The 69970-nt window shown below is 51.8% G+C and overlaps 4 protein-coding genes across 5 annotated transcripts in view; 1 reads left to right on the top strand and 3 right to left on the bottom strand.

Annotated features, from left to right (window-relative positions):
• The window catches only part of mcamb (melanoma cell adhesion molecule b), a 27411-nt gene extending 12596 nt beyond the window's left edge, over positions 1-14815 (bottom strand). The window contains exon 1 of the mRNA XM_062473433.1: positions 14538-14815. Within this exon, the coding sequence (XP_062329417.1) occupies positions 14538-14601 (64 nt within the window). The 5' untranslated portion in view covers positions 14602-14815. The remainder of the gene's footprint in view (positions 1-14537) is intronic.
• Positions 14816-23077: 8262 nt separating this feature from the next.
• Positions 23078-26862, top strand: rnf26 (ring finger protein 26). The gene has a single exon (XM_062473322.1). It carries the CDS (start codon positions 23513-23515, stop codon positions 24866-24868), a length of 1356 nt encoding a protein of 451 aa, XP_062329306.1. The 5' UTR covers positions 23078-23512; the 3' UTR covers positions 24869-26862.
• Positions 26863-29910: 3048 nt separating this feature from the next.
• On the bottom strand, positions 29911-32836 carry c1qtnf5 (C1q and TNF related 5). 2 transcript variants are annotated; one of them, XM_062473726.1, is made up of 3 exons: positions 32574-32836; positions 31061-31302; positions 29911-30920 (listed from the first exon to the last, which is right to left on the bottom strand). In XM_062473726.1, the coding sequence occupies exons 2-3, from the start codon at positions 31290-31292 to the stop codon at positions 30397-30399; spliced, it is 756 nt and encodes a 251-aa protein (XP_062329710.1). In that variant the 5' UTR covers positions 31293-31302; positions 32574-32836; the 3' UTR covers positions 29911-30396. The 2 variants fall into 2 exon arrangements, with proteins under 2 accessions (XP_062329710.1, XP_062329709.1); XM_062473725.1 differs by having other exon boundaries at positions 32602-32835.
• Positions 32837-33956: 1120 nt separating this feature from the next.
• Positions 33957-69091, bottom strand: kmt2a (lysine (K)-specific methyltransferase 2A). Its single transcript, XM_062473160.1, has 35 exons — positions 68624-69091; positions 60865-60937; positions 57490-60719; positions 56456-56633; positions 55960-56185; positions 55743-55807; positions 54933-55490; positions 54319-54662; positions 53978-54124; positions 53388-53486; positions 53118-53238; positions 52819-52932; positions 51911-52095; positions 51540-51713; positions 50839-50949; positions 50617-50690; positions 49642-49853; positions 49449-49549; positions 49159-49296; positions 48791-48949; positions 48467-48584; positions 48283-48361; positions 48006-48157; positions 47731-47892; positions 44603-47597; positions 41918-44425; positions 41742-41810; positions 41185-41261; positions 40790-40969; positions 40549-40623; positions 40253-40427; positions 39790-39897; positions 38723-38806; positions 38427-38556; positions 33957-38216 (listed from the first exon to the last, which is right to left on the bottom strand). The coding sequence occupies exons 1-35, from the start codon at positions 68867-68869 to the stop codon at positions 37941-37943; spliced, it is 13743 nt and encodes a 4580-aa protein (XP_062329144.1). The 5' UTR covers positions 68870-69091; the 3' UTR covers positions 33957-37940.
• Positions 69092-69970: the final 879 nt, after the last annotated feature.

Raw genomic sequence — 69970 nt, 5'->3', positions numbered from 1 at the left:
AGGTAAAGAAAGTGTATGAGAAGGATAAAGAGGGGGGATAGAGCGAGAGACCAGTGAGACACCAGAGAGAGACCCAATAGGAAGAGTTATCGAAAGACATATTAGGCCTAAAGGAAAGCTGGAAGCAAGAGTTTATGATCCAGAGAGCCATCTTTAAAAAATGCTGTTGTAGCGTCTGACATTTGAAGAGATTCATCTTTCACCAGGACAGGGAGCTGGCTGCCAGCCTGCCTGGCTGGCTGGCTGACTAGCTGATTGTTTGGCTTGCTGGTTGACTGGCTGACTGGCTGGCTGGTTGGCTAGATGGATGGATGGCAGGAGGAGACAAACCCAACACTCCAGATCAAAGGTCGACACTCTCCAGGGTCTGAGGTGAGATAGATCATCCATCTCTCCGTGTCTCTCTCAGCATCTCTTTCATGCCCTACTGAAGACACAAACACTAATGTGAACATCTAGCTGTCAGACTGTCATTCATCACATCAGCTCTGCCAACACACACCAAACAGACTGAGATCTCCTTTAATCAGGGCCATCAAAGGCCACACACACACACACACTCTCTCACACACACACACACACACACATGCACACACGCACGCAGAACCTCCTTCACTCTCACATCTACTCTAATCCATGTCTACAAACAGGAGAGACCTTCATCGAGCATGCTGGGACGACAGCCTCAAAGACAGCTGGGTAGTTTGATCACCAGCGCTTGAAAGATAACGAGCAGCAGGCCCCTTGAGACACGGATCCTACGCTTACGAACATCTTATGAAGCCTTACAAGGGTTCATTAGGACAGACGCATATGTAATGAGCACCACAACGAATACATCATTCGTGCTTAACGAGTGTCTAGCTATCTGGCTACTAGCCGGCCTCGCTCCATGATTCTATTTGATGGTTGAGTTTTACTGGTCACCATGTCTGGTCGCTGTGACTGGTCGAGCTTGTTAAGCTGAGAGGGAGGGGATCCCTGTAAGGGACTGAGGAGGGTTGCTGGGTGGGATAGGATAGGATTGGGCGATGCTGTCTGGTTGTGGAGGCTACTTGGTTGATCCAGGAGAGATGGAGGTACAGTAACCCTAACACTGGAGCTGTGACATATGTGTGTGTATGGCTTCCATGTTTTTCTCTGGACTGACTGACTGACGGATAGCAGCTGCACTAGGTGCAAGAGGCCCACACATTCCCACCATGCCCCAGGCTCCGGAGAGAGGAAAGGTCGTCTGCTCACCGTGACCCAGCTCCTTCACCCCTCCCCTGGGGCAACTCCTGCAGAGCTCCCCTGGGCTCCAGCCTCACATGCCAGTGATTCATCATGGCTGGCGGGGGGTGCGGGTGGGAGGTGGAGGGAGGGAGGGAGGAAGGGATGGAGGAGAGAGGGAGGACAGGGAAGGGTGTGAAGAAGTTACAGTAGAGGAGAATAGGAGACCCCACACCCCAGAAGACACCCATGTCCTCCTCCTTACTGAGGCTAGCGCCTTCATCCCTCCATCCATCATGTGATCCCACCTGATCACATTTGTACCAGTTTGGATTCTAGTAGAATCGTTTGGAATCATATTTTCTGGTGTTTGGATCTTGGAAGTGTATGGATTTGGGAGCATTTAGAAGAGTTCAAATGCACCTGGAAGAGTTCAGATGTGTGTGGAAGGGTTTGAATGAATTTGGACATGAGCAGAGCTGTCTTCAGAAGACACTCAGTTCTCTCTCTCTCTCTCTCTCTCTCTCTCCAGTACCCCCCCCCCCCCTCCTCATCCCAACAGAAGATACTTGGTTCCCCATGAGTACTGACTCTCTGTGAGCTGCGGCGAGATTCCCATGTCCAGCTCTTTGACTCATAACATCCCCCACAAATGGAAATAAAAACAAAATGTCTGACCTGCCAGAGCAGAGGCAGTGTGACTTAAGAAAGAGTCACCCGGCTTCCTATCCCAACCCCCCTAAAACTCCCGGCCCCAACTCTCCTGCCCTCCACCCCTGCACCCCTTCCTCAGCCTGCTCCCAGGACACAACCATCCCCCTCCCCCTCCATCCTCTTTCCCACGTTCCTCGCTAGGTCTTGGGCCTGGCCTTAAGAAGGGCCCCTCTGTGAACGCAGGAAAAGAAGAAAAACAACATCAACAGCAGCAGCAGCAGAACTGAACTATGGGAAAAGTAACGTCGGGGACAATATTTTCGTGCTGAGGTGATGACGGAGGGGGAGGGTCATGTGACGTGCCGCCAGGCCTCGGTGGCGAGGGAGGATGGTGCTCTACTGCCAGCGCTAAAGATAGACTCCCTTCCGGCCGCCCTGCCAGGCCGACCAGACAGGAGGAGGTATGAGAGAGAGGCTCCGTCCTTGTTTGGTTCAGCTGCACCCCCCCCCCCCACCCCAGCCCTACACACGCACTCAGGCCCGAGCGGAGGAGGAAACGAGGCCTGCCACGAAGAGTGGTACCGGGTTCAAGACCAGACACACTGCTGTATATACACACACACACACTCCAGGCACACACACAGGCGTACACACACCTTAGGTAGTGCAGAATGTGCTTCTGGTTGGAAGACTCAAAACTGAAAGGAAACAGAATCACATTTGTGTACCCTTCATCATGACCTGCGGACGAGACTACGCTGCCAATCACACGGGTGTGTGAGAGACAAGACGAGACCGGGCAGATACAAAGGTGTCTGCCACTCTGCCACTCTGCCAGCGCTCAAAATAGCCTCAGCAGGAATGTAGCTCAGTAACAAAGGGGGTGGAACTGTTATTAAGATCTGGATGATGAACTACTGAGTTAGACTGACATATGACTGAATAGAATATACTGTACACTTATAGTATATATATATATATATATATATATATATATATATATATATATATATATATATATATAGAGAGGGAGAGAGAGCGAGCAAGATGGAAGGATAGAGAAAGATTATATACGAATTTAAGATTCATATACATTTAGTGTTTTGCACCTCCCTGCCACAGTAAATTCCGTGTTTGTATAACATACTACATGGCGAATAAACCGAATTCTGATTCTGAAAGATAGAATGAAAGGAAAAAACTCAGGATAAAATGGACGAGGTCTTAGACAGCATTAGCTTAAAAGGCCGCTAATGTTTTAAGCACCCTGGATCAGCAAAGACTACTTCCGCGAGCTGCATCCATTATTAAACAGCAGAAAAAAGTGGGGATGAAAGCAATTTGGGACTGATAGGCATTCTCTATGGAGCCTGTGTAAACATGGGTGTGTGAGGCCTGCCTTAGTAGTTTGAATGCAAGCACACAAGCCAGGTGTTAGTGTCTTCCAGCCAGGGGAGAGGTGGAGAGGACAGCTGTGGGGATGGCTGTTTGATAAACAAGTTCTTGGTGGGATATTCGCAAGTATCCAACAATGTGTGTGTGTGTGTGTGTGTGTGTGTGTATGTGTGTGTGTCTGTCTTAAGGGGTAAGTGGGGTGAGATCTCCAAGGAATGTTTGGCATCTCAGACTAACGTGGCTGTCTGGATAAGGTGGTTCTTATGGAGCACCATAAACACCTCGACTACAGCCCTGCATGTGTGTGTGTGTGTGTGCCTGCGTATAGAGGGATAGCTAGTGAGTTTACTGTCTATAGCCCCATATTTCACTTTAGGACAGGGGTCAGTGCTCCACAGTGATTGGCTACTGAGTCTGTTACGACAAGATGATGAGCAGTTCCACATTCCACCCCTGCTGACATTCTACCGCTTCCGACGAGCGCATACAATGAACAGACAGAATGAATAGAACTTGTAGAATGTGTGAGTGGAATGTCCAGGAGGAGGTCTGGTTGGACAGGGTGGATGAGCCCTGTGGCAGAGGGGTCTCCTCTCCAAGCCCTGCGGACAGAGACGAGCGCCTTTCTCACGTCGTTAATCGTGTCCGAGGAAGAGAGAGGGCTGTGTGTGCGTTTGACTCCCAGAGCACAGGTCAAGAGGCTGAGGTCCACACCAATCCCCCCAGATACGGACAGGAGCTGCAGGGTCCTCAACACGTACCATGAAGGCATCTGTCCAGCCTGGACTCTGGACTCCGTCTGTCTTTCCCTCGACATCGTTCTCTCTCTCTCTCCGTCTTTTCCTCTCTCTCCGTCTCTCTCTTTCCCTCTCCATGTCTCTCTTGCTTTCCTTCTTCCTCTCTCTTTTCCTCTCTCTCTGTCTCGCCTTCCCTACCCGTTTCTCTCTCTTTCCCTCTCCCGCTCTTCCTGTCTCTTGCTCTTTCTCTCTAGCGGTCTTCAGTTGTGACATTCAGTTTAACCTCCGAAAATCAGAAGCACATGCATCATCTTCTCTACCCTCCAGCTGGATTCCACAGACACACTGTACAGTACAAAACTGGATGTATGTGTGTACATGTGTTGTATGTGTATGTGTGCATACAGTATGTGTGTGTCTGTGTACAGAACATCAGTCTCACAAGGAGATCTTCCCTTGCTTGTTTACTCAGCATTCCACCTTGGCAGCAAGTTTCTATACACATTTCCATGTTCACTATATACACTACAGTCCCTTTCGAATGGGTTTGCCCTACTGGACATGACAGGCCTCAAGAATCTCTCCCTGAAGGCCCGACTCCACACCATATCTTCCTGTGGTTGCTTCCGATACATCTGTAGCTACTTCCTGGCTCTGAGCCCATTGGTGAAAACAAGGCCCCCATCCTGTGAGTGTTTATGCTACTGTACGATTGTCCAGCAAACTGCCAGCCTGCGTTTCCTACTCCAACGTTTTTAAGAGATAAAAGGCTGATAATGGATCAAAGCAGCTGCCCCTCCCTCCTTTATCTACCCTGTGGGAGATCGTTCTTTCGCTGTTGGGAAGGCGGTGTGCATACAACATGAGGAGGGTCAGAGTGGCTCACAGACAAACAGGAGAGTTCACGAACAGAGCAGGAGAACTTGGGTGATAACACAGAGAGAACGGTGACATTACAGTCCTGTAGAACGGTGGTCTTCAACCCTGGTCCTCAGGGCCCACTGTCCTGTATGTTCTAGATGTTTCCCTACTCCCCTAAGCAAGTCGTTGTCAAGCTTCTGCTTGATACCGTTCCATGGAATCAGGTGTGTTGGGGCAGGGAAACATCTAGAACAGGACAGTGAGCTTGAGAACTTGAAGACCACTGCTGTAGCACACAGAGACAATGACTACAAGAGCTTATAGGCTACATGTAGAAAAAAGGCCATTACAGTACTGCAGGACACAGAGAGAGAGAGAGGCCTACATTACAGTACTGCAGGACACACACAGAGAGAGAGGCCTACATTACAGTACTGCAGGACACAGAGAGAGAGAGAGGCCTACATTACAGTACTGCAGGACACAGAGAGAGAGTGAGGCCTACATTACAGTACTGCAGGACACAGAGAGAGAGTGAGGCCTACATTACAGTACTGCAGGACACACACAGAGAGAGAGGCCTACATTACAGTACTGCAGGACACAGAGAGAGAGAGAGGCCTACATTACAGTACTGCAGGACACAGAGAGAGAGTGAGGCCTACATTACAGTACTGCAGGACACAGAGAGAGAGGCCTACATTACAGTACTGCAGGACACAGAGAGAGAGTGAGGCCTACATTACAGTACTGCAGGACACACACATACAGAGAGAGGCTACATAGCTAATGCTCAGACAGGTTGAGCAGGAGCTACTGAGGTGACATGGGGCCAAGATCTGTTCAGGAGTCATGAGCCAAGATGAGGTTTCTACACAAGGCTCTTCATGTGATCACTAACACCAATGGGCACAATATTTTGATGATGTCATTCAAATCAGCACAGAACAAAAACATGTTTGTGTTTATGGAGTTTGTGTCTGCGAATACAAGCGGACGAAATGAGTTTTCTCCGCAGGGTGTCCGGGCTCTCCCTTAGAGATAGGGTGAGAAGCTCGGTCATCTGGGAGGGGCTCAGAGTAGAACCGCTGCTCCTCCGCGTCGAGAGGAGCCAGTTGAGGTGGCTCGGGCATCTGATCAGGATGCCTCCTGGACGCCTCCCCGGTGAGGTGTTCTGGGCACGTCCCACTGGGAAGAGGCCCCGGGGAAGACCCAGGACACGCTGGAGGGACTATGTCTCTCGGCTGGCCTGGGAACGCCTCAGGGTCCCCCAGGAAGAGCTGGTGGAAGTGGCCGGGGAGAGGGAAGTCTGGGCCTCCCTGCTTAGGTTGCTGCCCCCCGCGACCCGACCCCCGGATAAGCGGCAGATGACGACGACGAGTTTGTGTGAGGGTGGACGGGGGTGGTGTGTGTTGGGGGTGGGGGGGGGGGGGGGGGGAGTGTGTATGTGTGTTTAACTCCAATCTCTCATTGTACTTGTGGTGTGTGTGTGTGTGTGTATAGTCACATTATCAGATGACCGCAGTATTTATATGAGAGGCTCTGAGCCAGATACTTTACAGCATCGACAGCCACAGAGACACAGGAATCTGTGAGTGTGTGTCTGTGTTTGAGTGTGAGCATGTGTGCGTGTGTGTGTCCCACAGCTCTAAGAGCCCCAGCATCACCTCAACAGCTCTGGGAGGTCAGACTGGAAATACAATATTTAATTAGGCTCACTGCGGAAGACCACATATTTATCCCTGAAACAGAGCAATCGCAGCTCTTAGTGTCTCTGCCATCTGTGTGTAGACAGTGGGAATAGTCCATTAACAGACCCTCTGTTTCCAAGCAGCGATCAGCACGCGGGCAGGGCTTTGTTCCAGCACGTTTGTTTGGTTACAGTATTTAGCAGCATGCAAACACAGAACAATGTCCTTCTATGGTCTCACGTCTCCTTTTCAGCAGAGCGATATTGTCTATGATAAACAAACCAATGTTAATCTAATAACAAATGCTCGAAACAGACGCAGGGGAGACCACACGCATGAAGCAAGACTGCAGAAGTACTCCGGGGGCGCTAGCGAGCATGAACGGATTTCTTCCAACGACAACATTTGACGACAAAGACACAGGGTACTCCTGTTCTGAGCAGACAACGTATTCAGTTTAAATGTAAGATCTCAGATGTCCCAAACAGGTTGAAATGTTAACCTTACGGACTGTGAAGCACAAGATTATTCCGTTAATGTGTTGGCAATGGGCATATCGCTGTCTGGTTGATAGATGTCCCTCACACACACACACACGCCATAGATCATGGACCTATCATATACTGTATATGACACACACACACATCCATGAGGTCTGTCAGTGGTGTCTGTTTCAAGCCATTACCAGAGAGCCCCTGGTCTGGAATGGTGAAAATGTTTCCTAAGCCATGCACGCCAGGCAGGACACCCTCTGTGAACCAATCAAGATGAGCTTCCTGTCAAAGAGAGTGACATGATTGGACAACTGTCTGGCCCATGGCCAATGAAGAACATCCTATGGTTGACAAGCAGGAACTCACAGCGGCTGTGTGGGGAAGAGAAGGAGGTCTTTGTCTGGGGCAAAATCCTTTGTTTTCCTAAACTCTGCATGGCCCTCTACCCAAAGCAGTACAGTGGAGAACCTGTGTGCTCTGACGATATGGCTCATGACAACATGGCAAAACAAATACAACAAACACACCATTTGCTGGAGTGAACTCCACCTCACGGACTGCGTGGAAATGTGCATTTACACTGCATGGTATTACGTTAGCAGAGTTGTTTGAGACAACATTAAAGGCAGAAGGCAAAGTTGATTTAATTTCATGAAATAAAGCCCTATTACCCATGATGTCTGCTTCGTTTTTTTCCATGCAGTAATGTAACTCTGCTCTTCTAAGTCCTAGCTATTAGTGCTGCTTTCTCACACCAGACAAGTGCATTCTGGGGGGAAATGCTGAGGGTGACCAATCACAAGCCATGTAATCGATTTCCCCCCGTCTCCGAAGGGGACAGACGATCCGTTTGTTTTATAACACAGTTCAAAGGAGAACAACAGCAGGGGAGGAGATCCAGGAGATCTACAACAACCCCACGCTGAGTTCACTAACTCTCCTCACAGCGAGCGGTTCCCGGATCTGATTGGCTGATGGATGACATTGTTTCAGAGAAGAGGCAGAGAGCATGCAGAGCAGTGGGTGAAGCATCCGACCTGCTTGACAGCAGCAGAACATAGCTGGATGTCCCACGTCTCACCCCGTCACCAGCCTGGCACGGCAGAAGGCTGGAGGTGCGTGTGTGGGGTACTGACACTAGCTACCAGCTATTCCACAGGGCGGTTGAATTCCAAGTGACGCAGTCGCCATTTACGCCTTCCAACATCATGGGGATTTTTGTAGAGAATTCAAACATGCGTGCCCGTTCAATTTGATTTCATGAACTTCACAATTGTTTACGGTTCGGCTACGGTTTCCTAAGTGATACCCATGTATTCCATGGCTAGTATTCTGGCCCTCACACTGTTTGTTAGATATCAGTAGAAGAACCCATGCAAGGAGGGTCGGCTAAGTGAATAACCCTGACACACTAACTGGTTTAACTGCTCGGTCTCCAGACAGGCAGTACTGTACCAGCAGAGAGAAGAAGAGGTCAAGAGACAACCCAGCTGGGGGGGTGAGAAGGGGGAGGTGCAGTGAGCAGGGTGAGGGGTGAGGACAGTGAGGAGGGTGAGAAGGATGAGAAGGAGCACAATGGGGTCAGGGGGCAAACGGGAGCAGCTACATGATAAAGACTTCAGTAACACAAGCTTCCCCTGGCTGGCCTTTGTGTGCGAGTGTGTCTGTGTACACGTGTGTGCGTGTGCATGTGTCTGTGCAGCTGTCCGCCAAGCTAACTTCAAAGGGATTCAGAAGAGCGATGTTGACAGCCAAGGTAGTCGGTCAGTCAACATCCACACTCTCAAACCTCTGCCCTACCTGCTCCTGTGTTCCACACGTGTCCAGCAGATGGAAGCATCCATCTGAAGACTATACAGCACCCATACTGCAACTTCCACATGTTCCTCATCATACAACATCAAGTAGGTCTGCCATGGACTCAATGTTGCAAAGAACACTGAGAACGTCCACGGTGAAACCATCTGAAATCGCAAAGTAGAGCATGTCTTACTGTTCAGCTTCATCTCTCAGTGAAGTTCAGCAGCAAACATGTTGCATTGTTGGTTGGTTGTCAGCCATCAGTAGGTATTTGGGCTGCAGAACAATCAAGCTGTTGTTTCCCATGGGCCGAGCCTTCTGGCACAACAATGGCATTTTGACAGAGGAAAGGGGCATATAATGAGAAGCTATCTACTTCCTTGATCATACAATAAACATTTATATTGTCGCTGGAGTGGCTCCCAGCACAATTTGGGACGTTTTGCTCATATAACTTTATCAGCTGATAATGTGATTGGTTCGAGCGGGGTTGAAAACATCCAGGGAGAGATAAGGAGTCGTAGCTGTGACAACATGGATGCTGACGTCAATGGTGGAGGTTTCCGGAGTGTCACGCCTTCTTCCTCCACCTAGTGTGGCCTCCTCCCTCTTAACTCTCCCGCTCACTCCTCTCTTTTCTTCCTCTCCCTTTCTCAGTCCCTCTCTTTCTTCCTCTGTCCCCCCCCACTTTCTCTTCTTCTCTCCCTGTTCCACTTGCTCTCACACTGTATTCCTCTCTCCTCTCCTGCTCTCCCTAACTCTCCCTCACTCTCTCCACTCTCATTCAAACCTCGGAGGAGCTTCTCCTGAATCCCCACCAGGTAGCCAGTAAAAGCCCCAGTAAAGGTTAACGGCGTGGAAGACACACAGTCCTCAGGACTCCAGTCATGGACAGAAAACAAACCTCAGAGATCACCACAGACCCTCACACATCACTACAGATCCTCACATCTCTCCAAAGATCGCCACACAGCTCCACATATCACCACAGATCTCCACACGTCCACAGATCTCCCACATCCCTCACTGATCCACAGAGACACATGTTGTTCTGGCCTAATCGAATCAGAGCAATCATAGACCCTGACTGTGGAGGGGCCTGTCAGGGCAGCTGTATGACATGTCTGGATAGAAGTAGAAGAAACACAGAGAGAGATAGGAAGGGAGAGAGAGAGAGAGAGAGAGAGAGAGAGAGAGAGAGAGAGAGAGAGAGAGAGAGAGAGAGAGAGAGAGAGAGAGAGAGAGAGAGAGAGAGAGAGAGAGAGAGAGAGAGAGAGAGAGAGAAAAGTGAAAGAAGAGGATAGAGAGATGGATGGAAATGAGTAGGAGGACATAAGAGAAGGAAGGGAGTAGAATGGAGAGAGGGAGAAGACTAGGGAGAAGGAAAAAGAGAGGGAGGGAGAGAGTGAGAAGAGAAAAGACGAGAGTGAGGAAGAATAACAGAGATAGGTTTCGGGAAGAGCCGTGTCAATGACAGAGATTCTGTGGAGTTTGTCCATGTCCTGTCCATGTTTCAGAGGATCTGGATACAGGAAGACTAGTTTCAACAACCATGAATTTACCCCCAACAGGAATCTAGCACACCTCTCAGTGATGCAGCACAGGAACGGAGTGCTTCCCGAGTGTATCTTGTCCGAGAGTGCGTGTGTCTTTGTATGTGTGTGTCTGTGTGTGTGTGTGTGTACTGGAGTGGGTGGAGCATTGAACACGTAAACACACGCCACAGAGAGTCTGCTTAGACAAATGGGTTTTATTACTGGAGCCTGGAGATAGGGGGCCATGTGGCTCTCTGAGTGCCTGTGTGTATAGTGTGAGTGTGTATTTGTTTTCTTTGTGTAGGTACAGTATATGTTGTTTGTGTGTCCATTTGTCTCTAGAACTGATCATATCTGATGTCACTGCATCCATTTTATGATCACCATCACAATAATCCAGGAGATATCACACAGTGACAAGAAGGACAATCTCTGCAGAGAGGGAGCCAACAGATTCCAGGTATTCAGAAGATCATCCCTTTGAGTCCTGCTCTAAAAAAATTAAAGCTTCTGTGGCAGTATTCCACCTACACACCTAATGGTCATGTAAACATGAAGACAGCAGCACACCAGGAGAAAAATGAAACCTCACTGGATGACTGGAGGTTACTATTGGTCCTCATGTGGCAGATAAGACCCACTGTCCCTCCAGCCAGGGTGGTAGAGGCTGGGCTGTGAGGTTGTGGGGGTTTAGAGGCTTGGCTTTGAGGCGCTCTAGTGGTTAAAGGTTTAGGGTCTTTCACCCAGAGCACCTCATTATCTGTCAGAACTGTGAGGATGGGTACAAGGAGGGTTTTGTACATGCCAACAACTCCTCACTGGAACAGTGGTCTGGAAGACCAACCCCCCCCACCCCCTCTCCTCCGCCACCCCCTGCAGCCCCCCGCCCCCCTGCTTCCTTCCCTCCCTCCCGCTGCCTCTCCTTCCCTAGACTCTAAATGAGAATGCCTTCAACTGCGAGACCTCTTTGTGATGCCTTCGCCCTTTGACCCTAGATTGGCTGATGTCACAGAAGTGAATTCTGTCTTATCAGAGGTCATGGTGGGTCTAGAGCCCTTTCCTCCAGAAGCTCTGCTTTGATCCTCCTGGGAGAGGAGGAGGAAGGGGGATTTCTCACAGAGAGAGAGAGAGGGGAGAGAGAGAGACAGAGAGACACAGAGCAACACAGAGAGACACACAGAAACATACAGATAAATAGAAAGAGCAAGCGGAGAAAGAGAGAGAAAGAGAACAAGTACGATCTAGAGAGAGAGAAAAAGAGAGCCAGAACAAAAACGAGAGAGAGAAGAGAGAGAGAGAGAGAGAGAGAGAGAGAGAGAGAGAGAGAGAGAGAGAGACAGAGAGAGACAGGGAAGAAAGAAAGAAAGATAGAAAAAAAGATAGAAAGATAGAAAAAGTGATCCTTGGGACACTGTCCAGACCACAGCAGCGCTCCCTGGGTTCTGATGACCAGCGACATTCAAATATTTAGATAAGAGTAGTTAAAGCTCTGTCCCCAGAGAGACCGAGGGTAACACTGGATCTGCCGTCCGGCCAGGAACAAACTGGTGTCCTGGCAACAAGGCAGCTCTGGAAGCTGTTCCCCTGGCTGCTGGGCTGGGTAGGAGCCAAGCTGTCTTCTGACCAGAGCCCCAGACCGTGATGTGGGGAGCATGAAGAGAGCAGCTGTTGTACCTTGACTCCCTCTCTGAGGTGGGCTCTGATGTGAAGGAGAGGACCGGGGGGTCATTGGGGGTGTACATGGGGAGATGTGTGTGTATGTGTCAGAGGGGACTTTGGTATGGTGTCTTAGTGGAGGAGAGTGATTTAAGCAAGCTCAGACCTGATCCAACCCAACAGAGGAGAGAGTATGAGGTGTAGCAGGCAGACATACCAGGAGCAGGGAGAGAGAGACAGAGAGAGAGAGAGAGAGAGAGAGAGAGAGAGAGAGAGAGAGAGAGAGAGAGAGAGAGAGAGAGAGAGAGAGAGAGAGAGAGAGAGAGAGAGAGAGAGAGAGAGAGAGAGAGAGAGAGAGAGAGAGAGAGAGAGAGAGAGGGGGGGGGTGAGATAGGGGAAGGGATCAGAAACAAAAGCAGGAGATCAGAACAAAGGAAGAATTAGCAAGGTTGAAGGGGGAGAGACAAACGAGGGAGGGGTGAGAGAGGAGGAAAGTCAAGAATAGAGAGAGGAAGGATTGGGGGGAAGAGTGGGTCGTCAACCTGTGTGTTTAAACAAACAAAAATAGAAAAACAGGAAAAAATATGCTTTAACACTTGTGTTATCTTCGGGTCATTCTGACCCATCAGTCATTGTGACCCACCGTCGTGTTGCGACAACTTTACCGCATACAAAAACAAAGTGAAGCATTTTCTTTTAACCGTTGGGCTGTCTCAGACCCCCCACATTGCAAAGGTTAAAATAAAATTATTTTTATTTGTTTTTGTATTGGGTAAAATTGGGTAAACACAACGATGGTTCGTTATGAACCTTTGGGTCATGTGACCCGAAGGCAGCACAAGGGTTAAAATGTCAAAGGCCCCTTATGGGGATACCATTAACACCGCCACACCCTTTAAACCCTTTAAAGTATTCCTGCCCCTGGCCACAAACACACACGCATACACAGAGAAACACACACAAAAACAGTCGACACACACACACATAGAAAGACACACGCACGCTGATACCCTAGTCTGCTTTCATGACATTCCATAAAGTAACACTGGAGCTCTTTGTAAATAAGTGAATTAGAGAAGTTCATTACTGAAATGCTTGTGATTACTGTGCATCTGTTATGAGAGTCTATCATCTCTCCACAGTAAAACATAATGCGCTCACGCTTTCTGACCCTTGCCCTCACCCTCTGCACCACTGGCCATGGTAGTGATCCCGGTACTGCTGTAACACGTATTATCCTACAGACACCCAGTTAGGTGCATAGTAAAATGTACAGGATTTACTTAGCACACACTTATAATAACCCAAGTTCATTACAAGGGGTGGATTTGAACCTGGTACCTCTTGGTATAGGTAGTGGTTGGCCTAGAATAACTGGGGATTTCCAAATGTGACATGATGCCAGGGGTATGTGGTCTGTGTTCCAGCTGTAGGTCTCTCTCCTCTCTGCTGCTGCCAGGCAGGAGAGACTGACAGACCTGCTCTCTTATCATCCAGGCCTGCGTGTCTCTCTCTCTAAGCTGACAGTCTCTACTCTTTCACCCACTTACACAGACACACACTCCCAGATACAGGTTATTTTAAACCTGACCCTCTCTAAATGTTAAGGTGCCTCCGGAGCAGTTATAAAGATCATTACCTCAAGGTTATTTATTTGGTAACTACAACAGAGTCTTTTCAAAACCAGGCCACAGTGATATTATGTCCTCTCATCTAGCATGTGTCTAACGAGGTCATTGTAAAAAACTCGGGTTGGAAGTGGTTTTCAATTTTGCATCATACCCTTCAACTTCTCAGATCACATTCTACTACTTTTATACATCACACACGGCATACCTCCAATTAACATGGTTACAGTGACTTACTGATAGTCAGTGAGACCGGAGCACTCATAGATAACCCGACACAACAGTAGGTCACAATCTGTCAAAATATATTACGCATTCATTCTGTAGTGTTCAGATTATCATCACATGCATTGTTTAGTTAGAGGGTTTCAATATCTCTGTCCAAGTCAAATGTCAAATGTTTGAGGAGAGCAACAATGATTCCTTTGTACAAATTACAGAGTTCTATTCACACGTCGGTACAGTTGCTTGTTTATCACAATTTCAAAAGCAAGGCCTTTTCTTCCAGCACTGTTCCTACAGTGACTAATTGAAACAACTCGTAATACCACTGTACAGTTGAACGCTCCATCCCACCTAGATTGAACAGTGAACCGTTCTATAAAAAAAATCAACAGTAATTCAGAAGACAAACTAGTCTTCCCAACGAGAATGTGCTACGTATCATTTACATTTAGTCATTTCACATGTCGTAGCCTATCACATGTTTGCAGTTTGCTCTGAATCTGCGCCGCAGCACTCAATCAAGTACAGCAGCGAAGGACAGCGAAAAGAAGCCCTGCAAAGTTTTACCTTAACATCCGACACGCGGCCACACACAAACCCACATACACACCTTAAAACACATCACGGATCGGATATAGGTGCCACATACCTCTCCAGCTTAGAGCGAGGATGAAAAGTCCGGTAAACAGAGAGGTATTCTTCCGTAAAGCCATGTCGCTCCTAGCCGGTGTCCTCTGGGACCGAGCGTGCGAGTTTGTATGAAAGAGTAGGAGAGTTTGTGAGAGAGAGATTGAAATGGTGAATCTGTCTAACTACAAGTCCAAGATAAAAAAGCAGCACAAGGGAGGCAAGACAATGATGTGAAGCTGGCAGAGAGGATCGGCTTGTAGGAGGACTTCGCGACGCACCGGACCGACCGGGAGGGAGGGGTGTGTGCATGTGTGTGTCGGGGGGGCATAGTGTATTAGGCATATAGCGTTGGAGTAGCAACTTAAGTGACAGAATGCAGGAGGCAGCGTCCGTGTAGCTACTTGTCATACAGCCATATGTTGTCAACTGTTCATATTATAAGGTAAACCTTACCACATATGGTTGAACTATTAAACATGCCAGACTCTTCTTAGGTTGGAATTGCAAACAACGCATCTAAAGACGGACACGTGCGTGAAACAGAGTGATAGGATAGGCTGCAGAACATGTGTTTTCTCAACGTTTCTGTCATGCAACACTATGGAAATGTTAGAAGACACTCCGGACATCAAACAGCCATCTCTTTATTTGTTCACGTGACAGACTTTCCCCTAAACAAATGTAAAGAATCAGTGTTCACAATGCACACAGCAACCATTGGAACTGTCTTATCATAGAATAAGTCAAATCAGTTATGGTGAAATGTAATCTGTCACAGACATGTTTTGAGTATGTTTTGTACCCAATTTTCAGAGTATATAGTAGCGGTAGGCGTTTTCATACAATATCTGACTTGATTTGTTGTTTGCAATAGTCTCTGAACACTGACACATTGCCTGGACATGATCCTCCTGTGGGAGAGCATGAGAACCGTGAGAGTGAGGCTGATACAGTGGGAGGTGATGGGGGCTGGGGTTGGTGTGGGTGGGTGGGTGGATGGGTGGGGGTATCATCTGAAGGACCAGGGCTGGGTGGTGGTGGAGCAAGGGGCCCTTAAAGCCATTAGCCCATAGTGGTATTGCTGGCATGGGGTTAGGTTTCACTCCCCATCATGCTGTTACCTTGACCAGCCACAGCTGTTGTGCATACGAAGCTGGACGTGCGTGCTGTGGTTCAGGGTTCCTCTCTCTCCCCTGCCAGCTTAACTAACCTGTTCAATTCCAATGGACAGTATACTCCAAAACAGGAGCAGTTTGTCACCATAGGCATGTTAGCATGCAACCTTAATCGACTTATATTAACACCATTTTGAGTCTATGACCTCCATGAAATGTAATATTTAGTGTGAAGCTTACTGTTACAAGGCCTGGTCTAGGCAGACAAGGTCTGGTGAGGTCGTGTAAACGGTGCAGGTTCATGTATCAGGGCTTTGTGAGTCTGCTCTTAACTCTCCATGCAAGGCTACCAGGGAGCCAGGTAGATACAAGATACCATCCACAGCATGAGGGAGGCTCCTGGTCTTCACAGACAAAGCAGGCTATAGAGGAGACTGGCTGGAAGGGAGGCAGGTTAGGCGTGTGTGTGTGTGTGTGTAATACCATAAAGCCAGGTCTGCTGGCTGTTTGCTCACCTGCAGCTGTCAAAGACATCACAGCATGGTAGAGCTCACACACACACACGATAACATAGGAGATCACACACACACACATGTCAACACAGGACATTACATACTGCCAGTTTAGATTATACAAATACTCCATCTAGGCATCATAGGAAAATTACCTACAGTTTTGGCTGAAGATATGCAAAGGATGATATTGGTATCAACACATAGGTTTTAACGCAGTCTATAATGACAAATACAACCGTCTCACAGGACTGACACTCGTGCACATGTTTATCTGGTCAATGTACATTATTCATGTGGTTTTATTGGAAAAGTATGGTTATTGTTCTTCCAAGTTGTTTACAAAGTGTTTCAGTGAGGACACATCTAAGCCACCCTCAACCCCACCACCCTCATCCCCACCACCCTCAACCCAGCCACCCTCAACCCAGCCACCCTCAACCCAGCCACCCTCAACCCAGCCACCCTCAACCCAGCCACCCTCAACCCAACCACCCTCAACCCAGCCACCCTCATCCCCACCACCCTCAACCCCACCACCCTCAACCCAGCCACCCTCATCCCCACCACCCTCATCCCCACCACCCTCATCCCCACCACCCTCATCCCCACCACCCTCAACCCAGCCACCCTCATCCCCACCACCCTCAACCCAACCACCCTCAACCCCACCACCCTCAACCCAGCCACCCTCAACCCAGCCACCCTCAACCCAGCCACCCTCATCCCCACCACCCTCATCCCCACCACCCTCAACCCAGCCACCCTCATCCCCACCACCTTCAACCCAGCCACCCTCAACCCAGCCACCCTCAACCCAGCCACCCTCATCCCCACCACCCTCAACCCAGCCACCCTCAACCCAGCCACCCTCATCCCCACCACCCTCAACCCAGCCACCTTCAACCCAGCCACCCTCATCCTCACCACCCTCATCCCATTTCCTTCTGTGAGACCAGAGCTCCTCAGGTCACTGAGAGCAGGATGCTGATATTTCACTGCTATTAATCTGGATGGGTTTATAGCCCGTGTGGGTTTTGTTTAGTGAATTCCTTTTTATTTCCTGCCTGTGTTGCTTCAGATATGTCTCTTATTTATTTGATGTTCCTCATTTATTTCTCTATGTTGGGGGTTTTCTGCAGGGGTCGTGGGAGAGAAGGATGCAGAGTGGTTCTGCCATGTTGGCCTGGAGTGGCCTGATCTGGAACACCATTCTAAGCCTCATCTGGTCTGGACTGATATGGTCTGGACTGGTCTGGAACACATTACTAAGCCTGGTCTGGTTCTGTCTGGCTGGACTAAAACACTCTACCTAGCCCGCCCTGGTCTGCTCTGACTCCGGACTGTGTTTCTCACGTATCAGTATGGGTGGAAAGCGAAAACAAAATTCAGATAACTCATAGAAGCCCAGAAGAATTCCTTATCAGTCCTTCGTATAGAGGGCTACAATTACACAGCTTCTGTCTCAGCTCCCTGGGAGTCCCGCTTCCCTGTATTGCTCACTGTGTTGACATTAGCAAGGGAAACACACCATTTTCGACCACTAGCACAAGTTACCACAACAGATATTTCTCGCTACCTAGACTCAGGGTGTCTCCGAAAAAGAACACGTCTCATATTTTGTTTACATTTTAGTAATTAGTGACCTATCCAGAATCATGTCAGAGTTTATTTCCTTGTCCCAGAATGGATAACAATCACCCAGAATCAGATATCACGCTAAGCAAGACAGTGTCTGGGGATGGAGCCCTTGTGAGCCTGTAAACTTGAGCTTGTTTCAGTAGAACCCACTATCAGAATATCCCACTCACCTGGAACCTAATACATCCTATTTGGCTTCCTGGAGAGGGGTCAGGGGTCATATGTTTGGGAATAAGTCCGAACCAGGGTATTTTAGGAAAGCAGTGAACCCGCTGGCCCTCTCCTTATTCCCACAGCAGCAGAGCTGGCTAAGGAAGAGCCAGACCTCGGTATTGCTGACTGTACAGAGCAGAGGAGCTCTAATTCTGACTGGACTGCTTCTCTGTGTTTGTGGTGTGCCACACTCTCTCCCTCTCTTTCTCTCCCTGTCTTTCTCTCAGTGGTAGTAATATTACTGCAACTTATATTTTATTTTATATTTTATTGTATTGTTTATTTTAATCTAATTCAACTTAGTATTGCTAGTTATGTACCCTTAGTATAGTTAGTCCTCATATTTAAATTTTAGATCCCTATATGTTTAATGTTTGCACCTTCCTGCCAAAGCAAATTCCTTGTCTGTGCAAACTTTCATGGCGAATTAAACCCCATTCTGATTCATTCTGATTCTGATTCTGATATAACCTTCCAGTTCTTCCAGTGATATTTTGTGTTGGAGACATCTTGTTCAAACTCCTGTTTTTAACCTTGATTTTGCCTATTGTTTTGGAAGACTGTATGCAGTTTTTTGAACTCTTGAGTGTGTAAGTGTGTAAGTACCTTCTGGATTCCTCTGACATTCATCTGGCTTGGGAGATTGCAAGTTCAAATCTCCCTCTGTACGGTGCTTTGGATAAAAGCGGCTGCTAAATGAGATGACTACATCTGGAGAGTATTCACACAAAGTGTCTCTGTGATACGGTCCATGATTACGTTATTTCCTCATGCCTTGAGAGATACATTCTCATTGGTCAACAGACTGCTGCTGCAGACTCCTACCCTGTACCTCTGACCTGTTGGCTAGCTGACTAATTAAGTACCCCTGTCCTATTGGCTAGCTCCCTTACCCTGTACCCCTGCCCTATTGGCTAGCTTCTCACACTTTAACCCCTGTGCTCTCTGCACTAGGGTGATTAATGATTGGAGCATCTCTGTTTGTTATGTGGCTGTGGCTGCTTGGTGGAAACACTTCTGTTCATTTTCTGAGGAGAGCCTGGAGGAAGGAAGACGAACAGGAAAATAAGTAATTCTTTCCAGGGACCGACCCTGGAGCGAGTTGTTTGGGGATTTGTCTGCTGAGATGAGAGGGGGCTATTGTCCAGCAAACGCCATGGGAGGGGGTCTGGGCGTGTGCTTGAGGGGGTCTGAGTGGGAGAGGAGCATGAATTTTCATTTCTTCTGAACTCCGTGACAATAAGAGGGACATTGTGAAAAAGGGCCACTTTGATGAATGCATGGGCTGAAGTCTGTCTCCATGGTGATTACTTGTAATTGAGGTTATAAATCTTGTCAAATGCCCTACTGTGCTGGAGGCAGAGGGTCGTAGCAGGGTTGAGGCAGGAGGGAGGAAGGGTTGAAGAAGAGTAGAGGTAGGGTTAAGGCGGAGTGAAAGTTGGAGGCAGACTACACGCGGGAGAGAGGCAGGATGGAGGAAGGAGAGGCAGAATGGAGGAACGACATAGCGTGGATGAGGGCATTGTCTTCACTGCTCTGATAAGTGTGGCCCAGTGGGAGCACCTGTCGGAAAGAGGAGGAATGAAGAATGAGTGAGGCGGAGGAAGAAGATAGATAACAGCATCATCTGGACGTTGCAAAAAATTATTGCATTAGGTTGTACGTTGCTACCAGCCAATATCCGGAAATACAGAGATGAACACAAGAGAACAGGCCAATCGCTAGTGACAGAACATCACCAAGCTGACCTGTTGAAGGGCGGTAGTTGTGTGACAGAGTGAGGGGGGGGGGGGTAGTGAGTGTGAAAGAGAGAGGGAATCTGCATGAGTTTGCTTTTTGTGAGAGACATGAAGTGGTAAAGAGAGAGAAAGACTGTGTGTGTGTGTGTGTGTTTGTGTGTGTGTGTGTGTGTGTGTGTGTGTGTGTGTGCGTGTGCGTGTGCGCGTGCGTGTGTGACAGAAAGAGAGATAGAGACAGAACCTTGCTGTGGCTGTGGAGAGTAACTGAGATGTTCGAGTCTATAGATGGCTACAGTTGAGTACAGTAGAGTATGGTAGAGTAGAGTTGAGTCTCCATGTCCCAGCAGAACCCCAGTCACACTGCTGGGCCTGGGAAGGCAAACTTTCACAGGCCAAGAATGTCACCCTGGGGGACTTCCACACTCAGCAGACCAGACCAGCTCTGCTCACTCTCTTTCTCTCCCTGTGTCCCTCTGTCTATCTCATTCCTCTCTCTCTATCTTTCTATCCTTCTTTCTTACACCAACACATTGTTTCTCTGCCACCTCCTTTCTCTCTCACTCCCTCTTTCATTCACTCTTAACCAACTTACTATTTCTCTCTGTCGCTGCCCTCTATCTTTCTCTGTATCTGTATCTCTTTCCATCTCTCTGTCTGTCTCTCTTTCCTCTCTGTCCAGTGCAGTGGACCCGTGGTCTCCAGCTGGGTCTGTGGGCTGCTGTGGTATGCAGGGTCCTGCCCCAGGTTGGGACCAGTCTGGCCCCAGTGGTTTCTACTGTTTGGAGTTTGTGTTTTCCCATAGATGCTTCCAGTCCCCTGGTCGCTGTAAAGCCCCCCCCCCCCCCCCCCCCCCATGTCCCTCACTCACTCTTTCTCCCCCATCTCTCTGTTCCTCCCTCTCTCTCCTTCCCTCCCTTTCTCCCCATCTCTCTCCCACTCGTTGATTAAAAATAGTATACTTCTGCAGATTCTCTGGCGGGCTGCCAAAGACAGCACCAAATCAGATGGTCTCAACAGTAAAGAAACCACACAGTTTGAGCAAAAATAAGAAACAACATGTTACAGTGATCATTTCACGCATTCAGTCGCTTAATTTCCTGATTAAAAACAGGAGAAAAGTACAGAGCTTATGGCTCCCTAAGTTTGGGCCTGTAATGTTGTTTATGTCCAAAGGTTGTGACTCTGGGGCATCATCAATTAAATGTTTGATTAAAATGAAATAATGGGTGTTGTGACTGTGATCACCCCAGACCAGGATGCCACTTGTGACTGTGTCACTTCCTGTCTCAAGAGGAGAGAACTGCTCTGTTCTCCAGTTTACACTGCTATCGGGTCCTGCAATCACACAAGATGGTAGCACGGGGGGGTGGGGGGGGGAGGGGTGGAGAGGTGGGTGGAGGCGGGGGGTTGGGGGGCGATGCGTCAGACAGTCACACTCCCTCTTCCTCACCATGAAAAGGACCCACAGGGCGGGAAAGTCTATTGAAGCAAATTAGTCTTCAGGCCCCTCCTAGGCCCCTCGTCTTTCAGTAGGAAACACGTCAATAGGTTTGCTTGTTTTACCCCGAGACACGTCCTGTTGTCCCCGTGGCCGGACCTCACTTCAGTCCTGTTTGTTTGTCTTAGAGAAGGGTTCTAAAAAGAAGCTGCCTCCACTCTGACCTCTGCCCTGAGGTGGCACATGACAGGGCCTGTGGCCGGGGACCGACACATGGGACCAGGTTTGTCTCTGCAGACTGTAGCAGGGGCACATGTGGGGGGGGGGGGGGGGAGGGGGAGCAGTGAGGGAAGTTGAGATGTTTGTGTCTTCCGCTGGCAGAGACAGACTGGGAACACATAATGTAACTAAACCACAAAGAACCTGGAAACTTGTTTGCCTCCGTTGACCACAGGTTGCGTTACCCCGGACTGAGCCAGGGGTGGGGGGGGCGGGGGTTGATATAGGGTGAAAGTGGGGGTGGGATGGTCAGTCTCTGTATTCTGCTGACAGCAAGAAAAGATACGAGTAAGCACCACTTCATGGCTGATAACCCCCCTGGCCGAGGTCTGTGAGAAAATCTAAAAACAAACATCCTAGCAACCTGACAGCAACAATGTATATTTTAGCAACCTGACAGCAACTTGAACTCAGCTCCATTTGTCTTGTGTCCGATTTCACAGGGTCCTTTGCATCCAGTTAATTAACTGAATACATGAAAGGATTTCCAGATTCCCTGTCATTCTGTGTATTTGAAAACTAAAGATTATTAACATATTTTTGGTTCATGCTACTTTGACATTGCCAGGCAACTCTTCTGGTGTTGCTCTTACATCACTATACATTAGGATATGTTATAATATATGTTACATGTTCAATGTGTTATGCTACTTTTGAGCAGGCATGCTCATTACACCTGTGGGGGAAAAAAAACTAATATCCTAGTCTATCCTATAAGTGCTGTGTTACACCAATGTGTAGAAGAAGACCTATATAATCTTATAAAACAAACACAGGAAGTGAACTCCTATCCTGCAGGACCCACTAGCCTACAGGACACAGCCCATAGAAGGAGAGGTCCTTTTAGCCCTCTAAAGGTCCTTGAAGACTTACCGCTCCACCCCAAGACTGTGTTGATAGACTTACAGTGTCTGGAAAGCTTCCATGTTTTCAGAATGAGCCCCATGATCATATAGGATTCATTTCCCCTTTCTGGCAGCTGCAGGCCATATTCTGCCTCCCTCTCTTATATTTCTCTCTCTCACACACACACATGCACGCACACACACACGCACACACTGGTGGTGGGAGAACAGTAGACATTAGCTGGAGAGGATGAGACACAAGACTAGGAAGGAAACTTCGGCACAGCATTGTGGATTTTTATTCAGGCTATTGTCATACAATAAGGTGAGGTCATGGGAAGCCGGTGCATTTATCTCAAAGGAATCTGGGAAATCCTGGTGACATGAGAGATCACTGAGTTACAAACCAAGGACATTTTTGGGATGCAATTTTTTTTATTGAAATGTTATTGTCTAGACACAGACCTCTTTATAGGCTAAATCATAACACAAACGAAGACAGCAAAAGCTGCCGAAAAGGGGCCCATTTAAAAACAGTTGAGTCCTGTGTCAAAAGCAGATGTATTTATTTTCGAAGCAGTCTTCTGTTTAGTAATTATACAATTTATTGTAGCCTATTATTGTGGTGAGTGTTGTTGCGTGTCTAGTATTTGCGTTGATATTAAGTTCTAACGGTAAAAACGTAGTCTGTAAAGTTTCATAATTGCGTATATCTTTGCGTTGTCTTTCAGTGGTATGCGCACCCAGCACGCAGCTTTGGCGGCACAGATAATGTGCTCACAGCTGACCATGCAGCTCAAAACAAGAATGGCGGAATACATGTAGCAACGATACACAGCAAGTTGCTGTTTTGGGACATTTAGTTATTTCTTTGTGCATTAAGCCTAGCAATGTTGGGAACTTTGGACAAGGATATTAATCCAAGATTATCGGAAGAAGGAATCAAGAAAATAGTCGTTATTTAGCGTGCTTCTTGCGAGGAAGAAACTGCGTGCTAGCTAGCCTAGCCAGCTAGTTAGCAAAGGTTTTGAAAATAAACATCCGCTGATGATGGTGGTAGAACTTGAGGATTATGTTCGCTCTTTAGCTAAATAGTAAACCTGGCCATAACAGTCCGGGGCAGGGTGTATCGTAAACTGGACCATTACTCTATTTGTTTATCAAAACAACCACAGAGCAACTGTGTAACCAACTTGCAACAACTATACGGCGATGGGTCTGGTGAACTTAGTATTCAGCACTGTATCAAAATGTATTGAAGTCATAGGCTTTCTTCTGGACCTCAACTTCGTCATAGTTCATTCCTTGATCCGGCTTGTTGTGGCATGTATTGCCTTCGTGAACAACCTTCCGATGTTGCTGGCCAATTTAGTGGTGCAATGCTGCCAGTTTGTCCTCTCCTGTTTGGTGTATCTGGCGGAGAGTGCGGCGGTCCTGGCCCAAGGAACGGTCAGCATGTTGGGGAGTGTGCTGGAGAGTCTGAAGATGATGGGTCATCTATCGTCTCACGTCTGCCTGCGTGGGAGAGCGCTGCTGCAGCGCGGAGCATTGTCCGTGTGTGACGGTTGCGGCATCGCAGTAAATCTAGCGGTGTACCTGGTCAACAGCGTGGTCAACATGTTTCTCATTGGCAGTCAGAACGTGTACTACGGGGCGGTCAGCGTGTGGCAGGCCGTGTCCAGCCCCCTGCAGAAAGTTCTGGAACTGGGTATGACTCTCCTAGCCTTCCTGTACAGCAGCCTGTCTGGCACGACCATGTTGCTGTGGACTCCCTGCAGCCTGGCACTGGAGTACCTGTTCTTGCTGGCTCACTTCCTCATCAGCACCTTCATCCTCAATGTCTACGGCCTCCTACTCACAGCCTCCATCACCCTGGCCACCACCCTCTACCTCCACCCAGAGATTACCCGCCGCGGAGCCCAAACAGCAGCCATCTACCTCAACTCTATCCCCATGCTTAGAGGCCTACCTGGGTCCCTACGGCGTCTACAGAGGGCAGTGGCTCAGCTTCCTGGAGCCCTGCGCCTTCTACAGAGGGTGCTCCTGGATATGTACTGGCAGGAGAGAGACCGATGGGAGAGGCTGTCCAGGCAAGGCAGTAGGCTGGGGCAGAGTTTGGGGTCAAGGCTGAGGCAGGGGTTGGGCCACAGGGACCGCAGGATAGGGGGGGACGGGGACCAAGGACAGGGGGGCGCTGAGGACGCAGAGCAGCGGGCCCCCCCAGACGGCAGGGCTGCAGGGGGGCCGCCTCGGGAGCACCCCGGTCCCCGTCACCAACAGGACAACCCCAGCTCCAGCAGGGAGAGACCCCTGTGGAAGCTCTCAGGGCCTGGGTTGACTGCTATGGCAGGCTCGGCGGATGGCCTGCTGAGCTTGCTGAAGGAGCAGGAGGAGAGGAAGAAGTGCGTGATCTGCCAGGACTGCAGCAAGACGGTGGTGCTGCTGCCCTGTCGGCACCTGTGTCTGTGTAAAGACTGCACCAGCATCCTGCTCAGACAGCCCATCTACCTGCAGAACTGTCCTCTCTGCAGGCACATGATCCTCAACACCATGGATGTCTATATGTGAAGAGGAGAGACCAACATTATAGATCTGTGAGGAGGAGAGACCAACAACATAGACGTCTGTGAGAACATGAAGGTCTTGTAAGATTACAGACTAGCACCATGTAGATATATCTGTGAGAACTAGATCAAGGAGGTCTGTGAAAGACTGCAGACCAAAGTCATGGAGATCCATATACTCCATAGCAGACTGGAGACCAACACCTTCTGTGAGGACGGACAGGTCTACGTGAGAGAGACCAATGAACAACATGTGTAACTAACTGTGAAAGTCATTTTAGACACATTTTAAACAGTGCATTAAAGGGACCAGAACGATACTAATTTATAATCTTTTCCGTGAGCGACTGGACCAACCCTATTGATGACCAATGGTCTGTAAAAGACTATCGCTGTGTATCCAGGAGAGACTAATGAGACTAAAACAGACTAAATATAATCTAGAACACAGCCAGGTAGAATCTAGACCACAGCCAGATTATACATAATCTAGATTTAGTCTGTCTATGCTATCTGCATGATCCTGTCAGCTGTACAGCTCTAGTCCACTATGCTGATATGGTAACCAGTACCTGAACAATCATATCACACACACCCATGACACAGTGCTGGAGAACAGTAATACAGCTAATCACTAATCATAAACATTCATCCAGAAGTGTACCTGTGTGGACTGCACACCACAGATCAGGTCAATTATGTTCGGAGGAAATCCATCAGGGATGCGAGTGTTGAACAACCTGCTGTATGTTTAGAGATAAAGGGCTGCTGACTGTTTCTGTGAGCTGAATGGGTTTTGAATCCTACCAAGGGGACGTCAAACTTAGTCTGAAGGCTAATGTATGCTGGGCAATACTTTGAGAAATATTGGCAATGACTGTGTTGTAAACTGTAAGATATTTCTTGCTGCACAGAATGTTGCTGTAAACAGGCATTCCCACCAATACAGGAATACAGGACCACTTTTAAAGCCAAATGGGGTATGACATTTTGGGAACAAAGTCGTTTTGTTAATACATATAATAAAAATAGGCAACCCATCGTTATTAATTTTAAGTATGTATATAGCCTTGTTTTTGTTTTCCCCATCAGTTTCTGTGGTATTGACAATTCTATCCCATAATAAAAGATGACAGCCTCATGAGCCCAGGATTGGCACCAAACCAAGTTCTCACTGCGTAATTGTTAGGAAACGTGTTTGTTTTTCCTCCCAACTCCTCATTGATTTGTTTGTTCTAAAGGTCCGCATGAGCACATTACAGCATTGCCCTTTCCCTTTGTTGACTGGCTATAGTGCTATTGATCTGCACTGGGTTCCAGTTCAACAGGATATCGGTGGGCTGATTATTACATTATTCTGTAGGGGAGACGAGACGAGACGAGGGGGGGTGTTAAAAGCTGAAGCACCACCGAAAGGCCTTTTTTTGTCCCAAACAGAAATAAACATGTTTGCACCAGGGCGTCTCTGCCTTCTAAACGATTATCGGGGGGGTTTAATTTGACCTTGTAAATCATCTGATTGGTTGGCTTGCCACGCCCACACTGAGAGAATACCCAGGCTGTAGGATGACATAGCATCATAAGCCCTGTTGACATCATCAGTCCCCCCAGCACTCCATTAGTGGTGACCACCAGGATCCAGTTAGGCTGTGCTCAGTCCAGTCTGACTCTGTCTCCAACCACAGGGTGTAGTACCTGCTACTGGGAAGGGGGGGTAGGGATGAACCCACACACCCGTTGTCATCTTGTTCATAAAAGTGCCAAAGCATTCTCTTGATATGGAGACAGTCATGATGTGTAACTGCAGAACAGATATGAATGTGTCCCGTTATGGAGAGGAAAGGGTGGTGGGTGTTGCAGTAAGAAGCCATGAATGTATTGTGTCTTTCCAAACCACTCTTCTTCAAACAGTATTTGTCAAGTCTGACTTTGTGAATGAGAAAATGTTATGTTAATGGGAGTGGCTTTGCTCGCCTGTCAAAGTTTACATAAAAAATATTTGATGTTATTGGTCATTTTCCTTCTTGAAGATTTCCTGAGATAGACAATATAGCACACACATAAACCTTCAGAGTGGCTCACCTGTATATCTGCATGCAGGGTTGACAACTATTTTGAGCATCCTTTTATTAATATTTCTGGCTAGATACCACAGACTGTCAACATTACGGATGTCAAATCTCCATAATAAATACTCATACCGTTATAGACTGTAGCTCTGAGGACAGTGTGTGAATGAGAGTGTGTCATAGTGTTTATTTTGAGGTCTCTGAGTGTGTGTTTGTGTAGGAATGTGTGTGAGATTGGTTTTCATGTGGTCTCCTGAGTGTGTGGGTTTGTGTTAGAGAGTGTATGAAGTCTCCTGAGTGTGTATGTAGGAGTGTATGTCCGAGTGTCTTTCTTGAGCGTGTGCCACAGTAAATCCCTCGAGGTCACTGATGCTGGTGTTACAGGCCTCTGCTGGTTCCAACATTCCTCCCTGTTTGGTTCAGCTCAAATCCCCAGCTTCACCCACTGTTTGTTCAGACCAAATTTGGTCTGGATGATCATATCCCCCTTCTTAGGTAGGACTGGATCTGATGGAGATTGAAGCAGGATGTAGATGTTTTGGATGGAAGGGTCGGGTGATTCCGGACCTCTGGCTGTCTGACCATGAGAATGTGCCCCCACCCCCCCAGCTGCTCTGCTCCAGTCCCCATCTGAGAGAGGGAATGCTGGGGGTGAACGCTCAGCAGGGTGGGGGTGCTGGAGACTTTGGTGTGGGGGAAGGGGGTGAGCGGGGGGAGGGAGGTTTGGGGGGGTTATAGCTGGGGCTGAAGGGAAGGACTGGTTTGGGATGTAGGAGGAGTTGAGGGGTTGTTGGAGAGCAGGGAAGGGTTCAAACTAGGGGAATCTTATTGGATATTAGGGACAAGTTCTGCCAGGAAGGAGCCATCTGCTGGGGTGGAGTTGTCAACTTCAAAAAATCAGAATTCCAAGAATCCTGTAAAAAAAAAGTGAAATTATGTAGAGATAACGTGACCTCAATTAAGAGGTTCCCAACTGGTGAAAAAGATTAATGTATATTAATCGTAAAAATGGGTCTTGATTTTACAATCTGGCACTGCAAAGCTTCTTTGGTGAATCTTGGAGGGGAGGGTTCTACACTTCATTCAGCACTGGACATCTTCATACATTCACCAGGTCTGTGACACAAATAACCAGGTAAGCACCATGAGGACTGTTTATCCGTGTACTCTCTGACAGTTTGAAACCTTTCAGAACTACATAGTTTTATATCCATAATTGATGTAAAAAATATATGTAAATCAAGCTCTTCTCTTTCTCCCAATGGATGAACTTAGAATATTTCAGTGTTGGAGGATCTTGGAGGGTTATGAGTTTCCCTCTGTCATCATCATCCCTCTGGAGGACAGCAGGACCACCAGGTTGTGTTGTAGGCCGACTCCGCCTGTCAGATGCTGCAGTGTTTGTTTGTTAGTTAGTCAACAGGGTCCGTGTTCACAGAGCAGATGATGTTTGATGAGGAACACAAAAAGAGAGGCGGAAGATGGAAAATAAACATAGGATGAGAGTGTGTCCCCTCTGGACATGACCCGTCACATCGGTCCAGCTGAACCCTCGGAATCCTGGCCAAGTGCACTGTGGGAAAAGGACCAGCCACGCCGCCACACGTCTCTCTCTTTCCTCTCTGTCTGTTTTCTTTCTCTGTCTGTCACTGTTCCCCTCTCACTTTATGTGTCTGTTCTCTAGCTCTCTCTCACTGATCTCCTCTCTGTGTCATTAATTCTTAAGTTAATCCTCAGCGTTTGGACCAGAGACTGATCTGTAGAGCCCACAGTCTGACAGAACTGAGGGGTGCAGAGCTGAGGGCTGCAGAGCTCAGGGCTGCAGAGCTCAGGGCTGGAGGGTCAGTGACCAGGGCTTGCTCTATAAGTGGCAGATCACCATCAGGCCTGCCAACATAATGACACATTGGAACTTGACCTTTGACCCCTAGAGAAACATACTGAGGCTACTGTCTCCAGGCTGTGGGGATCTGCAGGATAGGTCAGCCAGGTCACATGCTGTAGACCTTGAACATAGCTGAGGAGTAGACTCGCAAGCATACTGATGAAGGAATGCATCAATGCATGGACAAACTAACCCAGAAAATGATACCTTCCACTGTGGAACTGTGAGCTTTTTTTCATTTAGTTGATCGCTCACTCACTCACTCACAGTTAAGAGTTTCAGTCTCTTGATTGGGCCTGGGTGAGATTGTAGCATGGGGATAAAGAGGGGATGAGAGAAGGATGTAGAAGAGACGAGGAGAGCGACATAGTAACACAACACTGCCCTCTAGTGGACACGGAGCATGTCTTCCTCTCAGTATCACCTCTCATTCCTTCCCGTTCCTCATCACTCTCCGGAGGGTAGTGATTTTACAAGATTGGATTAGTCAAAACCAGTTGCCCTCTGCTGAGTTTTCACTAATTCACCTCTTCTTGGGGATTACATCAAACAAGGCCGAAGAAAGGACACATATCACAGGTTTTGAAACTCAGCCTGAGAATGCTTGCCTCTCCCTGACATCCCCCATCCATGCCAAAGGGGAATGACTTCACCGTCTGGGTGATTAGTGCTTAGACTTGGCGCCGTCAGAGAGAGGGAGAGATTTACTGCACGACTGAAGGAATGGAAACAGATTGTCCAGAGGGAGGAGAACGACCGATCATTCCTCTCATCTCTTCTGAAGGAAAACGGTTAGGGGAGTATTTGTGGAACATAATCGAGCCCTGGAGTTGTTTCTAGAGGCAGACAGGGAAGGAGATTTCCTTGTCTGCTTGGCAAGTGCGAGTGTTTAACATCCACACAGACGTTCCACTGCTCCTGGCAGAGAATGGTAAACAGTGATGTCGCAACCACATGGGCGAGTTTCAATCCTGTCCAGAGGACTCCTCACCTCTCCCTGTCATCTCCTCCATCTGCCATGTCTCTGATAACCTAGACAGGTTTGTATAGTGGGTGGAACTTGGCAAGGTAACTTTATACGAGGGCCAGGTATGAAAGTGAAACATTTTTATTTATTGACATAACTGGTGGATGACACACTAAGATTTACAGGGTTGTTAGTATGATGACATGTTAAGGCCTGGGTCAGGGGTGATGTGAGAGGAGAAGGGTGGGTTCAGGCCGTCGTCAGAACATCTGGTCGGAAAGTTAGTTGGTTACTCACCTGGAATGCAGACAGGCAGGCAGGCAGGCAGGCAGGCAGGCAGGCAGGCAGGCAGGCAGGCAGACAGGTAGGTAGACAAACAGTCTGACAGACAGACAGACAGACAGACAGATAGACAGGCAGGCAAGCAGACAGACAGAAAGACAAACAGACTAAACAAAGCTAGCAGCTGCTCTCCACATCACCGTCCACCATTACAGTAACCTAGCACTGTGCCTGTGGTTATTATCATCACTTGCATAACTTTTTAATATTTTTTTAACGTCCAGGAACGTCAGTTAGGAACTAAGCGGTATTCACCATGACACATTTCTTTACTTTGCAAACACAGGTGAGTGTTTCCAGTCTGAGTAGATCAGGAACCCAGAGAAGGTACTGTCGGTCTTGGAGCTGGAGTAGATTCCGCTGTACTCTCCCAGCGCCATTTGGACCCACACCTGGTCCCCCGGGACGAGGTGCAGCATCGAGCCACCGGACAGCGAGGCCGGCTTCGGCCAGTTACCGTAGAACTGGAAATAGGACGCCATCGCGTGGCCGTTCTTCATCAGATCAAACTGCAGACTGGCGCGGTAGACGGTGGCGTGGACGGAGAAGTAGTACACCCCCGGGACTTTGGTGGTGAAGCGGCCCGTCTCCGCATTGTAATCTCCCTGCTCATTCAGGACGATGCTGTCGAAGCGGACAGCATCGCCCAAGGCAACGGGCATGGAGCGAGCCTCAGATAATTTGGCACTGAAGGCGGATTTGGGAGAGACGGCGCATTCCCCCGCCTCCCCCCGCTCACCCTTCTGCGCCGGGTCTCCCCTGTCGCCGGTCAGCCCTCGGAGTCCTGTCTCACCTGGAGAGAGATGGAGCACAGGCACACATTAGGTTACCTCTGTGACTTGCTACAGTTTGTAGAGCACAGACACAGTAGACACCTGACTGGCCAATGAGAGAACACCGAACAGGTGCTGCAGAAGACTGATGGTAGGCTACCTGAGTATCCCCTGTCTCCTCGCTCGCCTTTCTCCCCAGGGGCAGCATCTCGCCCGTCCCGTCCATCTCTTCCTGGTGAGCCAGGATTGCCGTGGACACCAGGAGAGCCTGGGATACCTGGTTGGCCAGAACACAGGCTGGGCGGGATCTTGTTGTCTTCTAATTGGTCAGAAAGGTGGATCTGTAGAACCAGGAGGAGGGGCACAAGCCAGAGCTGTGGCAATGTCATCATTAGGTGACTTCTGTGAGGACAGAAGGGCAGAGATAGAGAGAGGATAGAAGAGGAGAGGAAAAGAGGAGGGGGGAACAGCAGAACGTATAGCTTGTTATGCAATCACAAGTCTCTGAATCATATAATCAGTACAAAAGTCTTGTTTTGACTGGCTGTCCTTAGCTCTCAAATCCAGGTGCAGCCTGTTAGCAGAAAAAGAAAAGTTCAGAGTTCGTGCTTCTGGGTCCTCAGAACAACTAATCATATTTCTGGGAAATTATCTGGAGAGAAGGGTGTGCTGTGTGTGTGTGCAAGCCTCAAGGTGTTGAATAAAGCCTCCACTCCCTGTTTCACCTAGGGAAAGATGACCCAGCTGTGAAAGAGGAACACACACACACACCTCCTGTTGGCTGCTGTGAGAGAACAGGACAAGCGTCACCAGGCAGTACACCGTGCTGACATGTCTACAGATCACAGGGTAGCAGTTCACGTTTAACACAGAACTACAGCCCCGTTAAGCAGGCACCACGGAGAGCTGGCTCTTGGAGAACCATACAAACACATAGATCCACATAGAGTCCTTATATCCTTTCAGCTTATTACACATAATAACTACTGACTTTAGAAGTATGCAAGGCACAGCTGGTTTGAACTTTATGTCAGGGAAAGAGGGAGGGAAAGAGAGAAAGAGGGAGAAAGAGAGGGAGAACAAAGGGAGAAAGGGGGGGTTGAGGAGAGAGAGAGAGAGAGAGAGAGAGAGAGAGAGAGAGAGAGAGAGAGAGAGAGAGAGAGAGAGAGAGAGAGAGGGAGAGGAGGGCGACAGAGAGGAGGGACAAAAAGAGGAACAGCTGCACAAAAAGCTGTCTCAGCATTCTGAGGAAAAGCAGACATTACAAACATATGCAGGGTTCCCTCCTTCTCTCCTCCCCCCTCCATCTCCTCCTCCTCCAACCCCTCTCCACAGTGATGTGTGAAGAACACCAAATCATAGTTTACTGGCATTACAACAACTATATCAACATGTCTGCAGCCCAGCCCTTCTCAACACACCGTCTACAGCCTGGTAACAAACTATCACACTTGACTTCTTTCTCTATTTAAACCATCTCTAATCCCAATAGTAATGTGTTTTAGCTACTATTTTCACAAGCAGGTAGGTGACAAATATCCAATTAAAGACTTAGTCAGCAGTTTTCATCATTTGGTGAGATGTACCAAACACATACATCCATTATTGAAAACATGATGAGACGTTAACATACAACATTCACTGAGCCTTGTCTCAGAGTTAAAATAGTTCACCTCAAACTAAAGACAAGTGCAGGATTACCAGTTGAGGTCCAGAAGTGGAGGTGGAGAGGAACAGCGGAGTGGAGAAGAACAGCCGTGAGTGCAGCTGACGGGACACGATGAAAGTGTTCTGTTGCCGAAACTGAGGAGTCTGGGAAAAGTGAAAGACCTCTGACAGGAAATGGTAATGAAAGCCAATTAGAAAGAGAAAGGGAGGGTGGGAGAGAGGGTGGGAGATGAGTTAAAGAGAGAGTAGTAGGGGAGAAGGTAGTAGGGGAGTAGAGAAAGAGGGTTGGAGGGCAGTAGAGAGAGGGAGGAGAGGGAGAAAAAGGGAGGGAGGGAGGAATAAAAAAGACAGTAAGTGGGAAAACAGAGAAGAAGAAAGAGGGAGGGACAGAAACACAAAGAGGGAAAGAGTACACGAGAAGTATTTAAAGTATGTCCACGATAAATAATGAGAGAAAAGTATCAACAACAAAAACATTTGGAGCAGATTGAAAGAGACAGAGGGGTTTTAGGGATCGGAAGCAGTCCTGTAGAGATGTGATCTAGATAAATTTAGTGGATTACATGGGATTTACAGTGGAGGAGGTTGTCACGACTGTGGTGAGGGAGACGAAACCACAACACACAGCCAGAGAATTTTCTCTTTTTCTTTCAGTGAGACGCTCAGCCTTTCTACTAACACTTTCACTCTCTCTCCCCATGTTTCTCTCCCTTTCTGCTCTTTGTCATCTTTCTCTTGATAGCAGTTCATGTAGAGATGTGAGGCCTGTGTGTGTGTGTGTGTGACTGTCGTTATGTTAAGGTCTGTTGCAGTCTGTCTGTTGTTCTGACATTGTAGTCTACTCTATAGTTGCAACATGGTCAGTTTAAGGATGTAGGGGTGACATGTCAGCAGTAATCCGACACACAGTTTGACTGTGTTCCAACATTACAACCCTGTTTTTATGAGCCAGATTGTCACAGTAGGGGGTGTCAGAGCGGGTCTTTGAAGCCGTACTACCAGACTCCAATGCTTTCTCTCCAGGTGGACCATTTGAAGACAAACTTTTTTTTCTGGAGGTTTTTGGACTGGAGGAGGTGTTGGGTTTGTTCCAGGGCTTTTTCACACTTGGTCCCTTTCAGCCCTCCAAACAATCTCAGCTTAGTCAGCATATTGCACATATGTGAACACTCCAAAACAACTCAGACCCCTGATCTGAACTGTAGTCAGACCTCCTCGGGAGATGGTGTGAGGACCGCTCACTTCAAGTCTGTGTGGGGTTTTACTTAACCTGTGCAGGTTTGCTTCACCCTTCGCCATGGTATTTTATCCCTCTAGGCTTGCTCCTGACTGGGACGTTCTGTGTGTGTCGGTCCTTGGACAAAGAACATGAAGCCGGAGTCCGATGGTAGAGTAAAGGAGACATGTTTATTATTTAAACTATCACTTAAATAAAAAAAGTGCATAGAAAATAAACATGATTAGAAACTTTTCTTTTTACAATTATTTACAATTCTTGTTTTTCCTAATTTTACATTCAACCGTAAGTAGTTTTGTGGTTTTTACTATTGTGGTTCGACATTTCCTTCATTTCCTGTGGAGCACTGAGAGAACACTGATGAGCAACGCAGAGGGGAAAAACATCACTGACATCATCTTCATCTTCATCGTTGATGTAGGACAGCTATGGATGATGAAGAGTTTGAAAGACAAGAGATACAGTATGTTCAAGGCATAAGAAAAGACACAAACAGTTACACGAAAAAATAAATAAATACAAATGCTTCTCCTCGCTACCATCATTGGTGAGTTTGTGTACAACAGTACGTGATGGGTACAATACCCAGCAAGTTGACAAGATGGAGGAGAGAGAGAGAGAGCGAAACATGGTTTTGGTGGAGATCTCTTTCTCCCGTCTGGTCTCCACAAACCTCCAGACTGGATTCTCTACCACATCAAGTAAGCAGACAAAAATAATCCCTGTTAAAAATGCACAAAAAAATACAATAAAAAAAAAAGAAAAAAAGAAATAAAAACGGAAATATTCACTACAACAATCAAACACAAAAAATCCAAGATGGCTGACCTCAAGAAGTTCACAACCACGTTACACATTTACATTTCTCATGACATAAATACCGTTCCTTTTCCAAAATTAAACATCTGCAATGTTCCCTCAACGTCAGGGGAACGTTCACAGGCACAGGAAAACTGGTACTGGATATTAATATACAAAATGTTGTACATTAGCTATTATCTAAGTTGATACTGTAACACAAAACCATTATAGAGTACACTGAAACATTGCTATCAACTGTTAAAAGATTTGTTGTTGGCTACTGTTACTAAATTTGTATGTCCATTCTGTATATTGTATAGATACGGAAGTACAAGTTAACTACTATGTATGTGTATATATTGTAATCTTAATATAGGTTAATTACAGATGAAGGACCACAGAGGTGGTATGTTGCTATGACAACCAGATAACAACAGAGTCTACTACAGGAACTGGATCTAAAACACAGTGGTGAAAGAATGAGTTATTGTTGTTGTTGTTTGTCACCCGGTATCAAACACAGGACTGCGTTAAATCTGGAGAGTAGAGAGTCGTAGACGGAGCCCTTCAGATGGCAGCAGCTAGCTCGCTAGCTAACCAACGCAAGTGTGATAGATAGTTCGTAAGTTCTTTGTGTGTGTGACCTGCCTGTCCCGACACTAGCTTAGCTAGGGCTAGCCAGAAAACTCCACTGTCCCTTTCCCCCGGCGGGGCTTGTGAGGTCACCTTCCCTGTCCTTTTCACCATTCTGATCACGGTTCGAACAAACGTAATGATAACCGTCACCATGAAGAATCAGGTTGGTCTAGGTGTGTACATTCATGGCGGGCCTTAGCAGCAGCACCCAGCAGGACTCAGGACCCCACCTGCGGGTGGTCCGTCAGGGGTGGGGGACGGGGAGCGAGCTGGACCAGAACTGGATCCCTGAATGGATGGACCGGCAAAAGCCAGGTCGAGGCTGCTGGGACAGAACTAGGGAGGTTGTCGGGTCTAACTGGAGGAAAGCAGGGACTTGTGAGGGACATGGTCCCTGTGCGGAGGTGACTAAGTAAGTTGCATATCTTCACAGCTAGAGATTGGGGAGATGGTGAGGCTTGACTTAAAGCTGACTAAGTAAGACTGTGTCAGGGTTGTGACTGGCTAGATCTGGCTGGGCTTGGGACTGTGTGGTTGGATGAAGATCGTCGTCATCATCATCAGTAAGGCGGAAGGGAAGAGGTGTCAGCTATTCTCATAGAGCAGCACTCTGGACTCCCTCAAGTGCATAAGAACGTCACAATGCTAGGATGCCATTGGTTGCCGCCGTGACTGAACGAATGATTCCTATTGGTGGATCGAGCTACTGGTGGACTGCTCTCAGCGAATGGGACGAAGCCACATCATCAGTCTTTGGAATCAAAGAAACATTCAGGCTACAAAGAAAACAAACGACAAGCAACAAAAAGAACACACATGTTGAAAAGGCAGCTGAAAAAAAAAAAAATTTAGCCCAAGCATTAGTGTTTGTAAACCACTCTAGTTCCTACAAAAATGGCAATAAAATAAATACGATTTTCTTAAAAATATAAATACCATTGTCATTAAGTGCTATTCACTAGTGAGTGCTTTTTAGTCTTTTCGTATAGAAAAATATACATATTATTTACATTTCAAAAGCAAGCATGATATTTCCCTGTCCATAACAAACCAGACAGATAACAGACAAGACTTCAAAGACTAATTTTCATACATATAAAAAAAAAATATTATTCCATAGTCAACGGTTATTATTAATATAGGCCATGAGCTGGTTTTCCTCTCCAACAGATGGAGATACTCTTCATATGAAGGTTTTTTAAACTGACGTTTGGTACTCAATGCTGTAAATTCAAGACATTGTTCCAAATCTGATTTCCAAAGACACTCCGATATCACTCTCTTCCTTCTACCCCACTGGTACAGTGCTGGACCAATCAATGGCTCTGGCCTTGGTCACATGTTCCTATGCAGCAAAAAAAAAAAAAAAAAAACATAGACAATGTTTCACTAAAGCAAAAGTAACCATAAAAACAGAACTACGCAAGTTCTAGTCCCTCGTCGGTCAGTCCACCAGAACCTCCACCTAGGTTCAGTCAGAACCGGGGATGTGATCCAATGACCCACCCTTCTATTTCCCTAAAATCGGATTCTACATCTAAAGTTTACGTCTAGGGCTCTAGCATAAGTACACTCGTGGCTATCGTCTAGTAAGAGCAACACAACTACAGTTTAAAAACATCCTGCAGACAGACAGACAGAGGTGTCCGTCGCCCTGTTGTCTGGCTCCCCACAGCGCCCTCTGGTGTTGATTACAGGCTATGCAGCTCCACCAGGATGCTGTGGACAAGCATGGGTAACTATGTACAGTGTCTACAACACAACGCCCAGGAGAGAGAGGGGTTGGGGTGGGGTATTGGCATGGCTATTCTGAAGGCCTGAAGGACTTTCACATGGGGACAGTGACGGAGGGGCAGGTATGACCAGACGAGGCCAGCAGCAGTTCGCTCGCTCCTCTCTGTTCTTTAATTGACTGGTAAAAGTCCCTTCCTCAAAATTGCACTTTGGTGTATAAACGGAACTCTTTTAACAATGTGGCAATTTTTTTTCTTCTATGCGCTCTACATCCAGACCCTCCCTGAGCATCACAGATAGGACTCAAGGACAGATCTCTCCTCTAGAAAAATATGGAGGGTGAGGCAATGCTTTATCTCCTCATGAAAAGGGCATATTCTTTTCTCGTTATTCAAAGGATTCAAACGGTTTCAAAACTACAAACTCTGTAAAGGCTCTTTGCTTCTATCCTTCTTTCTTCCTCCCCCCGTCTCCCCTGTCTGAAATCCTCCCTCCATCCAAAGTAAACAGAAACAACGAAGGAGGCACGATAATCTGTTGTTCTTCCACAGAGGGGCCCCGCTCAGATGAGAGGCCTGCAGAGGCTGAGGGCTGGGGTCCGAAGCTGGACGGGGACATCCCTGGTCTGGACCAGAACCTGGAGGGTGTCATCCCTGGTCTGGACCAGAACAGACACTGGGTGAGCACTGGTCTGGACCAGAATCTGGACTGGGCCCAGATGTGTGCCATCTGGGCCAGTACCTGGTCTGGGTCCTTCCTATCAGTGTGCTGCCCAGCCTCCGTCCAGGAAACCCTCACCACAGCGTCACCGACCCCCGCTACAGACACACCCACTGTCCCCCTATAGAACCGCCCATATGAAGACACAGGGACCACGGCTCCACGGCGGAAGCAGGAGAATCTCTGGAAAACGTCCGGTTAACGTCTGAAAAGTTACGACTCCCGGTGGGACGGGAGGTGGCGTCTAGTTGAGGAACTTGCGGCACTTCTTGGTGCCGCAGTTGCAGGGCAACTTATTGGCCGGTTCCTCGGTGGGGAACTTGTAGTCGTAGGTGAGCTCCTCCCCCCGGTAGACGCGGCGGCTAGAGAAGATGACGATGTGCTTCTGGCCGTCCACGCTGAGGACACGCGAGTGGCAGTTGGGCTCGCATGAGTGGTTGATGAAGCGGGCAGCGTTGCCGTGCACCGTGGCGTCCACCACCTCGTAGTCGTCGATGCGGAACATGTAGCAGCCAATCCCCTGTGAGGAGGGATCAGAGACAGGAGGGTGAGAGTGATGATGGTGGCATGATACTGTTTAATAAAAGGAAAGACCCACTTGATACTGGATTAGAAGGTCCATGATGAGAGGTCAAAGTTCACACTCTCACCCTCCCACCACAACAGATCTTCCTCTCCCTCCCTCCCCCTCTACCGTGCCCTCCCCCTTTTCCTTCCCCTCCCTCCTCACCTTGCTGTCATAGAGCTTCTCTCTCTTGTCTGTGAGGACAGAGCGGATCACGTTGCCTGAGTACTCGATCACCATCTCTCCTGCCTCGATGGTCATCTTACAGAAGAGGCCCCTGCCATGGATAGGAGACCTAGAGACCAAACACACACACACACACAACATGAAGTGATCCCTGGCCTACACACTACTCTTGAGTTCAACACACTTAATGTGTTGAAATCTAGCTCATTATTATTCTTATGATTATAGTCGGTGACCCATGAGAGGCACTGTAACAGGAGAGTCCAGGGCCTCACCTGTAGACGCCCACGCTCTGCCTGGAGGAGGTCTTCAGCTTCCTGAACCTCTGAGCCAGAGGCAGGTCCACGCTGGAGGTTCTCCTGCAACAACAACCTGCAGTCAGACACACGGAGCAGGGCAGAGAGGAGGCAGGGCAGAGAGGGGGCAGGGCAGAGAGGAGGCAGGGCAGAGGGGAGGCAGGGCAGAGAGGAGGCAGGGCAGAGAGGGGGCAGGGCAGAGAGGAGGCAGGGCAGAGAGGAGGCAGGGCAGAGAGGGGGCAGGGCAGAGAGGAGGGAGGGCAGAGGGGAGGCAGGGCAGAGAGGAGGCAGGGCAGAGAGGAGGCAGGGCAGAGAGGAGGCAGGGCAGAGAGGAGGCAGGGCAGAGAGGGGGCAGGGCAGAGAGGGGGCAGGGCAGAGAGGAGGCAGGGCAGAGAGGGGGCAGGGCAGAGAGGGGGCAGGGCAGAGAGGAGGCAGGGCAGAGAGGGGGCAGGGCAGAGAGGAGGCAGGGCAGAGAGGAGGCAGGGCAGAGAGGAGGCAGGGCAGAGAGGGGGCAGGGCAGAGAGGGGGCAGGGCAGAGAGGAGGCAGGGCAGAGAGGGGGCAGGGCAGAGAGGGGGCAGGGCAGAGAGGAGGCAGGGCAGAGGGGAGGCAGGGTAGAGGGGAGGCAGGGCAGGGGGGAGGCAGGGCAGAGTGGAGGCAGGGCAGAGGGGAGGCAGGGCAGGTGGCACAGAGACCAGGGATACAAAGAGAGCAGGGGAGAGTGGACCCAGGTGACAGAGAGAGCAGGGGAGAGTGTACCAAGTGACAGAGAGACCAGGGGAGTGTACCAGGTGACAGAGAGAGAAGGGGAGAGTGGACCAGGTGACACAGAGACATGGGGAGAGTGGACCAGGTGACAGAGAAGCCAGGGGCGAGTGGACCAGGTGACAGAGAGACCAGGGGAGAGTGGACCAGGTGACAGAGAGACCAGGGGAGAGTGGACCAGGTGACAGAGAGACCAGGGGAGAGTGGACCAGGTGACAGAGAGACCAGGGATGAGTGGACCAGGTGACAGAGAGACCAGGGATGAGTGGACCAGGTGACTCACCGAGCAGCTTTCATCGCCCCCTCCTCCTCTGCGTCCTCTAGGGGGTTGTACTCTGGGGGCTGGCGGTGTTTGGATGCCAGGAAGTTAAACATGTCAAATACAGACCTCCTGGAGAGCAACAGATGGAACAGACGGTGGTTAGACACACACACACTATTGTATTTTGTGCGTGCTAAGTAGTGTGCATGCGTGTGTATATAGCCTGTTTGGAGGAGGGTGCATAGCTTGTGTGGGTATTGCCTGTGTGTGTTTGAGTGCGTAAGCGTTCGTGCACGTTTGTGTGTGTGTGACCTGGTTTTGCCACCTTTGTGGGGACCAGGAGTTAGGGATATGCTTTGATTTTGGGTGAAGGTTAGAATTAAGGTTAAAGTAGGGGTTAAAGTAAACTAAATGATTGAATTCTGAGTCCCCACAAGGACAGATAGACAAAACGTGTGTGTGTGTGTACAGCGTCCGGCCCTACCGGTGGTGCAGCTCAGCGCGAGCCGACCCGTGGGGGTTGAGAGGAAGCGGGTGGGGCTCCTCAGGCTTGTGGAAGCGGAAGCGGTAGTTCCTGCAGTGCCTGGAGCCGTGCAGTTGCTCCAGCAGGAAGACTACAGCGTCATGGACCACGCCCAGCATCCTCAGCCCATTCACACCTGTGGGGGAGCATTGGGAAATGTAGTTCTTTAAGAATGACAAATGTATTACACATAGGGCTACATGTGAACATGGTGATGGTTGTGATCGAGGAACGAGGGGATAAGGTGATGCACTCACCCTCGAAGGAGAGCTCTTTCAGCCTGGCGTTGGAGCGAGCTTCCTGGACCTTGTCAGTCAGGGACTTCCAGGCCTCTGCAGACAGACGAGACGGACACAGTCAGAACTACACTGACAGGTCACCTTACAAATCACACATCTTTCAGTTCACATTTGAAGTGCAGTTCCTAAGCATAAAGAGGGCACCAAGTCCATTATGTGTAATGACGAACTGTCAGAGGCTAGTCAGAGTTGGGCCTACCTTCGATGCTCTCACAGCGGATGTGGAAACCATCGTCGCTGCAAATCTCAAAGATGAGGCCCTTCTTGGGCTTGGCCTCCATGGGGGAGTCTCTGCCCCCTCCCCTCTGGTCTGGGGGGGAGGCCACCAGGAGAGACCCCGGACCCCCGGCTCCACCCTGGGTCTGCAGGCCTGCCGACCCTGGACCCCAGCAGGAACATGAGGTCATGGTTAGAACTCCACTGAGATCCTAGGTTCACATGAAACATTCTCTCCCAACACACAAGAGGGCTGTGAGGACGTTCTCATTGTTGACGTCAACATTGTAAGGGTGCTGTTCTGTGCTTCTCTCTGGGGAGGTTTGAGGAAGGGGGTTAGAGCAGCTGTTCCAGTTTAACTGTGCAGGAAGAACCTACCGGAGGTTCTGCCTCTCTCGTCCGTCGCTCGCCCAGTCAGGGTAGCTGGAGCGTCGGCTCTCCTAGCCCCGTACACACTGCAGAGGACACATGATTAGGGATGCACAGAAATTAAAATCTAATAGGATTGTATTATATAAAGCTCATTCACGGATAATCTGAAAATAGTTTGAGGTTAGTAGGTCACATGCCCAAAGAGCTACTGAAATTAAAATGTTAAAACTATTTATATAAAAATGTGTGAGATTGAAAATGGACAAACCAAAGGGTGTGCAACATGTGTCATTGTTATTGGGTTCATTTTGAACGTTTAAGGAGTAATGGATAAACAGCTATTGAAAATTAAATAAAATAACTTGCCAATTTGTTGACGGTCCCTAACTATATATATACATATATTTCGGTGCATCGCTATAACTGATAGCAACAATGTTATCTTTCAACATTGCTCACCAACAACATACAACATAATCTATAAACAACATTACCCACCAACATTATCAACTGATACCAGCAACAATAATATAAAATAATTCAAAAAATTATCTACTCCTCACCTCTTGTTGGTGCCTCTGTCAGATGGTCTGCCAGTTTCCATCGGCTCTGGAGAGATAGGATCTCTGGATCTGCAGGTAGTAGAGATGAATCAATGAATTTCTCCTCAAAAAACAAATCTCTCCATTTCCTTCAACACCACCCAATACTACAACTTTAGACTGCAAGAAAGTCTCACCCAGTGATGGCGTCTCTCAGGCTCTCCTTGGAAGCGTCGGCCTGCCAGCTCTTCAGCTTCTTCCCGCTGGTCTTCTCCGGGCTCTGCCTGCTTCTCTTGGCCTTCTGCTTGGACTTCCCGGCAGTGGGGCCCCCTGTGGAGGGGGTCCGTGAGGGGGTCCTCAGCTCCAGCCTGCTCTCTGAGGCCCTGGAGATGGGGGTGGTGCGGGAGCTCTGTGAGGGAGGAGTCTGCTGGGTGAACACCCCCACCACCCGGCCCTTGGCTGGGTCCATGGAAGCAGGGCTGGGGGCTGGAGCCAGAGGGATAGGGCCCTGAGCAGGATGACCAGGGTCCAGATGCTGGGCATGGGTAATATTGCTCTCTGCCTCCCCCTGGTGGGTCACGGCCATACTGAAGGTCTGATGGGAGGGCAGGACGCAGGCGATGCTTGTTTGGACCCCGCTGCCCAGCTGTGACATCATAGCCCCTCCACCTGACTGCAGTACCATGGGCTGATCCGAAAGGCCCAGCCCGTGGGGGCCAGCCTTGAAGAGCAGGTTGCTGATTGGCCCGGTGATGTCAGAGGAGCTGAGGATGGGGGTGGAAAGGGAGACTGAACCGGGGCCCAGGAGACCCGGGGCGGCACTGGAAGGCATGGAAACCACATTCAACACAGACTGGTTGGGGTTGAGACTCGCCACGGTGCATGGCAACAGGTGGGTAGAGGGGTCGGAACCTAGTATCCCCCCCTGGGCTCCCCCAAAGTACATCACCCCCCCTGTCTTGGGCCTCTTGATGATGTTGGGCACCTTGCGATGGGACGAGGGGTTGGCAGGGGTGAGGGTGCCCAGCTCCACCAGGCTTCCTGGCTGGGCAGGGATGCCAGCGGTGATTTGGGGGGAAGACAGGTTGATCAGGGTCATGTTGGAGTGGCCCACCTCCGAGGGCGCCAGTGTGGGCTGGCTGCGGCTGCGAGCTAGCTTCTTGGTCTTTCGCGGTTGGAGGCGGGAGATGGGACGCTTCTTGCCATGTGCGGATGCGAGGATTGCCGGGGAAGGGGCGATGGAGGACGGGCTGGAAACGATGGCCACATTGGGGCGGATGTCCGGGGGGCGGCCCGCCTCGGTGACCAGGATGTGGGGGTCATGGGCCTGGGAGGGTACCCCGATGAGCAGGCCAGAGGTGGTGCTGGGGATGCCGGTCTGGAAGCCAGTCTGGGTGGTGCCGGTGAAGGCGTGGATGTGGGAATGGTGGGGCATGGCACCCAGGACCTTGCCCCTGGCGGGGAAGAGCGACTGGGAGGTGGTGAGTCCGGAAGAGCTGAGGCCAGTGGTCAAGGTCATAGAGCTGAGCACCGAGGAGCTGGTGTCTATCACCCCTGTGGCACTGACGGAAGGGGCGATCTGGATCTTCTGAGTGACCCCGTTGGCCAGGGTCTGAAGTACATAGAGAGGCTGGAGGTGCTGATTGACCACAATGAGCTTCTCTGGGCCAGGCTTGAGGTGAGGGGAGGAAGTGTGGACTGCAGGGCTGGGGGCCTGGGAGGGGCCAGGGTTTGGGCAAGGCCCTGGGCTGGCGGTGGCTGTTGCAGGAAGATACTTCTGTCCCTGGAGGGGCAGGGAGGGAGAGCTGGGTAGGCCTGGGGTACCAGAGCTCCTGGTCACATCCTGGTTACCGCCCCCATCCACCACCTGACCAATGGCAGGGCTTGGGATGAAATGCTCGGGTGTCATGTGACCTTCGGTCACTTGGGACTCTCTGCTCCCCGCATCTGATTGGCTGTCAGGAGACACCCCGGCGCCGCCCCTCTTCTTGTCCCCACGCTTCTCCCCCGGCAGCCCATCGGGATTGGAGGAAAGTGCGAGCATGGAGCGGTCGGGTCCGTCCGAGAGCAGGGCTGAGTGGTTCTGGCTGCTGCTCACAGTGGGGCTGCGGGTCGTCAGAACCGACAGGTCCGAGGGCAACTCCAGAGGAAGTCCGTACGGTTCCTCCACCCCCGCCACACCCCCTTCCACAGGCTCCGCCCCCGGCAGCGGCTGGGGGAAGTCCTCAAACAGGATGTCTGAGGAAGAAGCCTCGGCCTGCTGCCCCATGGCCTGCATGGAGGGAGTGTTGAGGACAAACTCCATGATGTCAGAGGGCAGGATGTTGCCACAGTCGTCACTGTTGTTGTTGTCTGAGTCGGACTTGAGTAGGTCGGTGCTGAGGGAGAGCTGGGCCTCCAAGGGGTCCTGACCCTGCGACCCTTGACCCTTGACGGCTCCTAGGGGGAGGCAGTTGTCCTTCTGGCTCTTCCTGCTGTCCCGGCTGTTACTGCTTCCTCCACCTGCTGCTCCGCGGCTGGTGGTCTCCGCCTCCTTCCCCGCCTCCTGCTCTTTCTTGTCGGCATGGCGATCCCGGCCCCTCCTCTTACCTGTGGGCCGGTGAGCGGCGGCGGTAGTCGGGGTGGGGTTGGTGCTTACGCTGGCGTCACTCTCCGAGCCATCGTCCACGCCGTCTAGCTGGCCAATCCGCTGCTGGCTCAAGCTCCTGGGGGCGGGACAAAGGAAGAAATATTTGGCTGAAACACTGAAATGCGAGACTTCAGAAAGTAGTCAGGCACAATGTGATGACGTGTACCAACAGGCACCATTAAATTACTAATTTGAATTTAACAAACGGGCTAAGCGGTTTGCGTTACATAGCGTCCTGAGGTGCGGTACTTACATGTGGGGTAGGCCCTCTTCCGACGCTCCCCGGCTCACTGCCTCCTCCTCCTCGTCCTTCAGGAAGCGCTGCAGCTGGGAGCCCCTGCCCAGACACTGGTCGATGCCCTCGATGGAGGGCAAGCCCCCCCCAGGGGTGACGATGGTCCTGGTGAAGTTGTAGTAGTAGGGATCCTTGGGGTTCAGGCTGCCTTCCTCCTCCTCTGCGCTGTCCCCTGAGGAGGAAGAGGTGCTCATGTCGTCTGCCCCGTCCACCTGTCCCTCTGCCGACCTCCTGCCTCCTCCGCTTCTCTTCTTCCCTCCTCCCGCCCCGGCGCCGGGGCCTAGCCCCTCCCCGCTGGCATAGAACGGGAGGTCCTCCTCTCCGTAAGAACGCACGCCATAGAAGGGCGTGAGCCCGTAGAACATGTTGGAGCGAGCGCGGGCGCTCCGGCGCGGGTAGCGGCGCTTGGCCGAGCCCGATCCGTCGCTGTCATCCTCCTGGTGCTTGTCCAAGCTCCCATCATCTTCCAGGGCGTGGTCGTCATCCCGGTCCGCCTCAGGTCCTTCCCGGTCGTCCTCCGTGCCGCGGGATAGGAGGCGGCGTTGGGGTCGGGCCGGGGGGTGCTCGGTGTGGGGTTGGCTCTCGGACTCGGAGCTCTCAGAGCTGCTGGCCGAGGAGAACAGGGGCGGGCGTGAGGAGGCGCGGGGCCTGGTGGTACCCTGTCCGGCCGGGGAGGTGGTGGTGAGGGAGGTTGTGGAGGAGGAGTCAGAGGACGTGCTGCTAATAGTGTTGGTCCCGTTGGGATCCGTCTTTAGCTGGGGCTGAGAGACCTTGACGGCTCTCTTCTTGTCCCTGGAGGAGAGCTCGTTTGGGGGCTGCGGGGTGGAGGTGTGCCTGGGCTCCAGGCTGGGGCTGGGTCTCCTCTCCGGGCTGGACAGCCTCTCCCTGTTCCTGGAGGACCGGCTGTCTGCAGCCTCCTTCTCATGCCTCTCCACCTCCACCTTCCCAGATGACTTGGAGCTGTTGGTGACCGGGAGGGCTTTGCTGTTGCTGCTGATCTGGGGGGGGGTCTGGGTCGTGGGGGCCATGCTGGCCTTGGTGCTGTTGTTGAGCAGAAGAGTCTTGTTGCTGTTGGGGGGGTGCTTCTCCCCCCTCTCCTTGGAAACCTCCCTGCTGCCACCCGTCCTGCCTCGGGTCGGCTTGTCTTTGGTGCCAGAGGTGGTCATGTGACCGGCGGCGGGGACAGTAATCGGCGCTGCCTGTGAGGAGCCGCGTCTGATGATGTCATCCTCAGACATGGTACTGGAGGACCACAGTGGTTTGAGCGCGGCGGCGGGCGCGGGGCCGGACGGATACTCCAGGGTCTTCTTCCCTCCGACCCGCTCGTAGGTGCGCTGGGGGGAGACGGGCTTGCCAGCATCCTTAATGACCGAGGCCCCATCCTTTCCTGGGTTTGACCGGTCTTTGGGCAGGGGGGCGGGGGTGCCGTCCTTGGGCAAGGGTGTGGAAGTGGAGAGGGGGCGCTGGCGAGACAGCCCCATCAAACCACCTGACTGTTCAGTGTCTTTCTGCTTGCTCTTCTCCGTCCTGGCACTTCCCCCCTTCTGGTGGCTGGTCAGTATGGCTGTGCCCAGCACTGGTGAAGCCTGGCCTACACTGGCCAACCCTGGGCCTCCAGCGCCCAGCCTGGAGATTCCCTCCTTCCCCCCAGCCTCGGCCTTCCTCTCAGCCTGGCCGTGGGAGGGTCTGTGCTGGGCTCCAGGACTCGCAGAGCTGGGATCCCGGCCCTGGCTCTTACTTCCACTGCCCGGTCTAGACCTCTCGGCTAAGCCTGGCTCTCGACTAGCCTGTCTGCTCTTCTCCATGTCTCTCAGGCCTGGATCTTTGCTGTGTGGCCTACCCCTGTCGGCATCCTTTGAGCCTGGGTCTTTGTTAGACAGCCTGCCTCTCTCTGTGTCCCGGTTCGACGGCCTAGCCTTCTCTCCGTCCCTCTGTCCTGGCTCTCTGCTGGAGGGCCTGGTCCTCTCTGTGTCTTTCAGGCTCTGTTCTCGAGGTGCTTTGCCTCTCTCTGCCTCTCTAGGACCAGGGTCTTTGCTGGATGATTTATCCCTCTCTGAATCCCTGGAGCTTGGGTCTCCACCTGGTGCTCTGCCCTTCTCTGTGTCTCTCTGGGCATGGCCTGACAGCCTGCCCTTGTCAAACTCCCTCCCTGGGTCTTTGCTGGGCTGTCTGCCCCTCTCTGTTTCCTTGAGACCTTGGATTTTGCTGGACGGCCTACCCTTCTCTGACTCCTTCAAGCCTGGGTCTCTGTTGGAAGGCCTACCCCTGTCTGTGTCCTTCTGACTGGGGTCTTTACTCAACGGCCTCCCTTTCTCTGGCTCCTTAAGGGCTGGATCTCTGGCTGGCCGGGCTTTCTCCATGTCCCTCAAACATGAGTCTCTGGACCCTTTGGCCCGCTCGGCCTCCCTGAGACTCTGCTCTCTGCCAGGCCCCCGGCTCCTCTCTGTCCCCCTCATCCCTGGGTCTCTGCTAGGCTGCCGGCTCCTCTCTGCCTCCCTCAGGCTGTGCTCTCCCCTGGGCTGCCGGCTCCTCTCTGCCTCCCTGTGGGCTGGATCTCTGCAGGACCCTCGGGCCCTCTCCGGATCCCTCATAGGGGAGGGGATGAGCGGAGGGGGGGAGGAGAGGGGGCGGGCGTGAGACGAAGTGGGGGACGAGAGAGTTCTTATGTGGGACACAGAGGGGGAGGACAGCGTCCGGGCGTGTGTGGGCGGGGGGGAGGAGAAGGGGCGCGTGAGAGACGGTGGGGGGGAGGAGAGGGCGCGTGTCTGGGAGGGGAGGGGGCGTATGTGGCCTGGCGGGGTGGAGGCCAGACCTTTGTGCCTGGCGGAGTGGGGGGGCGGAGGCGGGGACAGCGAAGGGGTGCTGTGGCGCCGGGACCCGATGCTTTTCAGGCTGGAGCTCAGCAAAGGATCTCCCACCGTGACTATCTCATGGACCGCCTGGGACGACCCGTCTGGGGAGGACAGAGACTGGTATGAGGGAGGACTGTGGTTGAATGTGGGCGTGTGTATGATGTGTACAGGATATGTGTGTATGTGTGTGTGTGTGTGTGTGTGTGTGGGATGTATGTGTGTGGGTGTGTTTACCTGGAGAGGGCAGAGGTCTGGACCCTGGTGATCGCTGACAGGGGGGGTAGCTGGGGTGCCTGTTGCGGGAGTACACCCTCAGTTTAGGGGTAGTGGGGGGGGACAGGGCGTCGGAGCGCTTGGGGGAGTCGAAGGGGTCTGACCACGGAGACAGCTCTTTATCTGGGGGGGGTAGACACACCATGAGGCCCTGGTACATCTTCACACTGATAAATAACACTTATCAGTAAACATTCTATTTCTGCATATGTGTGTGTGTGTGTGTGTGTCTGTACCTGAGAGAGACAGAGGGCTGTGTGCGATGGTGCGGTTCTCTTCTGGAGCTGACATCTCAGACTCCACCACTGGGGGGCGACACACCAGGATCCTGCAGGTGTACACACAACGCTTGCGGGCATCTAGGGTACTCCAGTACACCCTGGAACACCTGGACACACGCACACAAAGCACATTACGTTCACGAAAACACATTTTTCATAGTTTTTCCCTGATTTGGTCTGTATTAGTACACTGAAGATATACTTTGATATACTGTATACAGGATGTCCTTACTGGTATCCTATGGGAAAGAGCTTGCGCTCACAGTCCGACAGCTCAGTCAGTATTCCCAGACAGTCGATGGTCAAAGAGCCTGCAGAAACACACAGAGGGTCAGTGAAATGGAGAGAGTACGGGTACTAATGTGTATCACACACACAGACACATGCATGACACGCACGCGCACACACACACGCACCTATCATCATGTGGACATTCTCGGGCTCCAGGCCTGTGAGGAACTTCTTCTTGAGGCTGATCCCTTCCAGGTCCACCAGAACCCGCCGGGTCACCTCAAACCCAGACTCTGACACCACCTAGAGGCAGGGTACAGGAACGACAGTCAACACAAGTGACACTCCCTAGAGGCAGGGTACAGTCTGCAGTACTAACAGCCAACACAGGGCAGATTAGGCACCCCCTAGAGGCAGTGTACAGTAACTACAGGCTCCCTCCAGAGACAAGCTACAGAAACTACAGTGAACACAGGACCGGCTAGGCTCCAGACCAGGTTTGCTCTCACCTCGCCCTTGCTGAGGTCCCTGTGGCGTTGGCAGTAGACCTTTTTGTCCTCCAGGAAGACACAGTGTTTCTGCCGGGCGCACATGAAGTGGTAGGTGCTGGAGCAGGAGGTCAGACAGCAGCCCACAGTGGCCCCAGGCCTCTGGCAGCTCTCACAGCGCTGGGGAGGGAAGGAGGGGCGTACACACACACACACACACACACACAAACACACACGCACGCACGCCGACACACAAACATACATTAGAAATTGACATCGTCAGACAATAAAAAGCTACAGAAATGGCCTATTCATGAATGTCTGGTCTACACAGCCAGCTCTCTACATCTCCCCATCCCTCCTGCCTCTAGAGAGGCCTCCTGCCTCACCAGCTGCCTCCCTCGGTGAACGGCCATGTGGACGTTCTTCAGAGAGCCGTCGTCGTCCTCAAACACCTCGGCCGACCACAGAGCACAGTTCACATGGGTCCACTCATTCTGACCCATGTACAGGAGCCGGCCGCCCTCCTGGACACACACACACACACACACACACAGAGGGTATTCAATTAGGCTTTGCTTATAGGCTCTTTGTATGTGTGTGTTTAAGTGTGCATGTTTTTGTATCTGTGTGTGTGTGTGTGTGTGTGTGAATGTGTGTGTGGAGAGGCGAGACTCACGTTGGTGTTCTCGTCCCCGTACTTCAGACACAGAACACACTGACGGTTGTCACTGACCCCTGGTGGAGGGAGGACGTCAGGACTGTCCTCACGACCCAGGTCTGTCAGAGTGAGACACACACACACACGTTACCAACAGGAGAACAGAAAGCAGAGCCAGAGTTGAGTCTGTGACTGCGCCGGCAGCCCTTACCATGCAGCAGGGGGGGAGGGGGAGGCAGATGGGGAGGCGGTGCGGGGAAGGTGGGGGAGTCGGGCTCCCCGGGGGTCTTGGGCCGGGGAGCCGGGATGATCTTCTTCATGAGGGGGGGCTGCTCGGCCCGGGACTGCTCCTCACGCTCCTGCCACTGGGCGTAGTTGTGGTCCAGGGAGGGGGGCAGGACGGCGTGGGGGAGGAGTCCGCTGCTACACACACACACACAGATGAATGAGGCACATGCATAGAAGATGCACCCCCTCAAACCTTCTCTAAACTCTGCACAGCCTAGATTATCCTGATAAAAAGTCCTCTTAAAACACACGCTGTTTAACAAATGGGCTGGATCAGCTATCTAACCACAAGTCAACCACAGGCTGTCTGGGAGTCTGGGAGCTGTGATCTTACATTGCTGAGAGGGGGAGGGAGAGTGAGTGAGAGAGACAGTGTGAGAGAGAGACAGCATGTTTGAGAGAGAGAGAGAGAGAGAGAGAGAGAGAGAGAGAGAGAGAGAGAGAGAGAGAGAGAGAGAGGAAGAGCAGAGAGAACAGACAGTGACAAAAAGAGACAACAAGATAGAAAAGAGAGCGTGTGAGAGGAAGGAATAAAAAATGGTGAGAAAGAGCATGATGAAGAAAGACAGAGAGAGCGAGACAGACACACTGAAGGCTGAAAGCAGGGCTAGACAAGCTACAGAGCTACAGATACAGAGCTAAGTGTAGGGGTCTCCCCCCGCCCCTACCTATAGATCTCAGCTAACTCCTCCTCCAGCCACCCCCGAGCAACCAATTCTAACCCCCCCCCCCCCCCCCCCATCCTCATCGTAACACTATCAGCCTCAGCAGCATGACTAATTCAGCACATCATCTCAGAGTGAAGCCTTGATGTGACCGTGTGTACACCTCGACAGATTGTCCCATGTCACACACACACACCCAGCAGTGGAAACACAAGGACCTGAGAGACACTCACTTGGGGGAGACTTGGTGACTTTCCCAGTAGCTGGACTCCTTCACCTTAAACCAAGGGAAGACCCTCTCCATTTGCTGTGATAGAGAGACAAGGAAAGGGGGGGAGGAATGTGGTTGTTAACAGCATAATTAACACCAGCTTGATTACTTTAGGTGCATTTGATTTGGTTCACCCTGGCCAGACAGAGGCCCCAGGTGTGTGCAAGTGGGTGTCGTCACTGACCCGTGTGAAGAAGCTCTTGACCATGCTGTTGGCCTTGCGGTTCTCTGGCTGGCCTCCATCACTGTTCATGGCTGCCTGGATGATCTTCACAATGTCATCACTGAACTCCAGCTGAAACACACACGCGGAAAGTTACAAGTGCCCAGTGAACCTCTCCTCCCTTCCTCCCCTCCCTGCCTTCTCTCGTCAGCTACCTCCCTCCTGGCCACACACACAGGCCTGTCTGTGTTATGTTCTCCCGCAGGGTGACATTGTGTGTAGGAGGTGTGAGGCTGTGATCTCCTCTCACCTGTGAACAACAAACCGAACGCACCTGGCTAGCTGGCGGGTGGCAGACTGTTCAGATGAGAGTGTATGTCCATGTGCGCGTATGTGTGTATTGGCCTTGTTTTAATAGCATTGTGGGGAACAGAAATCAATTTTCTTTCGTTGCTACTTCTATGGTTGTTTAGGGGTTTAGGGTTACGGTTGTGCTAGAATTACATTAAGGGTTAAGGGCTGGGGTTAGGAGTTAGGGATAGTTTTATCGTTAAGGTTAAGAGATATGGTTAGGCTTCGATTTGGGGTTAACGTTAGGTTTGCGGCTAATGTTAGAGGTTAGCGGAAACTGGATTTTTAATGGGACTGAATTCCCACAGGGATGGATGGACAAAATGTGTGTGCGTGCGTGTTTATGTGTGTAAGCACGGGGTGGAACCTACCACAGACTTGTAGAGCCCTCGGTCCATCTTCTTCTCCACAGACTCCAGGTCTGGGGGGGAGTCGCTGGGGGGCCCCACCTCGGTCAAGACGGGAGGGTCGGGGCCCTCGGGGGACCTCCGGGAGGGGAGCCTCTCCTCCGTCTCTGGGTTCAGCTCTGGGGGCTTCATCACCGCCTGAGGGGGGGCGGAGGAGGGGGCAGAGGAGTGTGTGTGAGCACGTGTTGTAAATGGTATATCTTCTAATGTGTCTGAGGCTCACTAGGTGTGACTAGGTGTGTGGTAGCAGGTATATTGATACGCGTGTGTGTGTGTGTGTGTGTGTGAAAGAGTCTGTGTAGCAGCTGTGTGGACACGCGTGTGTGCAGCCTCACCTGGCGGTAGCGCAGCAGGTGTGTGGAGGTGCGGGAGTTGAGCAGGGCCGTGAGGACCTGTCTGATCCCAGCCTGCTGCTCCCTCTCCAGGGCAGTCCTCCACTCCGCCGGGGGGCGCTCTGTACAGTGGGTGCACGTGTAGGCCACGCTCTCTGGCAGCTTGGACATTAACTCGTACATCTCATCTAGAGACGCAGAGAGAGAGACGCAGAGAGAGAGAGAGAGAGAGAGAGAGAGAGAGAGAGACATATGGAGAGAGAGAGACAGAGAGAGAGACAGAGGGATATGGAGAGAGACAGGAGAGAGAAAGGGATAAAGAGAGAGAGGAGACAAGACATTGAGAGAGATGGAAAAAGAGAGAGGGAGAGAAAGAAGAAAGACACACAGAGAGAGAGAGAGACTTGTTAGCCCACTCCTCCCCAGCACCTGACCCCACGGTGTCTCTCACCTGTCGGGCACTCCTCCCCAGCACCTGACCCCACGGTGTCTCTCACCTGTCGGGCCCTCCTCCCCAGCACCTGACCCCACGGTGTCTCTCACCTGTCGGGCCCTCCTCCCCAGCACCTGACCCCGCGGTGTCTCTCACCTGTCAGGCCCTCCTCCCCAGCACCTGACCCCGCGGTGTCTCTCACCTGTCAGGCCCTCCTCCCCAGCACCTGACCCCGCGGTGTCTCTCACCTGTCAGGCCCTCCTCCCCAGCACCTGACCCCGCGGTGTCTCTCACCTGTCGGGCCCTCCTCCCCAGCACCTGACCCCACGGTGTCTCTCACCTGTCGGGCCCTCCTCCCCAGCACCTGACCCCACGGTGTCTCTCACCTGTCGGGCCCTCCTCCCCAGCACCTGACCCCACGGTGTCTCTCACCTGTCAGGCCCTCCTCCCCAGCACCTGACCCCACGGTGTCTCTCACCTGTCAGGCCCTCACACTTGGAGTGCACCCAGTGGTCACAGCGGCCGCACTGCATCATCTTGCTGTCGAAGTCGTCATCGTCATAGCACTTGTTACACAGCGGGCAGAAGTTACCTGGGCAACAGACACACACGAGCAGAAATGCATCAGGTATCTCAGGGATGTGTTCAGCTTGTTCAGAAGTTCAGCATTACTCAGGTATCTATATTAAATTCTTGTTGTTGTCTCAGGGTTATTGTAATTCAGCGCCACTCAGGGCCTTGTGGGTATTGCAGTTCTGCGGCACCCTGGCGACTCACCTTTAGCAAAGAGTTTGGCACAGTCGTGACAGAGCGAGAAGTCATGTGACCACTGGGCGTCCCACGCCTTCCCGGGCTTGGTGGCTCCACAACTCTTACAGCGCACACACTTGGTGCACACCTGGACACACAAACCACAGGAGTGTTAGTACAGTCACCCCTGCAGAGCAGAGGGAGAAAGGATGGAGGTCTGGAGGAGGTAGGTGATGATCATGGAGACACGCTTGTGTGTGTGTGTGTGTGGGTGTGTGTGTGTGTGTGTGTACGCACCCAGACTCTCTTCTTCTTGGTGGGGGCGGTGGGGTGGTTGGGGGCCAGGCACTCGGGGTGGTAGCTGTTACGGCACTTATCACACTCCAGCAGAGGCTGCTGTAGGGGAGAGAGAGGGGGAGAGGGAGACAGAGAGAAGGGGGGGGGGGAGAGAGAGAGATGTCAGAGAGGTTATAGACCACTGAGAATGGGCTCTGTTTCTTCATTCATGACCACAGGGCCAGCCAGACAACAGCTGATGTCTACAGCTATGCACAACTGTCTGAGCAGGCTGATGAGGTCATGGAAAAATACCTCAACAATCTATTAATACCTACGGAAAAATACCAACAGATTCGGTCAGTTTCTGAACGTCACCGACGAGTAATTCATTCACTTTGGACTTGTAGCTTTCTCTCAGCATGTTTGTGAGCTGCAAAGAGGGAAGCTTCATCTATGGACAACAGCTTCCTGCAGTCAATCACACTGTCCTCCATCCTTACCCAGATAGGACCAAGATCATAATGGACCAGACCCAGTACCACCTAGACCCAGTACCACCTAGTACGACCCAGTACCACCTAGTACGACCCAGTACGACCCACACTTACTTTGGTCTTCTGGTGCTGCCTTCCGCAGGTCTGGCAGAAGCGGCATAGCCGGCAGCACCAGTTCTCCCTCTGCTCCTCCAGGGGGCGCTCTGCCTCGGCCAGGCAGAACAGATGGAAGGGCTCACAGCACACCTGGCAGAAGACAAACTGGAGGAGAGGAAGAGAGGGAGGCCGTCAGAGTGTGTGTTAGTGTGTGTTAGTGTGTGTTAGTGTGTGTTAGTGTGTGCTCACAAAACACCCATTCTCCCCCTCCCTCCATGCATATCAAATATTGATGTTTACTTTGATTGCTGTTTAATGTCAATAGGTATTTACAGAAACCCCTCCCCCCTCTCCCTCACCTCGACGTTGCCACTGCTGGCGCACAGGAAGCAGATGACGCGAGGCGTGATGGGCGTGGAGGTGAGGAGGCTGAGCCCGCCGGCCTGCCACACCCTGTCCGGCTCAGCGGCCCGGCGCTGGAAGTCCAGTCGGATGCGGTGCACTCCATCCCAGGGCGCCCGGGGCCAGGGCCGCCCCCCCGAGGGAGTGCTCTGCCAGTTTAAAGCCCGGCTGCTGCTCAGGGCTCTGGGGATGGGGGCCTTCTCCTTCTCTCTCTCCCGCTCCTTCTGCCCGAGCTTCAGAGGGGGAGAGGGGAGGTAGCGCCCGGACGACTTCTTCAGCTGCTGCGTCTTAGACTCATACGCTGCAGGGAGGGGTGGAGCGGACATAGAGAGGGAGGGAAGACACTCAGTAACGTTAGGCCCCAGTGATAACAACACAAATAAGAATGTGATGTTACACTTCCAAGGTTGATCACTGTGCACAAGGTGGGCACTAGCCTCCCCTTTGAGCCTTTCTGTTGGTCCTGAAGTGTCAGTCACACCCACACAGGCACATCAGGTGGTACAAATCAAATACACCCCTAAAACCTCAACAACAACAATTAGCATGGATCTCTGGAAAGTTCTCTGACCTGTGTCTGGTGTGGGTGTGGCCAGACCGGGTTGCGGCTGGGGCTTCCTCTTAGGCTCTGAGGGCGGGACCTTGGGCAGGACATCCTTTTTTGGCGGCGCCTGATTGGGTGAAGGGCGTTGCTGCTGCTGGGAGGGCAGCTGGGATTGGGCAGGAGGGGACGGGGAGCTCTGGGATGGAGAAGAGGAAGAGGAAGAGGAGGAAGAAGAGGAGGAAGAGGAGGAGGAGGAGGAAGAGGAGGGAGGGGTGGGCTGCTGTGACTTCGGTCCTTTCTTACTGCTCTGGTTGGTTGGGGGTGGAGCTTGTTTTGCCTCTAGGGTGGGGCCTGGTGTCTGGGCAGGGGTGGGGGTTGAGCTGGGGGGCTGAGGAGGCTCGCTAGGGGTGGAGGGTGGAGACGACTGCTTCTCCTCGCCTGCCTTCGGGGGAGGAGTCTCACTCTTCCTGCGTGGAGGCTCCTCCTTCAGAATGGGCGTGGCCGTCTTGAGACCGGACTCTGTTATTGGCCCTTTCACAAGCCCCTCCTTCTTATCGGACAGCTTCTTCTTCTTGTCTTTTTTGCCTGAGGGAGGAAACAGAAAAGCTTTCTTCAGAGAGAGATGAGGAACAAGACACAGAGATAAAGACGAGCAAGAGAGAGAGTGAGAGAAAGAGAAATGAAGAAAGATACAAGGATAGAGAGAGGGAAAGACTGACAGATAGGAGTGAGGAAGTGGCTGAGAGAGAGAGGGAGATAAAGATAGACGAGGAGAGAAAGACGAGGAGCCCCACAGACAGACACGGAGAGATTGATGGGAGTGAGGACGTGGCTGACCTTTGCCCTGCTTCTGGAGGATCATCTTGGAAGGCATCCATTGGAGGTTCTGACACTTCCTCACCCTGGGAGGAGAGGAGACACCACGTTAGACCCACGCACACTCTCACTCACTCACTCACTCTCACTCACTCACTCACTCACTCACACTCTCTCACTCACACTCTCACTCACACTCTTTCACTCACACCACCTACAACATCGCCACCAGACTCACTTGCAACACTGCTTCTTGATATTGCGTCCCCCAAACTTTGGCTTGTCCAGACAGTTGGTGCACACACCACAGTCCTCAGGCACCTGGCAGCCGGGGCACTGGCCGCAGCGACGAGACCGACGCCCCTTCCTGGGCGGGGCCTCCTGCAGAGACTTGTTGCGGGTCACTGGCTTGATGGGCGGGGACTGTGGCTCTGCCTCCTCTGAACCCGCCACTGATGATTTGTCTACAGAGCCAGACCCAAGAAAATACTGATCTACTCAAGAGAGATGGTAGCCTAAAAGTTTGTGTTAAGAATGGAGTGCATTGTGCTCTACTGTTGATAATCCCCAAAGCAACCACAGTACACAAGTTCATCCAAACTTAACTTTGTTTTAAAAAGTAAAGCGGCCTTGTGGGCAAAATCACTATCAATTGGCTGGGTGTGGTTTGGTTCTAACGTGGGTCTAGCAAAATTGTGGTTCTGATGCGGTTCTAGGGGGGTTGTGGTTCTCACCGTCGTTCCCCATGGAAGACAGGATCTTCTCCCTCTCCTCCCAGGGCAAGGCACTGAGGGTGGGCATGTCGTCGGGGAACACGGCCCGGTTCCGCCCCAGCGCCACGGCCGCACGCCGGCACACATGTTTGATGCGAGGGCCGCGGACGGACGCCTCGGACGAATCGCTCTCCTGACCCTGGACACAAACACACACGTCACTCTCCTGACCCTGGACACAAACACACACTTCACTCTCCTGACCCTGGACACAAACACACACGTCACTCTCCTGACCCTGGACACACACACGTCACTCTCCTGACCCTGGACACACACACTTCACTCTCCTGACCCTGGACACAAACACACACGTCACTCTCCTGACCCTGGACACACACACTTCACTCTCCTGACCCTGGACACACACACGTCAACAACCACAAGGAGGCTAGACAGGCTAGATCTAGACATAGATATGTGTCGAGATAGAGAAGTTCAGATATGGAAATGTTAAGAAATAGAGAAGTTAGGGTTCACATGTGATGTGCATATCTGCCACAGGGGAGGAGAGACTCAGCTCCATGTCTTTCCTGTCGTCAACGGTTTGAAACACAGTCACGAAAGTATGAAAATGAACACACCCCCTCGCCGACAGTCACCTCAGTACCGGTGCCTGGGTTGGGTTGATAGTTTTGTGTGTTTTTACACAAAAGAACTTTCAGATCAGTCCCTGAGCCTCTCGCTGCATAATGCATGAGGTTGCCAGAATTCCCCTAACATAACCCCCTTTCTGGGACTTTCCTGTCAACAGGTTTCACTCTGAGTAATAACTCTCTAGGGAGTCTTCAGAGTCACAATACTGGGGCCTCTACGGCCACGGTGATACACCAACCAGGATCAACTGAGTTAAGATAAACCCACACAAGTGTCAATATCAGAGGGAAGTCTGCGACGTGAGAGATGCAGATAGGGAGAGAAAAAAGAAAGGGAGGGCAGGATGAGTCAGAGGAGGAGAGATGAGGAGAGAGAGAGAGAAAGCAGAGGAGACAGACCTGGGCTTTAGGCTGATCGGGGGGTTTGAGGGACTTGATCTTCTCGATACTGAAGAGTTGGTCCTTAGCCTTCCTCAGCACGCGTGCCACACTCTTGTCAGCCACCGGCTGCTTCTCTGCATGGGCCAGCATGGAGCAAAGAGACGGGGCAGGGGCCTGTCTGCCCTGCGCCTGCCCAGGGACGCCACCCGCTGGCTGGGTTGGGGCACTTGGTTTCTCCCTCTCCTGGTCCTCCAACTCTGGGTCTGCCCCCCTCTCTGAGGGCCGCCCCTTCTTGGTCAGACGACCCTTGGACAGGGAGGGGGGAGGGGTCTGGAGCGCCCCCTTGTCAGTGGGCGGAGCTTCAGTGGAGGAAGAGTCCACGGATGCCGGCTTCTTTCGGCCGGGAGTCTTTTTTGGAGCGAGGGATGAAATGCAGTCGTCTGTCTCCCTTCCCTCGGTGGAGAACAGGCTGGAGGCGGGGCTTGGGGAGGCGTCGGGCGTGGAGACCTTCCCTCCTCTTTTCTCCCACTCCTTCCTCCCCTCCCTCTTGTTTTCCTTCTCTCGCTCCCTGCTCTTCTCCGTGTCCCTGTCTTTCTCCTTGGGGGCCGTGGCGCTCCTGCCCCCTTCGGCCCTCCCCACGCCCCCCCGGCCTGGCTCCTGGGAGCTGGAAGCAAACAGAGGGAAGAGCTGGGAGGAGGAGGAAGAAGCCATGCCGGCAGCCGCCCTCCTGCTGTCGGGGGAGGCGTGCGAGGGCAGGCCCAGGGCCCCGGGGCTGGAGAAGGTGCTGAAGGAGGCAGGAGTTAAGGCACTAGTGACTAGAGGGTTGGGGGGCGCCACGGGCAGAGAGCCGGACACAGAGCCCCCCATCCCCGACAGATCCGACACCCCCCGCCCGGACACCTGACCCCCTGATTGGCTGCTTCGCCGGGTCATGGAGTGCGACGGGGACCGTGGCTGGCTGCGCAAAGTTCCCAGGGCCCGCCTCTTCTTGCGTCTGATTGACCGTAACGAGCTGGAGGAGGTCTGGAGGGGGGACAGGGACCCGGGGCTGCTGCCCGAAGAAGAGTGCAGGGTGACGGACTCGAAGATCCGGGAGTGGGCCTCGCTGGGGGTGAAGCGTGGGGCTCGCAGCAGGGGACTGCGCTTCTGGAGAGGGGGCGCCTCGAACCTTGAGGACTGGGGCTGGTGATGGTGGTGGTGGAGGGGGGAGAAGAGGCGCGAGCCTGACCCGGACCCCCCTCCCTGGGCTGGGAAGCCCCCCGGCGCGACCCCGGCTCCGGAGCCGCCACCTCCAGGCATCAGGCCCACGTCCTCGGCGGTAAGAGGCGGCGGGCGGAAGTTATCGAAGACAGGCTTCCTGATCAGGCCCTCCTTGGCGTACTTGGCGGAGGAGAAGTAGTGGTGCTGGGAGCGAGACAGCGAGGTCCAGCGGAACGTGGGCTCCCTCAGGATGGATCTGCTGCCCCCCCGCTTGTCCAGTGAGGCCGGGGTCTGCAGGAAGGGGGCGATGGGGTGCGGCAGGATCCAGGGGGACTGGGAGTGGTGCTCGCTTACGGGGCCACCCACGTTGGAGGCGGCGGACTGGGGCGGCTGAGGGGGGGTGAGGAGCGGTGGAGGCGGGGGGGAGGAGGCGGTGGAGGAGGCCTGCTGGGAGGCAGCCAGGGCGGAAGAGGACATGAGGACCCCCGTGGCGGGGCTGATGATGGCCTTCTTCCCCCCGCTGGTCAGGATGCCCCTGCCCCGCCCCCCGACGCTGCCCCGCCCCGACCCCTGACCTCTCCGACCTCGCCGGCCCCGCTCCACCAGAACCTCCGGCTCCGAGGGAGGCGAGGGGGGCCGTGAGGTGTGCAGCTCCGCCTGGGGGGAGGAGGAGCGGCCGCGGCGGCGCTCGGCCTCCGACGGGGCCTGCGTGGCCTCTGAGGCCTGGGAGTCGCACGACGAGTCGTCCAGGCTGGGGCTGCTGGAGCGGGACGACTCGGCCGAGGACAGCTGGGAGGAGTGCTGGGACATGGAGCCGCAGGACGCCGCGCTGCTGCTGAACCGGCCGTTGGATGCCGGCATGCCGGCCGGCGGGGGCGGGGCGCCGGGCGTGGCGGCGGGGGCCGGCAGGGGAGGGAGGGAGTCGGAAGGGGTGGGAGTCCCGGCGTTGGAGGCTAAGGAGGCCTGGACGGGGGAGGCCGAGGAGGGAGGGGGGGCGGCTGCTGCCACCGCGACAGAAGGGGGCGTCTCCAACCTGGGCACCTTCATGTGGGGAGGCGGAGCCCCGAAGCCGCCCTCGTCCTCCATGAAGCGCTTGGGCGTTTTGATGATGCGCAGCGACACGGTGCTCACCACCGGCATGATGAACTGCCGGATGTTCTTCAGCTGGGTCCGCCTCCTGCGGCGGATGCCGCCCTCGCCGCCCGCCGCCCCCGGCGCCCCGATGGCCGCCGCCTCGTTCCCCAGCAGCTTCTTCATCTGCACCCCCTTCTTGGCCCTCTGCAGCAGCTGCTTGGCGATGGTGGCGTCCGTGCGCTTGGCGGGCGGCACCATCCTGGCAGGCTTGATGTGCCGCGGGCTCTGCCTCAGGCCCAGGGGCCGGCCCAGCCTGGAGGGGGAGGGGGAGGCCGGCGGCGAGGTGGCCGGCGACGGGGGATCCGGACTCAGGGGAGGGTGGGAGTCTCTCCCCCTCACAGCCTTGTGGTTCCCCTCCAGGCCCGAGGCCTGGGCGGCGGCGGCAGCCTGAGCTTTGAGGCGCTCGGCGGAGGGCGGCCTCCCGCGTCTGCGTCGCGGCACGCCCGGCACGGCCACGCCCTTCCTGGCGATGGCCTGGAGGCGGGACTTGAGCGGGCTGAGCTTCACCTCGCGGAGGCGCTTCAGCTTGGTCAGCTTGGCGTCGCCGCCTTTCGCCTCGGGCTCCTGCTGCTGGACCGAGCCCAGCGGCGTCCGCTTGGACGACTTCCTGTCCTTGTCCTCGTCGTCTTCCTGCTCCGGGCCGGCCAGCCTGCCCTCCTCCCCGGGGTGCCAGGGTCTCTGGGTGCCCACGGTGGGCGGTCGCCCCCGCCTCTTCTCCCCGGAGCCAGGGGGCCTGCCTGGCAGACGCTTCACCTTATGACCCGGCTGCTCAGCGCCATCCGGTCGCCCCGGGGCCGGCGAGGAAGAGGAGGAGGAAGGGGAGGAGGAAGGGGGGACGAGGCCCGACGCTGCTTTCTGGGCAATCGGTGTTCTGGGGGGCCGGCCTCTGGGCTTCTTCTCCTGCCATGTAGGACCTGGACGCGCGCACACACACACACGCGGTCAGACGGTAACAGTAGAAAACACTTGAAAGCGTACACGCTTTCCCCATGTGCATATATATTCTCACACACACACACTCATATCCATCAGTGTGTGTGTGTGTGTGTGTGTGCTTACCCTCTGCAGCCCGCACTGGGCTCTGTACTCTGCTGTGTTCACTGACGGTACCAAAACCCCCAAACGCTTCATCCTGCGGAGCACAGACAAGGAGAGATATGATTAGGCCTGCTGCCTCGTCCATCCGGAACATGCCGGAAGTCTCCTGCAGAGCTGCAGCAGCTGCGGAGAGCTGGGTAATGAGAGACTAGCAGACCGGCCTCATAACATTACTGATACCTGCCCTACATTCCTCCTGATTCATCTGTGGACTGAGAACCACAGTTATCTACACACACACACGCGTCAGAAACGACAGTGTGTATGTGTGTGTCTAATCTCTTTGCTGCTGACTCATTCGGCTTCTTTCTCCATTTCTGTCTCCCTGCTGTCATGATGAGGTGCCGAAAGCTACCGACGGCCCTGAGCACTAACTCTCACGTACGCTCTCTCACACACACACACGCTCTCTCACACACGCACTCTCACACTCCCACACCATTATCTCACACACCATCTCTCAAAAACAGTCACACGCACGCAGATTCTCTCGCACAGTCAGGGTCTCTCCACGTCGGGCCTGCTAAGAGTCCTGTTGTCTCCTCTGTAGCCTCACCACTAAGATGATTAGTCCCACCCAGAGAGGGAGGTCTCAGCCACCACATCAAACGCACACATGCAGGCATAGAAATACGCTCTCTCTAATCTCCTTCAATCAATGCCATGTCCCAAATACAGGCTTATTATCTGTCCTACCCCACCTTATGCCAGTTGCCCCCCCCAGCCTCACTAGCCCCCAACCCCCCACCAGATGCCCTCAGGGCAGGAGAGGGGAGGGCCAGGTCAGCATCCCTGGGGCTTCTCATCACTTGTCAGTCTTTTTGTGCTGTTCATCCTCACAGCATAGAAGGTAGGTGTGTGTGTGAGAAAGAGAGAGAAGGAGTGAGGGGGGGCGTGTCATTCCATCTTTATTTATAGCTGCGTGTAGTACTGCAGTCACGCCAAGCCCTTCGGTCCCTGTTTGTAGGGCAGCTGCTGTCTAAGACGGCTACACTCACGCATGTACACTCGCACACACACCTCCAGGTCAACGCACTGCCAGCCAGCGACGAGATCACAACACAATGCACGCGTGCAGTCCATAGTGTCAGGGTAACTTTATTTAGCATGGTACATGTTGTACTGATCAGAGCTGCGGTTACGAGCAGCCAGCAAACCTGCTGTCAACACTGGAGCGGATGAAGCCAGGCAGGGGAGGACACGTCAGCTGCAACACGAGGCATCCTCTCTCCCATCCCCATCTCTGTCTTTCTCACTCACTCTCTCGCCCTCCCACATCTCTCTCACTCTCTCTCCCCATGTCTCTCTCTTCCCCATATCGCTCACTCTCTCTTGCCCTTCCCAATCTCTCTTTCTCTCTAACCCATCTCGTTGTCTCTCAGTTTCTCCCTCCCTTAGCATTACACCTCCCTCTTCCAGGCTGCTAGGTGACAGAGCGGGGCTGGGGGCAGAGCATAGTCGGGGCAGGGGGCGGGGCATAGTAGCTCTCAACGACATCACAACTCTGCCTTGGGGAGGAAATGCAGCACACACACACACAAACAAACAAGCAAACACCCATGAACGCACACATGCATATACACAGAAGCACACGAACGCACAATACGCCCACACGTGTGCGCACACACACACACACACAAACATACACACACAGCCGGGCAGGCAGGCAGGCAAACACATCCCTCCCCCCTCCGATTCACGTCAGCCACACACCCACCCCTACGCGTCAACCACAGAGCCAAGATGTAAACAAGCAGAACATGAGACAGAGAGGGAGGAGGGAGGGACGGGGGGAGGAAGGGAGGGGGGAGGGGGAAGGGAAGAGAAGGAAATGGGGAGGAGGAAATGGGGAGAAGGACAGAGAAAAGTATAGGGGGGAGAGATGAAAAAGAGATGAGAGGAAGGAGAGAGAGTGGTTGTGAAAGAAGAGAGGGGAAGGGGGAAAGAGAAATAAAGGGGATGAAGGAGAGAAGCAAGGAGGAGAGCTAGGAAAGCAGGGGAAAAGGAGAGCGGGGATGGAAAGGAAGGAGCGATAAATGGGGGGGGGGCGAGGAGAGAGAAAGAGGAGGAAGGAGGCAGGGAAGTGAGGGAGGGGGGGAAGGAAGGAAGGAAGGAAAGAAGGGAATGGTAGGGAGCAGCATGTCCACCACATGGTACAGCAGCAGAGTCCGCCTCGTCTCCCGGGGCGACCGGAGGATGAAAGGAGGTGGGGCTTGATCAAGCTAACACAGAAGCTTACTACATCTCTGTCCAAACAGGACTCCCACACACACACACTCCCCTCCCTCCCTCCCTGTGTGTGTGTGTGTGTGTGTGTGCATGGGGGGGAGGGATGGAGGGAGAGACCGCAAGTAGTAAACATGGTGTGTAACGCAGCTTACAGCAAGAGTACAGCTAGAGGTTAGGGGGCTGGGGATGGGGGTGGGGAGGACAGAGTAGTGTAGTATCCTGGTTTTCTATTTTCAACCTCTCCCAGGAGAGGAGAGGGGGATGAGGAGAAGCAGGCTGCTGTAGTAACACTCACTACTTGCCTCTCTTTCTCTCCATGCTGGAAAACAAAGCTGCAGCAGTCTACTGTTACCCCACCGTTACCCTGGCTCCCCTGTGGTTGGGGTGTTTTAGATCTCCATCGTGTTCATCTGGACATTGAGGTGCTCCGAATCAGGTCATCACATCTAAGCCTACCGCAGTTTATTGGATAGAAGCCTACTGGGGGTGATCATGTCTAGGCCTATTGGAGGTGATTATGTCTAGGCCTATTGGAGGTGATCATATCTAGGCCTACTGGAGGTAATCATGTCCAGGCCTATTGGAGGTGATCATCTCTAGGCCTACTGGAGGTGATCATGTCTAAACCTACTGGAGGTGATCATGTCGAAGCCTACTGGAGGTGATCATGTCGAAGCCTACTGGAGGTGATCATGTCGAAGCCTACTGGAGGTGATCATATCGAGGCCTACTGGAGGTGATCATATCGAGGCCTACTGGAGGTGATCATATCGAGGCCTACTGGAGGTGATCATATCGAGGCCTACTGGAGGTGATCATATCGAGGCCTACTGGAGGTGATCATGTCTAGGCCTACTGGAGGTGATCATGTCTAGGCCTACTGGAGGTGATCATGTCTAAGCCTACTGGAGGTGATCATGTTTAAGCCTAGTGGAGGTGATCATGTCTAGGCCTAGTGGAGGTGATCATGTCTAGGCCTAGTGGAGGTGATCATGTCTAGGCCTTCTGGAAGTGATCATGTCGAGGTCTACTGGAGGTGATCAGATAGAAGCCTACTGGAGGTGAAGTGATCTAAGCCTACCACAGGTTTGGTGAGATGCAGGTTTGACTAGGGAGGAAGTGACTAGTATCAGTATGCTAATATCGGTTCACTGGGACAGCCCCTGGCAGCCTCTCTTCAGGCCTCAGCCGGATGTGGGGAAGAGGCCGCTGTGATGGGCTCCATCGCTGCTACCCAGGTGTGGGAGGTGAGAGGGGATGGGCGTCCCTTCGCTAGGACAGCCAGGAGGAGAAATCAGGCTTGCTGCGACGGTTTAGGACTTCCAACAAGGCTTGTTAAAGAAGGCTTTCCAGAAGTCTGCTGTAGCTGTCAACAAAGCAAAGAGCTTTTTTAAAGATGTTCAGGCACAAACACACACATCTCTTCACTGGCAGCCCACTTAGCCACATCAAGTAGTGTACGTGATCATTAGCTGTACCACTGGGGGATATTTGATAGAGTACTGATTCCCTTCAGCTAGTCTCTAAACCTCTCATTACTACAACCTACCCTCCACCCCCCACCCCACTGCTGCAGCAGAGGCCCTCAAACAGAACATACCTCCCACATGAAAATACCTCCCATTTATAATTGGCTGCTGCTTCTAGTTAACTTCAGTCGCTCTGGGGCTCTGTCCTCCCATCCTGCCCCCCCCCCCCCCTCCCAGTCAGACCTTCTTCTTGGAATCTCAGCAGGATGACATCACCCCGTAGTACACACCTGTGATGTCACAATCCTTCCTGGAATCCACAGGAAAAACAGGGAGTCCAGTCGAACGGGCCAGTGAGCCATTGCACAAGAGACATCTCACTCTAGGAATAGGTGTTGCGTTTTTAGCTGACCGGCAAATGTGAGCAAAGCCTAAGCCAAGCTAATTAGCCCGAGGCCGTGTCCACCAAAAGGTTGGTATGTGTTCCTGGTGATTAAAGGCAAAGAGTTGAAAGGCAGAGTTTCTGCTCAAATTTGCGAGGCTCAGCTCAGAGCCACGCGACACCTAGTCCTGGAGGCAAGCACAGGAGTTCATGTTGGTTTTGCTGACTGATGCCTCATGTTCCAACACCTCCCACCCACCAAGTCAGGACAGGGAGCAGCAGACCTGGAGCACCAGAGAGGCAGGCCAGGGACTGAGAGCAGACAGACGGGGACTGATAGAGACAGGCAGGGAGAGACAGGCAGGGACAGAGAGACAGGGACAGAGACAGGCAGACTGAAATACTCGCACACTAGTCAAAACAAAGGCTGAAGAGGTGCAATAAGGGACATAAAGTGTGTGTGTGTGTGTGGGTGGAGACACACACTCACACACAGTGGTCTCCTTCTGAAGAGGAGGTGAAAGCCCTTTGCCTGGCTGTGGTAGCAGCATAAAGCCATGGCTGGAAGGGCCTGTGACTAATCCCCCCAGCGTGCTCCCTAAGGGGGGGGGGGGGGGCAGTCCCTCAGCCTTTGATACCTCAGCCTGCACTCTTTCAGCCGCCCGCACTTAGGGAGAGCTGGAATAAAGGATGACACAAAGCTTCCTCCTCCCATCCACACGCTGTCTGGGGGGGAAGGTCTGTGGGGGGAGGGAGAGGGGAAGGGGGGGCTTGTTCATGTAAATAGGCCAAACACCTGCCAGACCAGAGTCCTTCCACTCAAACACACCAGTTATATAAACCCAGTGGGGCAGAGAAGAACCGGGTCTGATACCTTTATTCACCGCCCCGCACTTCTGTATGAGTGATTAAACATCGGTCTTAATCTGGGGCCAGACAGAGCAGGAGCCTGAGCAACTAGACAGTAGGATAGCAAAAGAAAACAATTACCCAAAAAAGAAAAACAAAGAGAGAGGTGTGTGTGTTTGACACTAGGGGAAGAGAGGGGGGTTTGGTTCCCCTAAAAGTCAACATTGGCGGTGGTTAGGCTAGCCAGTAGCCACTAAACACAATACTAACGTTTGGATGGATCAGGAAGATTAATTTTCGACACACAGCGACAAAAGCCAGCAAATGCTTCCATTTGGACAACAACAGCAACACAAGCCCCTTTTGAGGCGCCCCAATAGGTCTCCCTAATCTATTCCAAAGTGGCAGCTGTCAGAAGAAAAGTTGCTCTCTGCCTCAGACGAGTGTGTGTGTGTGTGAATAGATTCGGGCCTGCCTGGAAGGCGGGATAGGGGGGGCAGTGTGTCTGGCTACAAGCTTCCCCGTGGGCCCAGCAGGCAACAGTGAGCCAGAACAATCCCAGTATCGCCTCTCTGGCCAGACCGGGCCAGGCCAGGCGCAACATCCCCTCTCAATGGAACCACCATGCTGTGTCCACACCGTCCCTGTCCCGCTGCCTCCTCTGGGACATCTGCCCCTGTCCCTCCAGATAGCAGCCCCTCATCCTCCCCTCCTCCCCTCCTCTCTGCTCCTCTTATCTGCAGAAGAGACTGGAAGCCCTGAGGCACTTTTCACTCATACTACACAAACTATACAGTTCCTCCTGAAAATTATCACTTGTGCCTAAAGCAGTCAAGATCAAGGCAGTGGATTTTAATGTTTGATCTCATGTGTTTAATCAATCTTATACTAACACCGCCAGATGGGATGTAAATTGAATTGGATCAGTGTTTCATCCGAGACTCTTCTTCAATACACTGGGGACCACTTGAGAGGCTAGCGGTTATATTTCATTGAGGTATGGACCGTAATGCGGACCAATCACAACATCAGAACAGTGTGTACTGTACAACAGTTTAGCGGGATGTCCAATTTACCGCAGGAAAATATACAGTAGTACACAAAAATAAACGTTGCTTTTGAATGTTTACAAACAGTGAGTGGTTCACATGAACATCAACGGTTCGACAACAGTGGTGAATACGCGCACGGTCTACTCCCACTGCAACGGACGCGTGCTCATCATGGAAAAGGAAGATGGTAGTTCGCTAAAGCGAACACACCCCCACATCACAAGGTCCGTCCAGCCTCGTTGTTATTGTAGCTGAAGAGCGCCCTGTCAGTACTCCACTGCTAATATGGAATAATAAGAACTAAACACAGCCCTTTACGTCTGATGAAACCTCCACACTCTCGCCATATGTTTTTCAAGCGTCCTCTGCTCCAGCACGCCTCTTTTACAAGCAGTTACCATAATTCCGACTATTTTTAAGCTAGCTACGCACTGTGTGGAGAGGGGGAAAACATGTCCACCTCCCATTTTCCTTGTATGCATCACCAAGTGCTCCCATGGCTAGCGTGGCGTAGTGCGTAGTGCTGGTGCACACTGACTGGCAAACGTTAGCTAGCAAGCTAGGCGTGCGTTCATGCTAACTACAAAAGCATGGAAGCTAACGTATTGGCCATCTTTGTTTCACGATCAACATAATAATAACCCCCAAGTGGTCACGCTGCAACTTAAGCAGAATACTTCTGGTAATAGCAGACACGAATTGGTTTGGCACGGTAACTAGCCCATAGTCGCTACGTTCAGCTACAGTAGCTTGCGCTAGCGCTCCTGAAAAGCTGAGACTTCCAAGATTTGACACCTGGCAGCAAGCGCTTGCTTTTTCTAGAGAAGCACTTCGAATAAATATGTTTGTCGGATACTTATTTTTTTCTGATATAGGATGGGAAGATAACAGATTTTAAACACGGTAATAGTTGGCCGCACGAGCGTGGACCACAACTCGTATCTTGCCCTCTTCCCTGCATGTTTTGTTTTCAAGCAGTCTAGCCATATGGGGGGGTCGTACACTTGCTTCCAGGGCACCAAATGACACCAGACACACTCAGACCCACCAAACCCTAGCTAGCAAGGTACGGGGAACAAGTCTAGCCAGCTAAAAAAAAACTATATTATAAACTCGCTTTCTAGCCTGATTCACAGTTCTCATGAACCTTTCCCGCTAGTCAGTAGCCTCAAAATAAAGCATCAATTCTGTGTGTCAGTCTGTGTGAATTGCGCTAGCAGTAACGGCTTGACACGAGTAACTACTCAATACTTCAAACACAAGTAGCTATACAGGGAGCTGAAGGCTGGCTAAACAAGTTATCATACGCTACTAGCTAAGCAGGGTCGTGAATGATCCTCTTCATGTGAATTCTGCTGTTCATATGAACTAGCTAGTTCCTCCAGTAGCTAGCGAGCTAACTAACTTAGCCAAGACATTCCTACAATTTTGGGAAACGGACTACTACAGCCAATGTTAGCTCAACAATTAATTGTTTTGATTGCCTCACTGATGCTAGCCAGAAAGGCCAACGGTCTTATGCTAACAAGCTTGCTAAGTTAGCCAGTTAATAAAAGTTGACTTGAACTAGCCAGCTTGCTACCCAGATTGTCAGCAAGTTTACCTACCAAACTGGCGGCATGAGACGTGAAACTCTTAGTGGACCTAGCTAGTTAGATAGCTAACCAAATAACAAGTTACTGTAGTGTAACACACACTATAGTCATGAACCACACACCAGCTATCAGACTGGTCCTTACCTCTCCACTGCTGGAGCCGCTCGACTCCCCCAAAACATCCCGAAATTTCTGCAGGTTGCTACCGATGGCAGAGGAGACTTGTAACGCAGCATCAAACCCAGGTCCGAGGCCGGTCGTGTTAGGGTAAGTCCCTGTGCCCGGTCGGAGAGAGGCAGTGACCCGGATTCGGCCCGCTCTCTTCCCGGTGCCCGAGTTGCTGCTCCCTCCGGGCCGAGCAGGGAACCGCCACCGACAGCTGTGCGCCATTTTACACTCTGCCTGCCTGCCCTCCGATCAGACAACTCAGTGGGCGGACACCTAAACCAGCATTACACACACACATCCTCCACTCTCCAATGAACATAAATATCATTATCCATGTTACAGGGTTGAAATCGTGAAGCCCCAACAACGCATTCCCGTCTCTGTGTTCCTCTCTAGACGCTGAGTGGCTAGATCAAAAACAGGTTCCAGGGCATTACCCCGGGAAAAGCGACTCAGTCAAACCACCAGGGTGTCTAGCTAACTCAACGACAGTGGGTTCTAGTACTCTGTCCACAGAAATATAGTAGGTACTAAAGCACATGCGCAGAAACCAGGAAACCTACGGCGTTAGATAAACTACATAAAACACAAGGTATAAAATAAACAGTTTTTTATTACTACACCAATAACTATAATTGCAAATCCGAGCTGTGCAGCGGTAAAGTGAACTGCACGAGTCCTCCTTCCCTGCAACAAATATCCATAAACCAGCAGTCGTCATCTACTTCTAGAGTCATTACTGGTCAGTTATTATTATCCAATTAATCAATTATCCAATTGGAGTTCTCTATCCTTTCCCCTTGTTTAACGCTAACTTTATTGGGCATATTGAGTATAGCACGGGCTCGAGAAATATTTAGTATACATTATTAATGTTTATACCATGCTTTGTCAATGCAGTGTAAACTGCTTATTAGTTATGCAGCATCACGGGAAGAATGCTACTGTATTTTTAAGTAGCATTGCTACTTATCTACATGGGCTCTCAAGTTATATCAAAAGTTTGGCGTGAGATTCCCCTAACTGTCAGTGTTTGGGTAAAAATTCCGGCCGACCTGAACACTGACTATCATTTTAGCATGCCTGCGCCTCGTCCATTAATTGTATATTACGGGGCGAGTTATCCCATACTTCTCAGCGTGATAAATTGTTGAAATGCGTGAGGAATACAAGGTGTTGCGTGAAAGCGTGAGAAATGGCTGAAACGCGTGAGACTTGAGAGCCCTATATGTAGGTTAAACTAAAGCAGTAATAAAAGTTTAAAAATACTTTTGGATGAAAACGAGTTAGAACGGGTATACCCGTTCTGACGTATTCAGGCTC

Source organism: Osmerus eperlanus, chromosome 11, assembly GCF_963692335.1.
Source record: "Osmerus eperlanus chromosome 11, fOsmEpe2.1, whole genome shotgun sequence".
NCBI classification, from domain to species: Eukaryota; Metazoa; Chordata; class Actinopteri; order Osmeriformes; family Osmeridae; genus Osmerus; species Osmerus eperlanus.
This window is presented reverse-complemented; position numbering and strand designations above follow the sequence as displayed.

Coding starts and splice junctions, on each gene's coding strand:
- c1qtnf5 (XM_062473726.1), bottom strand. CDS start 31,292: ATGATGACATTGCCACAGCTCTGGCTTGTGCCCCTCCTCCTGGTTCTA. Junction 30,921..31,060: donor AGGAGACAGGGGATACTCAG/GTAGCCTACCAT, acceptor ATCTCTCTCCAG/GTGAGACAGGACTCCGAGGG.
- kmt2a (XM_062473160.1), bottom strand. CDS start 68,869: ATGGCGCACAGCTGTCGGTGGCGGTTCCCTGCTCGGCCCGGAGGGAGC. Junction 54,663..54,932: donor CACACCCACACCAGACACAG/GTCAGAGAACTT, acceptor CCCTCCCTGCAG/CGTATGAGTCTAAGACGCAG. Junction 48,950..49,158: donor TTCACCGAGGGAGGCAGCTG/GTGAGGCAGGAG, acceptor TTCCCTCCCCAG/CGCTGTGAGAGCTGCCAGAG.
- rnf26 (XM_062473322.1), top strand. CDS start 23,513: ATGGGTCTGGTGAACTTAGTATTCAGCACTGTATCAAAATGTATTGAA.